Source organism: Rosa chinensis, chromosome 2 (genome assembly GCF_002994745.2).
Source record: "Rosa chinensis cultivar Old Blush chromosome 2, RchiOBHm-V2, whole genome shotgun sequence".
Taxonomy (NCBI): domain Eukaryota; kingdom Viridiplantae; phylum Streptophyta; class Magnoliopsida; order Rosales; family Rosaceae; genus Rosa; species Rosa chinensis.
In genome coordinates, this window is record NC_037089.1 from 3,253,510 (window position 1) to 3,323,638 (window position 70,129).

General features: G+C 36.5%; 11 protein-coding genes and 1 long non-coding RNA gene across 15 annotated transcripts in view; 7 read left to right on the top strand and 5 right to left on the bottom strand.

Moving 5' to 3' along the window:
- The first annotated feature begins 2,296 nt into the window (after positions 1–2,296).
- LOC112190261 (30S ribosomal protein S21, chloroplastic) lies at positions 2,297–2,977 on the top strand. Its single transcript, XM_040515704.1, has one exon. It carries the CDS (start codon positions 2,442–2,444, stop codon positions 2,811–2,813), a length of 372 nt encoding a protein of 123 aa, XP_040371638.1. The 5' UTR covers positions 2,297–2,441; the 3' UTR covers positions 2,814–2,977.
- A 3,972-nt stretch (positions 2,978–6,949) lies between these two features.
- Positions 6,950–8,544, top strand: LOC112190283. The gene is made up of 2 exons (XM_024329712.1): positions 6,950–6,985; positions 7,648–8,544. Exons 1-2 carry the CDS (start codon positions 6,950–6,952, stop codon positions 8,542–8,544), a joined length of 933 nt encoding a protein of 310 aa, XP_024185480.1.
- A 1,053-nt stretch (positions 8,545–9,597) lies between these two features.
- On the bottom strand, positions 9,598–12,956 carry LOC112190289. The gene is made up of 7 exons (XM_024329720.1): positions 12,950–12,956; positions 12,653–12,735; positions 12,335–12,394; positions 10,888–10,946; positions 10,690–10,795; positions 10,065–10,110; positions 9,598–9,848 (listed from the first exon to the last, which is right to left on the bottom strand). The coding sequence occupies exons 1-7, from the start codon at positions 12,954–12,956 to the stop codon at positions 9,598–9,600; spliced, it is 612 nt and encodes a 203-aa protein (XP_024185488.1).
- Positions 9,753–15,069, bottom strand: LOC112183493 (DEAD-box ATP-dependent RNA helicase 52C; the record flags this gene model as incomplete). The annotated part of the gene is made up of 9 exons (XM_040515387.1): positions 9,753–9,848; positions 10,065–10,110; positions 10,690–11,262; positions 11,992–12,106; positions 12,335–12,414; positions 12,653–12,735; positions 12,893–13,921; positions 14,464–14,547; positions 14,653–15,069. Coding segments are annotated over 3 exons (741 nt in total), but the record flags the coding sequence as incomplete, so codon positions are not given.
- Positions 15,070–20,389: 5,320 nt separating this feature from the next.
- Positions 20,390–21,601, bottom strand: LOC112183494. Its single transcript, XM_024321880.1, has one exon. The coding sequence runs from the start codon at positions 21,599–21,601 to the stop codon at positions 20,390–20,392; it is 1,212 nt and encodes a 403-aa protein (XP_024177648.1).
- Positions 21,602–25,310: 3,709 nt separating this feature from the next.
- LOC112183495 lies at positions 25,311–27,038 on the top strand. Its single transcript, XM_024321881.1, has 2 exons — positions 25,311–25,346; positions 26,010–27,038. Exons 1-2 carry the CDS (start codon positions 25,311–25,313, stop codon positions 27,036–27,038), a joined length of 1,065 nt encoding a protein of 354 aa, XP_024177649.1.
- Positions 27,039–35,409: 8,371 nt separating this feature from the next.
- On the top strand, positions 35,410–36,176 carry LOC112183496 (30S ribosomal protein S21, chloroplastic). The gene has a single exon (XM_040514164.1). It carries the CDS (start codon positions 35,595–35,597, stop codon positions 35,964–35,966), a length of 372 nt encoding a protein of 123 aa, XP_040370098.1. The 5' UTR covers positions 35,410–35,594; the 3' UTR covers positions 35,967–36,176.
- Positions 36,177–50,206: 14,030 nt separating this feature from the next.
- Positions 50,207–54,069, top strand: LOC112187556. Of its 4 annotated transcripts, none has more exons than XR_002931126.2 (10): positions 50,207–51,295; positions 51,337–51,924; positions 52,014–52,110; positions 52,189–52,209; positions 52,297–52,461; positions 52,547–52,588; positions 53,343–53,398; positions 53,475–53,563; positions 53,707–53,810; positions 53,894–54,069. It is a non-coding gene; the product is annotated as an uncharacterized LOC112187556 (long non-coding RNA). The 4 variants fall into 4 exon arrangements; XR_005806130.1 differs by having other exon boundaries at positions 52,014–52,085; XR_002931125.2 differs by lacking the exon at positions 52,189–52,209.
- Positions 54,070–54,312: 243 nt separating this feature from the next.
- On the bottom strand, positions 54,313–57,923 carry LOC112187555. Its single transcript, XM_024326402.2, has 8 exons — positions 57,622–57,923; positions 57,400–57,528; positions 56,570–56,685; positions 56,318–56,399; positions 56,027–56,086; positions 55,837–55,944; positions 55,211–55,256; positions 54,313–54,994 (listed from the first exon to the last, which is right to left on the bottom strand). The coding sequence occupies exons 1-8, from the start codon at positions 57,688–57,690 to the stop codon at positions 54,744–54,746; spliced, it is 861 nt and encodes a 286-aa protein (XP_024182170.1). The 5' UTR covers positions 57,691–57,923; the 3' UTR covers positions 54,313–54,743.
- A 1,480-nt stretch (positions 57,924–59,403) lies between these two features.
- On the top strand, positions 59,404–62,630 carry LOC112187977 (probable ethanolamine kinase). The gene is made up of 11 exons (XM_040514853.1): positions 59,404–59,611; positions 59,804–59,895; positions 60,040–60,146; positions 60,380–60,485; positions 60,835–60,957; positions 61,108–61,199; positions 61,307–61,391; positions 61,674–61,779; positions 61,861–61,927; positions 62,103–62,189; positions 62,278–62,630. Exons 1-11 carry the CDS (start codon positions 59,478–59,480, stop codon positions 62,404–62,406), a joined length of 1,128 nt encoding a protein of 375 aa, XP_040370787.1. The 5' UTR covers positions 59,404–59,477; the 3' UTR covers positions 62,407–62,630.
- On the bottom strand, positions 62,621–64,353 carry LOC112183497 (F-box/kelch-repeat protein At1g55270). The gene is made up of 2 exons (XM_040515406.1): positions 64,325–64,353; positions 62,621–64,138 (listed from the first exon to the last, which is right to left on the bottom strand). Exons 1-2 carry the CDS (start codon positions 64,351–64,353, stop codon positions 62,935–62,937), a joined length of 1,233 nt encoding a protein of 410 aa, XP_040371340.1. The 3' UTR covers positions 62,621–62,934.
- A 5,023-nt stretch (positions 64,354–69,376) lies between these two features.
- Positions 69,377–70,129, top strand: part of LOC112183500 — a 1,596-nt gene continuing 843 nt past the window's right edge. The window contains exons 1-2 of the mRNA XM_024321885.1: positions 69,377–69,412; positions 70,076–70,129. The exon at positions 70,076–70,129 is cut by the window's right edge and continues 843 nt beyond it. Coding sequence (XP_024177653.1) covers positions 69,377–69,412; positions 70,076–70,129 — 90 coding nt within the window. The remainder of the gene's footprint in view (positions 69,413–70,075) is intronic.

Below are 70,129 nucleotides of genomic sequence, written 5' to 3' on the forward strand. Positions count from 1 at the left end.
ATCCATAATTACGCATGTTCGAACAATTGTGGTTTGAAGTCTACCACAGATGAGCCTACGAGCATTTAGGATAATGCTGATTGTTTTGAACAAATGAACCAAGGCTACATCAAAAGCGACAACACCAAGCATAATCAACAACAACAGACTCTCCTTAAGATCAAAGTGAACTAGGTTCAATCTGAGGACTGTGTGGAAGACTTATTCACTAAGTCATTGCCTAAATTCCACTTTCGAGAAACATGTTGGTAGCATCGTTTGCGGAAGTTATCCGAACTCCCATATATGACCGTAGTCATTAGGGGGAGATGCAGACACCAAGGGGAGATGTCTACATGCATGGTCTCAAAATGTGAATGGTGTGTTGTGCTCTTTTTCCCCTTCGACTGAGGTTATTTTTATCCCACTGGGTTTTTGTTACTCGGTAAGCTTTTTAACGAGGCAACGAGAGAAGCACCGCATTTGAGCAACACATGGGAAAGTGTTCAAGGAAATCTCTATTCTGTGTTTGGCCCAAACTCTAGGTTACTTGACCTAGTGGTAATAGGGTTACATTAGAAGGATCTAGATTCCTATTCAATGTATGATTACTTTCCTTGTATGATTTGGATTCTATGCATTGTAATCCTCTATATAAAAAGGCCCCTATTATCAATGAGAATACACAGCAAATTCCTCTTAATTTTAGCACTGATACAGCAAATTCCTCACCAAACAAGGAAACACCCTATTGATCAAGTATAAAATTTTGAGTCAAACATTCAACTAAAACTGTACTAGTAGTTTCTCCGATCCACAATGGCAAAACTATGAAGTTGTCATTGGATGGTCAAATAAATTAACAATTACAAAGTTTTGTACATGTGATGTTTTATATTAGATAATAAAATGACTAATCATAACTTTTAGGAAGAAAAAAAAGAACTAAAGTGGAATTAAAGCGATATGTTTTAAAAACACTTAATGTCATTGATTTTGAAATTCTAAATTATATAGTCTCTCACCCTATTTAATTACAATTTATTTAAGGAAAATTTAAATTTGATGGTTTCTAACTTTTATTCTTGTTTTAAATGAGAATGCAATTTATAGAAGTTCATTGTGTTTATAATTATAGAATAATATAAGGAAGATATGATTATTATTATTTTTCTTCTAATACATAGATGTTTATTTTAGTCATTTAATCTACATATAAAATCTGATTTGAAATATAAAATAACAAGAATGTGTATTAAGTAATTTGGGGTGTGTATTTAAAATTTCTATTTAGAGAACATGTTTAACTTTTTGTCTATTTTAACAGCTGCACCAAACTCCTAAGTGGTTATCTATTATAATTTTTAGCTATCTCATTCTTAAATATAGAGAGACCGAGATGATGCTCTCTATAATTTAAAACATTCATTTTGAGTTATTTTATGTAATATTGTAATTTATAAATACATTTAAGCTATTTAATCTTCATTTAAAAAATAATATAAATTTAAAATGAGCTAAAATAAATAGCACTGATACAGATATATTTCTAAGGGCAAAGTGGCTAGCTAAAATGACTTTTTAGCTATTTTAGCTAAAATTTGACTCAGAAAGATTGTGGTTTTCCTAAAGGATGGCTGAAAATAAGTTCAATTTGTTAGTTAATAAAATTTGGCAAAGTGAGTTTTTTTGGTTGCACCGCCCCCTATATCTAATTGCATAGTCCAATATGAACCGGTGGATTCATTTTCAGAAAGGAATATGAAAATCCTTCGTTAAAACAGCTCTAAAAAAGTTAGGAAATTAAGATGTTCTAGCTTATGAGGCTCTTGCAATCAAAGCTGTCTTTATGCTGTTGTTTTACATGGATTCCATAATCTTGAGATTGAAGGAGACTCAAGATTGATAGCATATTTTGGCATATTAGATTTATTTTGAGGGACATCCGCTTTCTTTCCAGCCAACTCCATCATGGTTGGTTCGAGCATATCAAGAGAGAAGCTAATTTCTTAACTGAAGTCATTCTTAATACTGGCCATCACTCTGATGTTTCTGTTTGGAGGGACTCTCTCCCTCTTTCAGCTTGAAATGCTTTATTGTTTAATAAGTTAGAGACTGACGGCAGCAAATCCTCTGTCCCTAATTTCCTGTCTCCATCCCTGTGACCCATTCAATTTATGACACCTGTCAATTCTAATTCACAGAACTTAACTCCGTCTCACCATGGTGGGGATTTGCTGTGCGATATCGGTGGCTTCGTTTGGGTATTTGCATCCATGGAACTCTTCCACTGTAGCAGACAAGTACCAGTTCGGCCTTTTGCTTTCTTCCTTCTCCGGCCTTCAATCTCACCAATTTGTTCGTCTTCACGCCCATGACTATTGAGATGATGAAGCAGAGGCATATAAGGTAGAGAGGGAAACCAAAATCAGAAGTCCACGATTTTGCACCAAACTCAATCCATGGCTGCCTCATCCTCTCTCTGCAACTTCCTCTCCTTCCTCACACCCTCAAAGCCCCCATCACAAGCCAAACCCCCACCACCCCATCTCCATCTCTCCCAAACCCAGAAGCCCAGAGACGCCTTCGTCCCTCTAGTCGCCCAACCTGGTCCTTATTTCTCTTCTTCCTCTTCGGAATTGGAGTCCGTCATGAACGCCTCTCTGGCTTATGCCAACACTCTCTTCTTCAAGTCGGCTTACAATGGCCAAGTCATCGTCGACGAGGGCGAGTCCGAGGAGCGCTTGCTCAACCGGTTCCGGCGAGAGGTGATGAGAGCTGGCGTCATCCAGGAGGTTAAGCGGAGGAGGTATTTCCAGAACACACAAGATTAGAAGAAGCTACAGTGGAAGAGTTCCATAAAAGGCAGCTGTTAACGGTGTTAAGAATAGATTTGTTAAAGTAACAAGTGTCATAAATTGAATGGGTCACAGGGATGGAGACAGGAAAATTAGGGACAGAGGATTTGCTGCCGAGACTGACTGTACTAGAATCTTTTCTCTGTAATTTTTTTTTAAATAAATAAATTGTATAGTCCAATATACCCTAGTTTCTTCCCTATTTATTTTAAAGCCTTTATTTTCAAGAACTTATTGTTGCTCTTTTACTGATTTAACCTTGTACCATTTTTTTTAACTATCCCCGCCCAGTATAGTGATTCCTCAATCAATTTTGACTTCGTCGGTGTTTGAAAGGCCTAGGTAGAGTTGGGTATGTGGAAGGGCTGTAGATCTTCTACCAATTCAACAAGAATGGGGACGTGAGGATCAAGTCCTTAGAGCAGATGCACCCATGTATTGATTGTGTGACTAATTGGGCAATTGTTAGCAAATGGACAATGCACCGATGAAAAATTGCCTGACTAATTGTTGGGGCCCACGTGGGGACCAGCTGCCCAGGCAATTGGATGACCAATTCTTGCCCAACCGTTTGCCCGACTGATTGGGGCGGGCTCCACATCTTGCACAAATGTCATAGCTTGTAGACACAAATTTGGGAAATGGTTCTTTATTCACAGTCGTTGGATCTCAATCCGATGGCTGTAATTAAATACCAATGGTAATCTTTCTTTTTTTCACCTAAATATTAATTCAAAAGTTTAAAAAAAAAATCTCAAATGTATTTCAAAAAATTCTGTAAGTACTCATTCTATTTCATAATGGTCATAGAATTTTTTTTCCTAATGATAACTATATGTATATTTTTTTTATTGTGAACGATATATGTGCTTGATATAAAATTTAATTTGTTAAAAAAGATTTATTCATTAATTTTTTATAGTAATATTGTATGATTAATTTCATTATTAATTATTCTATTAATCAAATGATAAGTTTAACATTATTGAGAATTAATAAATTATTCAAATTTGAAGTGTGAATAATGGATTGGTCAGTGACATGGTCAGTTACATGGTCAGTGACATGGTCAGTTACGTGACATGGTCAGTGACATGGTCAGTGACATGGTCAGTGACATGGTCAGTGACATGGTCAGTGACGTGGTCAGTTACGTGGTCAGTTACGTGGTCAGTTACATGGTCAGTTACGTGACCAGTTACAGTTACTTGGTCAGTGACATGGTCAGTTACGTGACCAGTTACATGACTACTTAATTAACATATGCATTAATTTTTTATTAAATTAACATTGTATGATTATTCTAATTGTTAATTGTTTAGTTAATTAAATTATAAGTTTAATGAATTATTCAAATTTGAAGTGTGAATAGTGGATTGGCAGGCAAATTACCTTTCATTGGTGCATCGTATAAGCTGAAGGCAATTGCCAATTTGAGATGAATAGTGGATTGGTAGTACCAATTTGGTTAGCAAATCAGCAATTGCCCTTGGTTCATGGGTGCATTTGCTCTTAGAGCAGATGCACCCATGTATTGATTGGGTGACTAATTGGGCAATTGTTAGCAAATGGACAATGCACCGATGAAAAATTGCCTGACTAATTGCTGGGGCCCACGTGGGGACCAGCTGCCCAGGCAATTGGATGACCAATTCTTGCCCAACCGTTTGCCCGACTGATTGGGGCGGGCTCCACATCTTGCACAAATGTCATAGCTTGTAGACACAAATTTGGGAAATGGTTCTTTATTCACAGTCGTTGGATCTCAATCTGATGGCTGTAATTAAATACCAATGGTAATCTTTCTTTTTTTCACCTAAAAATTAATTCAAAAGTTTTAAAAAAAAATCTCAAATGTATTTCAAAAAATTCTATAAGTACTCATTCTATTTCGTAATGGTCATAGAATTTTTTTTCCTGATGATAACTATATGTATATTTTTTTTTATTGTGAACGATACATGTGCTTGATATAAAATTTAATTTGTTAAAAAAGATTTATTCATTAATTTTTTATAGTAATATTGTATGATTAATCTCATTATTAATTATTCAATTAATCAAATTATAAGTTTAACATTATTGAGAATTAATAAATTATTCAAATTTGAAGTGTGAATAATGGATTGGTCAGTGACATGGTCAGTTACATGGTCAGTGACATGGTCAGTTACATGGTCAGTTACGTGACATGGTCAGTTACGTGACCAGTTACAGTTACTTGGTCAGTGACATGGTCAATGACATGGTCAGTTACATGGTCAGTTACATGGTCAGTTACGTGACATGGTCAGTGACATGGTCAGTTACATGGTCAGTTACGTGACATGGTCAGTTACGTGACCAGTTACAGTTACTTGGTCAGTGACATGGTCAGTGACATGGTCAGTTACATTTCTAGGCAATTGCCAGGAACTGTACTTCTAGGCTGGTTTTCATTTCTCAAATATTTTTTCTTTGTACCCGTATCATTTTACCGAGTTATTTATACTGGGTTAGACTGGATCTTGAGGACCCAATATTTGTTATGTGCTTGCAGAATCTTGTTGTTAATTTTTGGCACATATCCGCACACATGCATGATGCATCTCCGGTCCTTAAATACCAATGCTCCTCAAGCACTCCTAAACAGTACTGTGAGGAACTGCAAGGTCTATTACTACTACAAAAGATCAAAGTAATTACCATTCTAGTTAATTGCAAGGTCTCGTTTTCATTGCAGTGCGGGGCATAGGATAAATATTTCACAACAAATTCAATGAATGATGGATCGGATGATAATCACCAAGCTGGAATAACCAAGCAGAAGAAGGAAATCTAGATAGATAGTTGGATTACAAATTAAAGGATCATACGTACAGAATAGCACAGAAGATGAACATAAAACAATTGAGTACAATTATTAGAGCACAAAGCAACCAAGTTGGCTAGGCGGTAGGGAACAGGATGGACCGGTATAGTATTCGAAAATGCGAGGAGGCTGGAATCGGACAGTAAAACAATTCTCCTTGTCATCGTTCACCTTGGAGATATCAAACTCAAATTGAAATGGTATAGCAGCACTTTGTATGGTATGAATCGCAGGCTCGTACCTTACATCCTCTTCATACGTGTTTTTGAAAGGGGTGGCGACAATGCAAACATTGTTTCCACCTAGATGGAAGAAATGATGGTCCCATGCTTCACGAGGGAGCTCTGGCCGCTTCAGCACATGGATTTCACTGATATTTTCTTGGTTTTCATCCAAGGACATGAGATAAACTACTAGCCTAGTCCCGGGCCAGACACAGGTAGCGGTAAACATTAATTTCTTGTTATGGTGTTCCGGCTGCGGCAGGTCCAGCACTAGAGCTTTGTCCTGAAATGGAAAAGGGCCGCCTTGGCACATACTGGGGACTCTGTTCCATTCCTCTTTCTTTGGTTCGGCGGCACCAAGGTCAAAGCAGTGTATCGAGTGCCCTTCACTGGACGCAAACAACTTGGTGCCCGCAATAGCATAAGAGAACCAGCGAGCACCTGTAGGGAAGTTTGGCAGGGGCGACCAAGTCCCCTGTTTGGGGTCAAATACCTCGAAACTTCCAGGAATGTGGGGACCACTGGACAGAGTGTAAAGTTTTCCGGCCACCTCAGCCATTAACGGCTGACATTTACCTTTGTGTAAAGTCTCCTCCATCTTGACTATGCCGTGTTTGGGGTCCTTGGTATCAAAGGCATAAACGTCTGTGCTGTAATCGCTGCTTAATGCACCTAACGGTCCGAAGTCGCGTTTCAAGTCGCCGGCAAAAACAAACTTGGAGCCCAAAACACCGCAACCAGCTTTACCTCGGAGATGTACGATGGGCCTATTCGCCACTTGCCGTAGTCCTAGTTTCACCGACGGCGATGATGTCAGCAAATCGCTAAGATTGATGGCGCGAACAACATAAGCACCCCAAAAGCGGTTGGCGACTTGTACAGTTTTATAACCTTCATAGATACAAATATATAGAGTCTTATTAACTAAGTCGTCTTCCTCCAGCAACTTCAAGCTGCTTGTGTGCATATGGCGGTGCCGCCTTTCTTCTTCTTCATCTTCTTCACCGTAGCTTCCCGGGTTTAACGGTTTTTCGGTCATGGTGTTTTTCCTCCCAAAGAAGGATGATAATACGGTTCGGGGTCTTCGGGCCTTTTATAAAGATGTTATTCCTTATCACAGATGGATTTACATCCTAATAACAATCGGATTCGAATGAGAGTACTCCTAATTATTATTGGATTGGGAAGAGTACGTAGTTTGTGTATATTGTATAATTATTTTAAATTGTTAGATTTCATTATCTTTTTCTTTTTTTGTTAGATTTCATTATCTTTTAGAGGAGATGCTTTAGAATCCTCTAATATATGGGTTTCTAGCTTAGGGTGAGAAGGGTGATTTTCAGAAGATTCTTAATTAGTCTTTAAGTCTTAACTCGCTATAAACCTTAATGGAATGAAATAAAATTGACACCTCAATTTTCAAAAAATCCTTATTTATTCTTAGTTTTCAAAATTTAGTGTAATTCCCAATAAAAAAAGTGTAATTTTATCTTAATTAGTCTTAATTATTTTTGAACTTTAATGGAATGAAATAATATTTTACCCTATTAATACATTACATATGTCCAATTAATACAAATAGGGCAGTGAATCCCAGCTGCGGTTCATGCCATATTCTCACCTGAGGTGGCTCAAAAGGTACTTTGTATCCCTCTTAGCAGACGAAATCTATGTGATAAACCTTGTTGGAGTCCGGAAAAAAAAAAGTTTTTATTCTGTTAAAACTGCATACTAGATTGCTCGAACCAAAGTGTTGGAGAATGTTTTAACTTCTACATCTCAAGGTGATCCGTACAAAGAATTATGGCGCAGGATTTGGAAAGCAACAGTGCCTGGAAAGGTTCAGATTTATGTTTGGCGTGCATGCTCAAATCTCCTTCCTACAAGAGCCAAACTTTCCACTAAGGGGTATCAAGGTGACCTGCAGTGTCTCCTATGTTCTCATGCTTATGAGGACACTTCCCATGTCTTTTGTAAATGTCCTATTGCTACTGCCATACTCACTGCATCCCCTTTTAATTTGGGGAGTAGCTTACTGCCGTCTTTGGAATTTAAAGAGTGGTTATTGGACCATGCTCGGAATCTGCCAAATGACTTGTTTGCTAAACTCCTCATGATCTTATGGGCCTTGTGGAAAAACAGGAATAATATGTTGTGGAATCATACTAAACAATCGGCTGAGGAGTTGGTACTTAGCTCACTGGCGTGGCTGGAGGAGTTTGGGAAAGCAAACAAAATAAACAAAACTGCTCTCTCAAAACCGAAGCAAGCGTGGAGGCCAGCAGGTTATGGTACATGGAAACTCAATGTTGATGGAAGTTTTCTCCCAGGAATTGCTCATGGAAGAGTCAGGGGTGTCTTGCATGATGATGCAGGACAATTTCGAGCTGCCTTCGCAGCTCCAATCCCAGCTGTTGCGTCAACAAGACAAGTTGAGCTATGGGCCATCAAGGAGGGCTTAAAACTGGTGGCCACAATGCAGGTCAGCAATATCATTATCGAAACAGACTGCCTGGAAGCTGTGTCTTGTATTGCAGAGACCCAATTTACTTATGTTCATGATGAAGGGATAATTGATGATATTCGGCAGGAGCTAAACCATAGAACTGACATTAGTGTGCAGCATAAATAAATTTATTAAAAATATCCCTGCTGTAGAGGCTTTGCAAGGATTAAACAATTCTCAGCTTGGGGAACAAAATATCCAACTTTCTTGGCGTTGCAGTCCTTCAAACAAGCAGCAGCAGGTGCTTTGCTTTAACATAAGAACATAACGGAATTTGCAGACAACACTGACCCCAACTGATATGTATCTGACTCTATTTTCCAGGCTCAGGCAGATCCAAACCAATGGAATGCTGGCTATTATGGATATTAGCTCCGACTCAGCTTCCTATTGTTTTTCTTTGTCCCAGTAAATAAATCCTTACCTGCACATGTATTGAACTCTGTGACGTTGTATGTGATATGCAGTGCTAATGCAATTTCTAAGTGAATTTTTTGCTTTGATCCGAGTTGCCCGGTAATTTCTTAAAAAGTTTGGCTATTAAGGTGGTCTGTTAATCAAAATAATTGCCAATGTGATTTCAAATTTTTTTTTTTTTTCGGTTGCTAGCCAATTATAGGGGATGGATTTTAGCCCTCTGCTCATAATGTGGAGTGCAACATTGACAATCTCACATGTAAAGTGATCCTAGATTCCTAGTCCGTAACTAACCAAGAAAACCACGGTCAGGTACAAATTAGATTCGATGTAAGGAGAGGAAAGATCAACTCATACTTGAAAGTATTGATTCTCAGAATTCAATCAGATACAAGGGTCACTGAATGGGGAAATACTACTAACAAGTTATAATCGGGAACTTCGTTTACAGTTCAGAAAAAACCGTCGCATTTGAAATCAAGCAAAAAGAAAAGTACTCACATTGCTGCCTAAAATAACTAGTACTTGTGCTAGTATTTGGCTATTCCTAAGTGTACAACATGCCGGTATATATACAAAATTCACTATTAACGATTATATTCATGACAACTACTATCCAACAATTGAGGACATTCAAGCTTCATTGTCAGTAGAGCAGGAGTGGAATTCTCTTGTTGGATTGTACCACGTATACATGGACCTCAATCAGCTAAGGCACGCAAGGGTAACTCCACAACTGTGTCTGGTCGGTAAATTGAACGATTAACACACCTTCTTTCCTTCTTGGGCATTTTCTACCGTTTCATTTTCAGTCAATAGATGCTTCTCTTCCTCGTCAAGTCTTTCCAACCATTTCAGTCCAAGATCACATCCTGCTTTTGCAGCGATCTGAAACCGCTCTCTTGCCATTCCTGCCTGGTCTCTTACAAGGCTTTCTGCATTCTTTCTTGCCTTTCTGGCTAAAGAACCCCTTTTTGAAGTCAAGTTCATCACAGATTCTGGGACTTCAACACCTAAGACATGCAAATATGTTATTAAGACTGAAAGTTCTTGACATGGGAAAACGGAAATATAAGTTCTGGCTGCAACAGACCATTATTTCCATTTGAAGAATCACCCTACATAGAAATGGATCTATGGCAAGAACTTAACATACTGCAGTTATTCATTGGGAACCTTGACGATTATTCTGCAATAACATAAAAGAAGCATGGTGGGGAATAACAGACCTTGAAGAAGAAGAGACCCATATGCTATAGCGGCACCAGCATGTCCCTGCATATATTAAATTAAAAGAACAGGTCAAAACAGAGCACTAGTTGAAGAAACAATGATATTCTCAGTATAGAGTCTGAGCGGAATCAAACGTAACAAACTTCTAAATATTTATTTTGTAAATAATAACTCTGTCAGACTAATTTTAACGGTGTGCAAACAGTATCTCCCCCAATTTTTGTTTCTCTCGCTTAATTCCATTTCTTCATAAAGTAGAACATCCAAGCATGGCATTACTGATAATAGTATAAATTATAAAATGCCACTTCCTTGATTAAAGGAGGGAGTGAGAGAGTTGGACCGACTTAGCACTCAGTTCAGTCAGTTGTAAACACAAGCCACTGCTGCTCAAGCCAAAAATGTAAACTTTTTAAGTTGCTCACAGTCAAATGACAAAATAATCTATCAAGTACCCTAGGCCCATTCAGAGATCTCTGGTTTTGCTCAACAAAGATCTATAACTAGTAAAAAAGATCAAATTTAATGAAAACCTATAACTACTACAATAGTTCAAATGTAATCAACCTCATTGACTAACATGGTCCAAAACTTGGTAAGCAGTAACAGGAGCTTCATTACCTTCTCTGATGCCCTATGGAAACACCATAAGTCAGAGACTCGGAGGCAACATCTTTCTAGACACAGTCTCTGGTCAGATACACAGCACCCAGAAGGTAAAGAGTACCTAGATGCAACTAAAAAAATACCATGCTCCAATTAGACTTTGAAATAGATTCTGGAAGAACTTTTATTTGCCCCGACATTGTGAAAATCTACCTGGTCAACTGCCTTCCCAGATAATGGAAAGCTTGTTGATCTGACAGGACATATTCATTCTAAAAAGCACCCAAGCAAGGTCATAATTAATAGTGAAAAGATAAAGAATATCAGAGGAAAAAATTATACAACAAAACAATTGGAAAATCCCAAACAGAAACCAAAAGAATATTGAGCAAGAATCCCCAACTTTATCACATCAGTCATCAAAATTCAAACATCGGGAATGAAACCTATAAAACTAACATATTTCATGTACAAATTCTTCATAAGAGCAGCAACGATACAATTTGCTCAGAGTTTATACCTCAACTCTAAGACGACGAGCGAGTTCATATTCTATATGTTACCTCATTTCTGTCCCAAAACCAAATGCTGCAAACCATCAGAAACCCAAAGTATCAATTTGTTCCTTATGTTTCCCACATTTTCTCAGAAAGCAAAGTATATATGCAACATACATACAAAGCACGCAAATTAAGAACAAAAAGGGACATTTTTCTCCTTGATTTTGTTTTCAGTTTCAATAACCCCTGCTCTGGCTCCTTTTATCTTCAAGGTTATTAATGCTACAGTATTAACAGCAAATATAATGACTTCCTCTTCTTCAAGTGTGCAGTCAATTTCTCAAAATATTGGTTCCCAAGTTTTTAGCAGCACCTCTAGTAGTGGCAGAAACGTGTACTGTTTGCTACGAAAGGAAATTACATTGCATATATGCATGCTTTAGTCCAAACAAGATTACTTTACCAAAAAGCTCGAATCCACATGAAATTGTCTAACCCCTATGTATAGACAGCGTCTTACATCCCATACAGAACAGGGGATCAAAGAATCTTCATACACTAGACATACACATCACTGGTCCTCTAGATAAAATATCCTTGTGACACAAATCCAATTAAATAGTCATATCCCCTCCCTCAAACTAAAAAAACAGAACTCAACCAGCACAATGATCAATGACTAATGCAAACATCCTCCTAGATCTTATGCTGAAAAAGTAATAAGAACATTTATAATTCAAACCCCTTCAGGACAGAAACAACACACTCCAACTCCAAAAATCAATTAAAGGTTAAAAAATTTACAGATAATACTGACCTTCAAGCTAAGATGCCTCCACCTTCTTAAAGACACACAAGCTGACCAAAGCTTAAAAACGACATAACTAAAAGTTGAATCCTTGGATGCATATATGACTGCTTAAGCTTCCATCCTGCGAGACAAGGATGCATATATATATATATATATATATATAAGGTTACATTTGATAGTTGAAGGATCATAGTCATTACAAAAGCATATGGTGGACCAGAAGACATATATATTTGATAAGACATATATATTTGATTTGCATCTCAAACGGTCATGAATACAGCTAATATAGGAAGTTTGAACCGCCACCAAAAATCCTATTATTTGTAACAACATAGTGAAAAGCAACCTGGTCAACTGCCTTCTCCAGATAATGGAAAGCTTGCTGATCCGATTGGACATACTCATTCTAAAAAGCACCCAAGCAAGCTAGCATCATAAAGTAATAATAAAATGGTTAAGAATATCAGAGGAGAAAGAAAATAAAACAAAACAATTGGAAAATTCCCAACCGAAAACAAAAGAATATTGATCTAGTAGGGAAATTTTATCACATGAGTCATCAGAATTCACACATCGTGGACAAAACCCATAAAAACTAATATATTTCACATAGAAATTGCTTGATAAGGGCAGAAATGATACAATTTTCTTAGAGTTTATATACCTCAACTCTAAGACGACAAGCGAGTTCATATTGTGCATCTGCATCACCCATATTTGCCGCTTCAACTAACAAGGCAGCTCCTCCTGTTATGAAGAAAACAGCAAAACTATGAATTACATGACATCTTTGCCCGATGATACATCACACAGTAGTATTGTTGGGAATGCAGACCACCACCAGTGAAGTGACACAAAATAATGAAGAAAAGAGTTGATTAATCTTTTCAGAAAGTACACTTACATGGCTTTGCATGCCCTTGGGACACTGTATTTCAAATGCAATCTGGACAACCAATACCTGGCATGGGTATTTGAGTTGTCAGTCTCTAGAGCCAACTCAAAGTTCTCCTTTGCTGCCTGATGTGATCAAAACAATCGTGTCAGAACAGAGACTTTTTCTTTCTATTATCCCAATTTCAAAAACAAACCCAAAATTATGATCAGAAGCAAGGAGGGGGTAATGCTCCAGCCTTCCCTATTTGCTTTGAATGATACTCCATATCTTGCCTCTGATTTGGAAGCCAAAATCTTACCCAACAATTAACCAACAGCAAATTAACTAATGAGGGCAATTGAAAGCAAATCTCGGATTTCATGCCACTGGCCTTTTGTTATAAATGTTACTCCTTTCCTGTCACAGACTCACAGGCTTCAATTTCACCCAAGATTTAATTTCAAGGTAAGATCACAATCTACATCTTCATATTACTAATCAAGACACCAGCTTTCTATCCCTTTTTCTGGGTTCTCACTAGTTCGCCAATTCTAACTCCAGCTCCGGCATTGAGACCAATATTTACTTGTTGAAAAGGTAAAAAGCCCATCACCACATTACCCTCCAAACTCCTTATTAAAGAATCCTGGTTTTCACCACCAAAACTCAACCCCACCTACAGAATACATACCAATGTGTAATATGAATCCAAAAATGGGGTCTTTACCCTTAATAGAGGAATGAGACGGCGATCATTGAGCTTGCAGTAATCGATGACTCTATCAACTTCCTTCAAAGCACTCCACCCTTTGGCTATTAACTCCATCGCCTTCTTGTTCCTATCGTGCATCGCACTCTTGCACCTGGGGGAGGCATGTCCATTCTTTGAACTATCTTCCTTCTTTGAGGTTCAAAACCCATGTCCAACATCCTATCAGCCTCATCTAGTGCCAAGTATTTGATCATCTTGAGTGAAACTCGTGACCTTTCAATCATGTCCACTAAGCGCTCTGGAGTGGCGACTAGGATATCAACACCTCTCTCCAAATCACGAAGCTGCAAGGTCAACGAAGGCATCAGTACCAAAAATGAAAAGTTTCCATGTTTCTAAACCAGAAAATTAAAGAATAGTGCATGATGACTTTAGTATATCAGAAGAATGTAATGCACAAGAATGACACCATACAGTCATACTGCATTCACCTATCTGACTATCTTACATGATATCAAAACAACAAAACCCTGAACCCGATCAGCTACAATCTATCAAAAGCAATGACAACCCAGTGTGAAAAAGAAGGAAATGCAAATGAAAAGCACAGAGAATAGGTAATCAAATAGAAGCCAGACTGAAAATAAAGACCACTTGGATAGAAACTAAGGCATCACCATGAAAGCCATCTGCCCTAGTCGACCTTATGGCAAGTAACAGTCTCAAAAATTACACCATGACTCGAAAACCAACTATCCACCAGCAACCCAATTGGATTAGCATATAACAAGTTCAACAAAAAGCACAGAACAAGTAATCACAAAAACAGCATAGTGTATCTGGGCTTCATCAATAACAATTAACAATGAGGACAAGAGACACAAACCTGCTGACCCATCGGCGCTCCACCATAAACAACAGCCATTTTTGCTCCACTCTGATAAGCAAACTTTCCAGCTTCCACAAATATCTGCCACACAACCATTTTACAGCATCAAACCTCCAACAAAATCAACACGAAAACCACAACCCATCAACACCTCTAAGTCACCAAAAATCCGAGAAAAACACACACCTGACTGGTCAACTCTCTCGTCGGAGACAAAATGAGAGCTCTGGGAAACACAGTCCAACCATCACCACCATTACTCTGAGACCTCTCCACACACTTGGTCAACACACCACTGATAATGGGGAAGCAAAAAGCCGCCGTCTTTCCGGACCCGCTCTGAGCACAAGCCATCAAGTCCCGGCCGGCCATGGCTATAGGAATCGCGTGGCGCTGAACCGGCGTTGGCTTCACGTACCTACACCTCTTGATGTTGTTGTTCAAGCACTCCCCCAAATCAATCTCCCCAAAAGTGCTCGCCGGCGCCGGCACGTCCTTGCAGCTCGCCTCCACCGGAATATCCTCGTAAGCATCGAAATTTATACCCACATTGCTGACGTCATCCCCCTCCTCACATTCAGCTGCTCGAATTTCCCGGACACGTCATGAAATGCCTCCCTGTTCGGCCTCGGCGTCTGCGCCCAACCTCGACTGTCCTCAGACTCATTGTAACCGTTTTCAAAAGAAAGAAGCAAACTTTACCACGCCGGAAAAATGGAAGAACAGAAGAAAGCTTGAAAATGCTCTGTGCTTTCTTGGATTGGGGGGTGAAGAAGATGATGGGTCTGCGTTTATATAATGTGGGTGGTTAAGAGAGAGAGATTGAAAGGGTTTTAGGGGAGGTGTACGGACTCAGAGAGAGAGAGAGTGAGGTAGTGGGTGTGGGTTTGGTTTAATGGACTCGACGTATTTGTTGAGAATGACTAATGGCCTAAATGGGGTAAGAGAGAGAGGGAAAAAAGTGCCATTATTTAATTAAAAGAAAGGGTTTTTATTTTTTTTTTGTTCTTCCTTCTCCGCCATTAAAAGACCTGCAAAACCCTAAAAACCCCAATTGGATGCTGACAGAGAGAGAGAGAGAAAAGAGAGGTTCCAATAGGGCAGGATATGTGGGAGAGTGGAACAAAAGCATTTTGTTTTTCGCGCGTTGGTTTAATGCGCGCGTGGTTTTGTGGCAGAAAAACGCCTGAGAAGGCTGGGATTTTCTATGACGAAAATAGCCTTGCTCTTTCTAGCTTATGTCGGAGAGGTTCTGTTTTGTATGACATACGGTGGGGGCGCTGGGGGAGGGGATTGTTGCTTCTGGAAAATATCTTCGACGTTTGGAGTTTGTAGGCTACCACGCGTATAGAATGCGAGTGGCAGTTCCATCTCGGACCGGAGAGTATAATGGACATTTTGGATTTTTCTTGCTAAATACGGTTAACTCTCGAAGACTTTGGACTCTGGACTTTGGAGGAGTACTTTCTTCACTGTATGTTTCCAAGGAATAATAACTGAATTTTGTTTTAATTAAGGAATTTGAAAATTTTCGTTCAAAACAAAATATTTGTTTGAAATCAAAATAATGTACTTGAATTTCAAATGATTTGGTCTTCTTGTTTAAACCATGGACAAAATCTATTCCAAAAAAAAAAAAGAAAAAAAAAAGGACAAATTATTGTATGGTTTATTGTATATGTGGTGATTCAAAAGAATATGATTGACTCTTATATTTGCTCCGCAGATTTGTTGGTATTTCATTTGCCATGTTGTAGTCCAGAACAATAAACTATGATGGTAGATCAGCAGAGTTATTTTCATCATTTTAAGTAAGACTAATTGTAATCAATGATGATCGATGAGCAAAGTTAACTTATCCATTTTTACCCTAATCACTCACTTAGCATCTTTGTCTTAACAACTTAGCTAGCTCAAAAAGCACAACCACTCAACCAAGGTCCCAAAAATATGATGCCAAAAATACCCTAATCATATCTTGGTTCACTTAAACAATATCACAACAACTTGCGTTAGCATTTTGGAGATTACAAATTCTAACTCACCGCAGCAGTACAAGAATTGAGAACATTTAAGCTTCACTCACGTTAGAGATTTTTCAAGACTAAAAGTTCTCTTGTTGGACTGTAGTATGGTTACGTGGATCAGAATCAATTTAGTCACACGAGAATAACTCAAGTGCTATAACCAGTCGGATAATGAATAGATTAAATGAGTTCTTTTCCTCCTTAGGTGCTCAATCATTTAATTTCTAGAATGCTTCTCTTTCCCGTGCAGTCTTTCACTCTACTGTCACATCTTGCTTTCGCATCAATCTAAAACCGCTCTCTTGCCATTTCTTTTGGCTAAGCAACCTTTTTTTAAAGTCAAAGTTCGTCACATATTCTCATATTTTTAAGGACAACTTCCCTTTGACGGATAGACATATACAACAGAAAAGGTTCTTGTTAACAAACAAAAAAATTACATAAATAATCACTACACTATGACCCATCTAAAATTTTACACTATGATCGTACCAGGATAATTGGGTTTTTGAAAGTGAGCCTCAAATATATGCTTGTTCCTCCATTTCCATATGAACTAGCATTTGAAAACAAAGGTAGAGCACCACAGATTCCCAGCATTACATTTGGATTTGCAAAGAAGATTAGTCTGCAACCAACCTTCCCAACTCATGGAAAAAGTAAATCTAACCGACTGAAGTAAAGTGAAAGAATTCCACACATTAACAGCAGCAGGGCAATCTTTAAACAGATGAGAAAGGGACTCACTATTGCTGCGGCATATAGGACAAGTATCATCATGGGTGAGATTCCTTTTAACTCTGTGAGCATTGGTGAGAAGTTTACCATGACAGAGAACCCATAGAAATGTCTTGAGCTTTGGGGGAATTTGCATTTTCCAAATAAATTTCCAAGGAGAGTTACTTTGATCATAGTCCTCAAAGAAAATGTTGTAAGCTGACTTGACTGAAAATGAACCATTAGAAGTGCAGCCTCAAATTTGAATGTGATTTCCACAACCATCAAAACCAGGAGGAATGCGCAAAATTTGATCAATAATATCAGCAGGGAGACAAGAGGAAAGCAAATTTAAGTCTCATCCATTATCATTCCAAAAGCTACAGATAGTAGCATTAATATTAACAGTAGAATCTGGCAAGACATAATTGATAAGGGGAATAGGAGGGAACCAGACGTCAGTCCAAAATCTAATTGTTCTACCATCACCAACCCTCCAAATTAAACCTTTTTTCAACAAGTTAACACCATGAAGAACACTTCTCCAAGTACTAGAACAATCCTTAGATTGCTGATAGTTTTGACCAAACAAAAAGCTATGTTTCAGATACTTTTCTCTATAAATTGAAGCCCACAAACCAGTATCATTTTGAAATAACCTCCACCCAGCCTTAGCAAGCATAGATTGATTCATATCAGAAGATTTCTTGATACCTAAACCACCGAGATTCTTAGGCAAACAAACAGTATCCCAGTTCACCAAATGAATTTTTTTTCTTACTGTCATTATCACCCCACAAAAAGTTTCTATTTATTTTGTCTAAGTCATCACAAATATACATGGGCAATCTAGCAGTCTGCATAGCATAATTAGGAATAGCAGCAGTAACTGAATGAATTAAAGTCAATCTGCCAGCTAAACTTAGAACTTTGCATTTCCAACCAGCCAATCGACTTTGAACTTTATCCAAGATGCTAGCATAAGTAAACTTAGTAACACGAGAATGAATTAGAGGCATACCTAAGTATTTTCCCAGATCAGTAATAAGAGGAAAGCCACAAGTGGTGCTGATATCCAAAGCAAGCTCTTTGCTCGTGTTAGGGGAGCAGAAGATGAGAGACTTTTCATAACTGATTGAGACGCTTTAACAGCTTTCCAAACTCCAACATCAACAGCAGATTTAATTAAATGGGACAATTTCTCCATGCAAAGAACAAAGATATAGGGTGAAAGAGGATCACCTTGTCTTATTCCTCTTTGAGCTTTAAAAGATTGAGTAAGCTCACCATTAAGACAAATTTGAAAGCTTGTAGAGGTAACACAACTCATAATAAGTTTCACAAGAGGTTGAGGGAGAAGAGATTCATATAAAACCGACTCAATGAAATGCCAGCTAAGACGATCATATGCTTTAGATAAATCAACCTTCCAAGCAAAAAAACCTTTCTTGCCAGCAGATTTCTTGAATTTAAAGAGAACTTCCTGAGCAATCATTATATTGTCTGAAATTTGTCTACCAGGGACATAACTAACCTGATTAGGGCTGATTAGCTTTTGCATCAACGGTCGAATTCTTGCCACAATGATTTTTGAAATTACCTTATAAACAGTATTGCACAAGCTGATAGGTCTGAATTGCACCATGCTTTGAGGTCCACTCACTTTAGGAATTAAAGAGATAATGGTATGATTTAAACCACAAGGAATTTCACCAGAAGTAAAGGCATTATGCACAAGAGAAAGAACTTCTGTAGCATAAATACTCCAAAACTTTTGGTAGAAAGCAGCAGGAAAGCCATCGAAGCCAGGAGCTTTGAGACCTCCAATTGAGAACATGGCAGTTTTAACCTCATACATATCAATTGGAGTACATAGACCAATCAGCTCATCAGATTCAAGAGTAGGAAAAAGCCAAGGAATAACAAATCTGGGATCATTAGTGGTAGAATCAGAAAAAAGCTTTTGGAAAAAAGCAACAGCAATGTCTTTTAAAGAATCTGTCTTAGTTTGCCAAGCCCCATTTTCATCAAATAATCCTTCAATTTTATTCCTCCTCCTCCTCACAAGAGTACTCAAGTGAAAGAACCTAGTATTTCTATCACCTCCTTGTAACCATTTATCTCTCGATTTTTGTTTCCAAAAAAGATTTTCCTGATCTCTCAAAGTTTCATACTCAGTCATAAGCTTAGCTTCAAGTTTGAGAAGAAAAGGATTGTTGTACCTGTCTGTAGCTCTTTGAATTCCACCAATGCGGGCAAGTAGCTGTCTTTTCCTTTTGAAGATATTACCAAAAGTATGTTGATTCCAGTCCAAAAGAGCATGAGAAAGAGCATTAGTTTTTTCAACAAAAGAACCATGAGAATTTTTCCAGGTAGTATCAACATAAGGAGCAAAATCATTGTGAGTCATCCACATAGCCTGAAATCTAAAAGGGATAGCAGCTCTATTCACAGAGTTATTAGAATGAAGTTGTAAAAGAATAGGACAATGATCAGATTTCATTTTAGCTAAATGTCTAATAAAAGCATCAGGAAAGGAAGATCTCAATCACAAGTGCAAAAAGCTCTGTCCAGTCTTTCTTTAATTCTATTATTAGACCAAGTAAACTTGGATCCAATGAATCCCATATCAATTAAGGAGTAATGATCTACCCACTGCTTAAGACCTCCAATTCTTCCACGCATAGAACCAAAATTTTTATCAGCAGAGGAATAAAGCTCATTGTAATCACCAATAAAAATCCAAGGCAGCTGATGTGTTGAAACCAGGTGATCAAAATAATTCCATAGATTACTTCTAACAGAGTTAGTAGGACTAGCATAAAGCACAGTGAGCATCCATTTGATACCATCAGGGAAAGTAACTTTAACTGTGATTGATTGACAATTTTTATCGACAAAATGGATATTACAGAGATTAGAGTTCCAAAATAGCCAAATGCCACCAGAAAAACCATTGGCTTCAACAATTGTATAATCAGAAAATCCAAGAGATATGAGTGAATCTTTAGCTCTAGAAAATTGGACCCGAGGTTCACAAACAGCCAAAATATCAATTGAATGTAATTTAACAAGATCTGTAATGTCAGATCTAAACTTCTCACTTCCTGCACCTCTAGAATTCCAAAAGAGAACTTTACTCATTGGAAAGCAGATAATGTGAGAGTTGAAACCCAAAGTCAATTATCAACCATATCCTCCACATTGGAGGATAGGTTAGTATTCTCACCAGAGACAATAGATATCATGTTGTTCAAGTTATCAAAAGCAAAGACAGAACATACCTGGCCATTGCTAATAGAACTATCATTAGGCGAATCCATTTCAGTGCAAGATGACTCCAAATTTGTACAGCTCTCAGGAGGGCAATTCCCAAATTCGACAGAGAAATTGGATGGAGGATGTGAATCTTGAATTGAGATGGAAGGAGCTGGAGAGTTATTTTTGTCAGTGGTATTAGGCTGAGATGATGCAATTGACTTCTTCACTGTGGAGCTCACAGCGTATTTTCTAGGAGTCTGAGTCGAACTTTTTCCAGCATTGAATTTAGGCACAAGTGGTCTCAAATTAGACTTTCCATTAGTTATGTCTTTGAGAGGCTTTTTAAGAGATCCATGAGATTTACTAGCTGAGGTGCTCTTGCTAGATGTAGAAGCTTGCTGCGAATTATCAAAAATGGTCTTATTGGCTTTCTTTTGAACTTGTTTCCACATATGCACTACTGCAGGTTCAGAATTGTCTTTAGCATTCAGAGAGTCAATAGTAGTAGATTGTACCTCTTTGAGAGCATTATCCTCACCTTCAACAAAGGTCTCAAGAAGAGCGAATCTCGAACCAGATTGCACAGATGCACTGTTAGCAGGAATCTTGCTAGAGTTGGCTTTTTTGTTTTTATAGGACATGAGCATCCATGGTCCATGACCAAGAACAGTTGCTTTCACAACCTTATCAGCAATTTCCATGTCACTACTCTGATGGCCAGCTTTGATAGGCAAAGCAACTTCAGTGGGATATTGACTAGAGTTTATTGCAGAAGAAACTGGGGGCGTAGAAGTCTCAGCATTCACATGAGTGTCAACATCAGGAGTAGGTCTAAGAGGTGCAGAGTGAGGGCAATTAGCTTTGGCATGTCCATAGCAGCCACAATTGAAACAAATTAGAGATATTCCCTTATAAACAACACCATAGGCAACCCCTTCAATCTCCACAAAAGGTTTCAAAGGTACCTGTAGATCAATTTCAACACAAATTATGGCAAATTTCCCTCGAGCTTGAGCTAAAGTTAGCCTATCAACTTTGATAACAGTTCCCAGAACTTTACCCACCACCTTAAGTGTATAATCCTTGAAATATCTAACAGGTACACCCAAAATTCTCACCCATACAGCCATATTATTTATTTTTTCATTATTGGGATCAAAATTGGGACGCCATTTTTGAACAACCAAGGTTTGTCCAGCCAGAATCCAAGGACCTCCACATAGGGCAACATTAAGATCAGATTCTAGAGTAAATTTAACTATTCGATCAGCTGCCAAGGGCCTTGAGGGTTCCATTTTCGTTTGAGACCACTATGCATAAACGTATAAGCATTCTTGACATTAGGCTTTCCCATCAATTTCACAATAACAGCACAACGCCACTCGATATCTAGTTTATCATTGACTCGTTGAGAAAAACAAACATTCGGAGCAATCGTACCTTCAGTGATAGTGTAGTCCTCATCAGTCATCACAAAATCTTCAATTGCAGCTTTGCCATAGTGACTGAGGGGGTTGAGGAGACGAGCCGCATAGCTAGTCTAATCAAGAGAATGACCAGGTAAAGGAGAGGCAGGTTCGGCATCGGTGATTTGTGCTGCCATGAGTTTATCGCAGAGAACATCATTTGCTCGGAATCGCTTGTTTTAATTTGCATAAATAGGGTCATCTCCGCCACTCCCCGGCGGGAGGGCGGAGAAGGTGAAAATAGGAGAGGACGCCGTCACAAGAGAAGGAGCGGAGTGCTCAATCAGTGGTGAAATCAATGTCGTGATGGTGGTTGTGTAGTAGCTACGAACGAGGTGAAGAGGAGAGAAAATTCGCCGCGCGTGAAGCGCGTAGTCAAGAGAGTCCACACGTCACGCTTGATTACTGAAGACTTTGGACTTTGGAGGAGTACTTTCTTCACTGTATGTTTCCAAGGAACAATAACTTAATTTTGTTTTAATTAAGGAATTTGAAAATTTTCGGTCAAAACAAAATATTTGTTTGAAATCAAAATAATGTACTTGAATTTCAAATGATTTGGTCTTCTTGTTTAAACCATGGACAAAATCTATTCCAAAAAAAAAAAAAAGGACAAATTATTGTATGGTTTATTGTATATGTGGTGATTCAAAAGAATATGATTGACTCTTATATTTGCTCCGCAGATTTGTTGGTATTTCATTTGCCATGTTGTAGTCCAGAACAATAAACTATGATGGTAGATTAGCAGTGTTATTTTCATCATTTTAAGTAAGACTAATTGTAATCAATGATGATCGATGAGCAAAGTTAACTTATCCATTTTTACCCTAATCACTCACTTAGCATCTTTGTCTTAACAACTTAGCTAGCTCAAAAAGCACAACCACTCAACCAAGGTCCCAAAAATATGATGCCAAAAATACCCTAATCATATCTTGGTTCACTTAAACAATATCACAACAACTTGCGTTAGCATTTTGGAGATTACAAAGTCTAACTCACCGCAGCAGTACAAGAATTGAGAACATTTAAGCTTCACTCACGTTAGAGATTTTTCAAGACTAAAAGTTCTCTTGTTGGACTGTAGTATGGTTACGTGGATCAGAATCAGTTTAGTCACATGAGAATAACTCAAGTGCTATAACCAGTGGGATAATGAATAGATTAAATGAGTTCTTTTCCTCCTTAGGTGCTCAATCATTTAATTTCTAGAATGCTTCTCTTTCCCGTGCAGTCTTTCACTCTACTGTCACATCTTGCTTTCGCATCAATCTAAAACCGCTCTCTTGCCATTTCTTTTGGCTAAGCAACCTTTTTTTAAAGTCAAAGTTCGTCACATACTCTCATATTTTTAAGGACAACTTCCCTTTGACGGATAGACATATACAACAGAAAAGGTTCTTGTTAACAAACAAAAAAATTACATAAATAATCACTACACTATGACCCATCTAAAATTTTAGTCATTGACTTTTGAAAAATTTAACTTTAGTTACTTATATTTAACTTTCCACTACATTTTTGTTATTGCAGTCAAATTCATTATTAAACATCATTAAAACTAATGAAATGACCAAAGTGAAATGAGAGTCGGAGATATATTGTCATCTTTTTAAAAGAATTGCGGATAAAAAAAAAGATTAAGTTGCTTTCTCGTGTAACTATTGACATCTTTCAAAATTCACAACCGATAGTATTAGAACGAATAGGGATAAAATTAATCACAAATTTGATCATCACAATTGTCAAAATTTGGTGGTGAATCCAAATTCGATAAATTCGGTGCAGAACAACAGTGCTGCTCAAGCCAGAAATGTAAACTTTTTACGTTGCTCACATAATCAAATGACAAGATACTCTATCAAGTAATCTAGGCCCATTCAGAGATCACTGGTTTTGCCGAACAAAGATCTATTACTACTACAAAAGATCAAAGTAATTACCATTCTAGTTAATTGCAAGGTCTCGTTTTCATTGCAGTGCGGGGCATAGGATAAATATTTCACAACAAATTCAATGAATGATGGATCGGATGATAATCACCAAGCTGGAATAACCAAGCAGAAGAAGGAAATCTAGATAGATAGTTGGATTACAAATTAAAGGATCATACGTACAGAATAGCACAGAAGATGAACATAAAACAATTGAGTACAATTATTAGAGCACAAAGCAACCAAGTTGGCTAGGCGGTAGGGAACAGGATGGACCAGTATAGTATTCGAAAATGCGAGGAGGCTGGAATCGGACAGTAAAACAATTCTCCTTGTCATCGTTCACCTTGGAGATATCAAACTCAAATTGAAATGGTATAGCAGCACTTTGTATGGTATGAATCGCAGGCTCGTACCTTACATCCTCTTCATACGTGTTTTTGAAAGGGGTGGCGACAATGCAAACATTGTTTCCACCTAGATGGAAGAAATGATGGTCCCATGCTTCACGAGGGACCTCTGGCCGCTTCAGCACATGGATTTCACTGATATTTTCTTGGTTTTCATCCAAGGACATGAGATAAACTACTAGCCTAGTCCCGGGCCAGACACAGGTAGCGGTAAACATTAATTTCTTGTTATGGTGTTCCGGCTGCGGCAGGTCCAGCACTAGAGCTTTGTCCTGAAATGGAAAAGGGCCGCCTTGGCACATACTGGGGACTCTGTTCCATTCCTCTTTCTTTGGTTCGGCGGCACCAAGGTCAAAGCAGTGTATCGAGTGCCCTTCACTGGACGCAAACAACTTGGTGCCCGCAATAGCATAAGAGAACCAGCGAGCACCTGTAGGGAAGTTTGGCAGGGGCGACCAAGTCCCCTGTTTGGGGTCAAATACCTCGAAACTTCCAGGAATGTGGGGACCACTGGACAGAGTGTAAAGTTTTCCGGCCACCTCAGCCATTAACGGCTGACATTTACCTTTGTGTAAAGTCTCCTCCATCTTGACTATGCCGTGTTTGGGGTCCTTGGTATCAAAGGCATAAACGTCTGTGCTGTAATCGCTGCTTAATGCACCTAACGGTCCGAAGTCGCGTTTCAAGCCGCCGGCAAAAACAAACTTGGAGCCCAAAACACCGCAACCAGCTTTACCTCGGAGATGTACGATGGGCCTATTCGCCACTTGCCGTAGTCCTAGTTTCACCGACGGCGATGATGTCAGCAAATCGCTAAGATTGATGGCGCGAACAACATAAGCACCCCAAAAGCGGTTGGCGACTTGTACAGTTTTATAACCTTCATAGATACAAATATATAGAGTCTTATTAACTAAGTCGTCTTCCTCCAGCAACTTCAAGCTGCTTGTGTGCATATGGCGGTGCCGCCTTTCTTCTTCTTCATCTTCTTCACCGTAGCTTCCCGGGTTTAACGGTTTTTCGGTCATGGTGTTTTTCCTCCCAAAGAAGGATGATAATACGGTTCGGGGTCTTCGGGCCTTTTATAAAGATGTTATTCCTTATCACAGATGGATTTACATCCTAATAACAATCGGATTCGAATGAGAGTACTCCTAATTATTATTGGATTGGGAAGAGTACGTAGTTTGTGTATATTGTATAATTATTTTAAATTGTTAGATTTCATTATCTTTTTCTTTTTTTGTTAGATTTCATTATCTTTTAGAGGAGATGCTTTAGAATCCTCTAATATATGGGTTTCTAGCTTAGGGTGAGAAGGGTGATTTTCAGAAGATTCTTAATTAGTCTTTAAGTCTTAACTCGCTATAAACCTTAATGGAATGAAATAAAATTGACACCTCAATTTTCAAAAAATCCTTATTTATTCTTAGTTTTCAAAATTTAGTGTAATTCCCAATAAAAAAAAGTGTAATTTTATCTTAATTAGTCTTAATTATTTTTGAACTTTAATGGAATGAAATAATATTTTACCCTATTAATACATTACATATGTCCAATTAATACAAATAGGGCAGTGAATCCCAGCTGCGGTTCATGCCATATTCTCACCTGAGGTGGCTCAAAAGGTACTTTGTATCCCTCTTAGCAGACGAAATCTATGTGATAAACCTTGTTGGAGTCCGGAAAAAAAAAAGTTTTTATTCTGTTAAAACTGCATACTAGATTGCTCGAACCAAAGTGTTGGAGAATGTTTTAACTTCTACATCTCAAGGTGATCCGTACAAAGAATTATGGCGCAGGATTTGGAAAGCAACAGTGCCTGGAAAGGTTCAGATTTATGTTTGGCGTGCATGCTCAAATCTCCTTCCTACAAGAGCCAAACTTTCCACTAAGGGGTATCAAGGTGACCTGCAGTGTCTCCTATGTTCTCATGCTTATGAGGACACTTCCCATGTCTTTTGTAAATGTCCTATTGCTACTGCCATACTCACTGCATCCCCTTTTAATTTGGGGAGTAGCTTACTGCCGTCTTTGGAATTTAAAGAGTGGTTATTGGACCATGCTCGGAATCTGCCAAATGACTTGTTTGCTAAACTCCTCATGATCTTATGGGCCTTGTGGAAAAACAGGAATAATATGTTGTGGAATCATACTAAACAATCGGCTGAGGAGTTGGTACTTAGCTCACTGGCGTGGCTGGAGGAGTTTGGGAAAGCAAACAAAATAAACAAAACTGCTCTCTCAAAACCGAAGCAAGCGTGGAGGCCAGCAGGTTATGGTACATGGAAACTCAATGTTGATGGAAGTTTTCTCCCAGGAATTGCTCATGGAGGAGTCAGGGGTGTCTTGCATGATGATGCAGGACAATTTCGAGCTGCCTTCGCAGCTCCAATCCCAGCTGTTGCGTCAACAAGACAAGTTGAGCTATGGGCCATCAAGGAGGGCTTAAAACTGGTGGCCACAATGCAGGTCAGCAATATCATTATCGAAACAGACTGCCTGGAAGCTGTGTCTTGTATTGCAGAGACCCAATTTACTTATGTTCATGATGAAGGGATAATTGATGATATTCGGCAGGAGCTAAACCATAGAACTGACATTAGTGTGCAGCATACCTCACGAGTGAACAACCGTGTAGCCCATTGTTTAGCTAATTTAGCTTTTGAAGCTAGGCATAGCTCTATGTGGTTTATGAAACCTCCAGATTTCATTGTGGGAGTACTCAACGATGATTGTAAGCATTTGAGGTAGTTATTACCTCTTTGAATGAAACTTCCTTTGATTCAAAAAAAAAAAAATTAATACAAATCTTTTCAAGGTTTTCTTATCTTGTTGATCAATATATGTCCATAATGGCATTATGCCCATATACGCATATTTACTATTCTTTGTTAATATGCTAAATCAAAGTAACACATTCTTTTCCTTATTTACCGGTCATCTCATCAAATCCTAAAATTTAGTCAACATAATTTAAGGGTTTTCAATTTCTGCATTAGAGCATATTCGGTAGACTCTCTATTTTAGAGAGGAGAAATTTTAAATACACACCCCTAATTTCTTAATACACACTCCTTACTCAATACACCTACCATTTAATTTCTCATTCTAATATTTTACTAAATACACAACCCAAATTACCTAAATTATCCTTAAACTAAAAAACTATGAAATACAATATTATTTAACTACATTAAGGCTACTATGTAATCCGATTAGTATATATAATTGACCATATTAATTACTTGTGTTAGTTATTGGGATATCCATAAGGATTCATTATTGTTCCCTTCAAATAGATGCTTAGAAATAAGTGTTCAAGGAAATCTCTATTCTGTATTTGGTCCAAACTCTAGGTTACTTGACCTAGTGGTAATAGAGTTATATTAGAAGGATCTAGATTCCTATTCAATGTATGATTACTTTCCTTGTATGATTTGGATTCTATGCATTGTAATCATCTATATAAAGAGGCCCCTATTATCAATGAGAATATACAACAAATTTCTCTCAATTTCAGTTTCTCTACAACACGTTATCAGCACGAGCCCTAACCCTAGCTTTAGAAACCAAAACCCCAGAAATTGATCAAGCTCCACCGGATTAGCATTGCCTGCGCTACTACTACCCCACAGCCCCTGCGTTGCAACTCAATGCTAACCCTACCAGGTTAGCCTCGCTGCCCCTGCAGCGCCTGCAGGCCCTGCTTGCCTTCTGCCCTCGTGCTCACTCACCTGCCCTCGCCACTGCGACTCACCAGCGACCCCAGTGTCACCGCAACTCGCTTGCGACCCAGCGACCTTGTGGCATCGTGGCATTCCTGCAGCACCCTCACGGCATCCCCTCTACTCTGCACCCCCGCGACACCGAACCCACGCCCGCGACACTCCCGCGAAGCGCCCACAAACCCTTCCGCGACAAGCCTGAGACCCCGCGAAACCCCCGTGACCCCGCGACCTCCCGATTATCTCTCTAATCTGTTCGGCTAAGACTGAAGCTCGCTCTGCAATCCAACGAGGTAAACTTTTCTAAAAGTTCCCATTTTTTGAAGTTTTTCATTCTTTTCTTGTTTTCTCGAGGACTTGCAACCTCCTTTCTTCTACCCCCCTTTCTTTATCATAGGGGAGACCAAATTAAGCCGAACTGTGGGGGTTTGTGCTCACTCCAAGCTTGGAGCTTGTAGAGTTCTCCAAACTTAGAGTTTGTTGAGATAAAACGATCGACCACAAACATCATTGTTTCGATCTAATCCAACCCCTCTTGGAATCAAATTTCTTGGAAGCGACTACGCTCAGAAATTTTATTTGTTTTCATGGTAGCCTTTTTCGCTCCGAAACTAACCCTAATTTCTTGTTCTCTTTCAGGATGAGTAACCTGAACAAATTGGACTTTGTTCCATTGGGAACAACTGGCTCTGAATATCACAGTTGTTTTCGTGATATCCGCCAGCATCTCAAGGCCGATGGAATCTTGGATACGATTCTCGAGCCTAGCCAGGAATTGCTAACTGTTGAGCAAGCTCAAGCTTTGGAAGAAAATAGAGCAGCTTTAAAGGCAAGGCGAAAACCATCATCCTAATGACTCGTCATATGGATGATTCGCTCCAGTACGAGTGTATGAATGAAGAAGACCCCAGAAGGCTGTGGGTCTCACTCGAAGATAGATTTGGCAACGTCCGTGACTCCTTGCTTCCTGACCTAGAAGTGAGATGGCATAGCCTCTGTTTCTGTGATTTCAAGTCAGTTCTTGACTACAACTCGGAAGCACTTCGCATTAAATCTTTAATTAAATTTTGTGGTAAAGAGATCACAAATGCGATGTTGATTGAGAAGACTCTCTCTACTTTCCCTGTCTCTGCACTGATGGTTGCAAAGAACTATCGAATCGATGTTACTGCAAGACAAATCACAAGGTTTCATGAGCTCATTGGAGCTATGAATGTAGCTGAAAAGCATGACAACATCCTTGTGAAGTACTATAATTCGAGATCCGTGGGAACAGAGCATATTCCGGAATTCAATTATAGTCGCGCCCCAAATAGAGGGCGCTAAGAGCGAAACCCTAATCTTAGGAATACATTTGGACGTTCTGGTCCATATAATGACTCTACTTGGGAAGGTAATCGCCAAAATAGGCGAACACATAACCGAATAGGTAAAAGTGGAAAGAGAGAGGGAGGCAACGCCTCTGGCCATGTTGGTGGGGCCACCAACACTAAGAGCCTTCTAAATGACGCTTTCAAAATGCCTCAATTAATGGAGTTTGAGCAAAGAGATGTATGTTCTCGATGTGGAGTGTCTGATCATTGGGCACACATTTGTAGAGCTCGTGAAAAAATTGTCACCGCCTACAAAGCATACTGTGAAGCAAGAGAAGTTTACTATGTGGAATAAGAAGATCAACAAGATGATCTAGAATGAAGGGTTGAAGACTACAAATCTGGCTGGAATCGATAGATCGCCAATTCTGTTTAAATCTTTATTTTTCCAAGAGATGTAATGGGAAATTGCCACTTTGCATTAGCTAGCATTTGGATTAGATTCCCCTAATGGTTAAGAGACAATGATGTACTCCGTTGGCTTATGAATACAATTTCGAGTTCCTTTCATTATGACTCAATTTTGATTCTGAGCATAATTCTTTGTGACTATGATGGCTTGGCCATTAGTATTAATTCAAGGACATGGAATAGCCCAAGTTCCCCTTGCCAAATGACACCTTAATTACTGTCACAGAAACTCTCTACACTTCTAAGGCGAATCACACTTATGAATAGCAGACGGATTCCATGCGAAAACACATGTAGAGAACGGAAATGAGTTCTTTTGCAATACCTCTAATGATTGAGAACAAAGGCACATCTTAGAGAAGTTTATGTGTCTCTCTAGTGGACTCTATGTCACTATTTGAGCTATTAAATCCAATGAAGTTATGAGAGAAGATCTCTTGGGTTCAAACATATATTGGATTTGTAATGACAGGATAGATCATCCTAGTCATGATATGATGATCCGTCTACTAAAGACTTCACACGGACATCCATTCTTCAGAGTGAGAAGAAGCAAGAATCGAAAATTAATTCCCGAACTTAGCGTGACTGCCGCTACAGCTGCATCTGGCGCTGCCGCTGTCCTTAGCCGCTGTAGGGCAGCGAAAGTCCTTTGTGACAACGCAATAAACGGCGCCAACCATGGCCATTCCACCATGAATGTTCCTTCCCATGGCCATGCCGCCATGGATGCCATTTTCCATGGTTCCACCACCATGATGGGTGATGTAGTCACATATTTTGCTTCTAATAGCGCCACAGATGCTCATGCCTAACCAAAATCCTCATTAGTTACTTCTAAGGCACCTCACTCATTTTGCAAAGCCCGTTCCTTAGGGAAATTAGGACTGAGACCGTCCTATACAAAGGATATAAAAATACTCATTATGTTCGTACATAGAATCTGTGAAAATTCTGTGGACTGATCCAACCAACTTGCGGGCGTTTAAATATCTCATGATATTGGTTGACACGCAAACACGCTGGTCACGTGTTGTGCCATTGTCCACTTGCAATACTGCTTATGCTACACTCATATCATACAACAACGGGCTCACTCCCCGGATCATCTTATTCCGTCAATTGGACTTGGTGATGCTAGAGAGTTTACATCGAAGACTTTCGATGGTTACTGCATTGAGACTGATGTTGGACATCATATTCCCATGAACACACCCAAATGGTCTCGCGAAAACGACTACGATGGTAGTTCGATCATTGGTAATGCGCACCAATCTCCTTATATCCGCTTGGGGTGATGCAATATCACATGCAGCTATGCTAGTTCGTCTATGACCCACAGCCACTCAATTTACCTCTGCGTTACAGCTAGTGACTGGGTATAAGTATCGTACTTATGCATATTTGAGTGAGCCATTTATGTGCAAATTGCGCTGCCACAGCACCCTATGATGGGTCCTTACAGACGAATGGGAAACTACGTTGGATTTGAGATTCCAACAATCGTCCGCCACTTAACGCCCTTGCTAGGCGATCTCCTTACCGCTAGATTTGCGAATGTCACTTTGATGAGACAGTTTTCCCGTCGTTAGGGGGAGATAAGAACACAGATGTTCAACAGGAATGACAGGAATTGTCATGGTCTATCCCTACTATGTCTCATCTCGATCCCTGTTAAAGTGACGAGATCACACAAATAAGCTACAAATATGTCTGCAAGGAAGGACGTCCCTACGAGAGGACGTAGCACCACCCTACACGGAGGTAGGCATGGCGCCAACGCCAAAGAGTGTGGCACTCTGGCGTTACAGGTCATGGCCCCAGCTAGTATGCGTGGGAGGCCCGTAGGTTCGAAGGATACTTTGGCATATTCCAATCCTTTAATCATCAAGACTCAAAATCTGTCTCATGAGTATCTTCCGGGTTATGGTTATCGTTGGGGGACGCCTCAATGTCAGAACCTATTCCTGAGAATATAGAGCTCTTTGAAAATTACACTAGTGTACATGAGACATGGGATAGAAACTCCATCATAATTGATGATGTAGTTGCGCATTTTGTTGCGCATGAGTTTGTTGAGTCAGATGATATCGAACCACGCTCCGTTGATGAATGAATGCCAACGTAGAGAGATTTGGCCTAAATGGAAAGATGCGATCCATGTTAAGATGGATTCTCTAACGAAGAGGAAGGTTTTCGAACCAGTGATGACAACACCTCCTATCATAAAACATGTTGACTAAATGGGTCTTCATTAGAAAGCGTGATGAGAAAAGGAGATGGCAATCTCCCCTTATGGCAAAAGGCTTCTCACAAAACGCCCTAGAATTGACAACGATAAAACATATTCTCTCGTAATGGATGTCATTGCACTCCACTACCCTGTCAGTTTGGTAGTTTCCTAATAACTGATTATGCAGCTTACAAATGTGGTCACTATGTATCTCTATGGGGATCTAGATACGGAATATACATGAAGGTTCATGGTGAACTTCATTTACCCAAGTCAAGTGGCTCTAGACCACTTGACGCGTTTTACAAAGAGGTTAAAATGCTCGCTAAAAGTGACTACTTGATTGGGAAGAGATATGCCCACGCGTTTCCATAACAAGTTTTGGATTCTATCGCGGTTTATGTTGGACATGATCTTCATTGGAAGCCCTTCAAGAGTTAAGTGAAACCGCTGAACACTTGAAATCTAAGTTTGAGATGAAGGATTTTGGAGAACACGATTATGTCTCGGTTTGGAACTTGAGCATCGTGTTGATAGATGCTTAGGCATTTTGACAAGGTCAAGCCTTCAAGCACCCCCATGATCGTCCATAGCCTTGATCCTGAAAAAGATCTTCTTCGTCCAAAGGATGATGGAGAAGATGTGCTAGAGACAAAGTCCCCCACATAAGTACAATAGGCGCATTATTGTACTTAGCTCAATGCACAAGACCAGATATCTCATTTTCCATGAACTTGTTAGCTACAGTATAGCTCTGCGCCAAAGCGATGTCATTTGCTTGGTGTAAAAGATATCTTTCGATACTAGATGTACAACTGATATGGGCATGGTTTATCCCTACAGAGAGATGATGGATTCGGACCCATCACACACCAGGAACGCCGCCAACATTGGCCTGCGTCCTCTATCCCCATCCCAAAACAACATGTTTTTTGGAAGGTTTTGCTGATGTTGGGTATCTCTCTCACACACACAAAGGTCATTCCCAAAATGGTTAAGTGTTTACCATGGGAAAAGACCATGATATCTTGGAGGTCTACATAACAGACCCTAGTCGCTATATCTTAGAACAATGCAGAGATTATTGCTCTTCACAAAGTGGTTCGTGAATGTATATGGATTGGATCCATAATTACGCATGTTCGAACAATTGTGGTTTGAAGTCTACCACAGATGAGCCTACGAGCATTTAGGATAATGCTGATTGTTTTGAACAAATGAACCAAGGCTACATCAAAAGCGACAACACCAAGCATAATCAACAACAACAGACTCTCCTTAAGATCAAAGTGAACTAGGTTCAATCTGAGGACTGTGTGGAAGACTTATTCACTAAGTCATTGCCTAAATTCCACTTTCGAGAAACATGTTGGTAGCATCGTTTGCGGAAGTTATCCGAACTCCCATATATGACCGTAGTCATTAGGGGGAGATGCAGACACCAATGGGAGATGTCTACATGCATGGTCTCAAAATGTGAATGGTGTGTTGTGCTCTTTTTCCCCTTCGACTGAGGTTATTTTTATCCCACTGGGTTTTTGTTACTCGGTAAGCTTTTTAACGAGGCAACGAGAGAAGCACCGCATTTGAGCAACACATGGGAAAGTGTTCAAGGAAATCTCTATTCTGTGTTTGGCCCAAACTCTAGGTTACTTGACCTAGTGGTAATAGGGTTACATTAGAAGGATCTAGATTCCTATTCAATGTATGATTACTTTCCTTGTATGATTTGGATTCTATGCATTGTAATCCTCTATATAAAAAGGCCCCTATTATCAATGAGAATACACAGCAAATTCCTCTTAATTTTAGCACTGATACAGCAAATTCCTCACCAAACAAGGAAACACCCTATTGATCAAGTATAAAATTTTGAGTCAAACATTCAACTAAAACTGTACTAGTAGTTTCTCCGATCCACAATGGCAAAACTATGAAGTTGTCATTGGATGGTCAAATAAATTAACAATTACAAAGTTTTGTACATGTGATGTTTTATATTAGATAATAAAATGACTAATCATAACTTTTAGGAAGAAAAAAAAGAACTAAAGTGGAATTAAAGCGATATGTTTTAAAAACACTTAATGTCATTGATTTTGAAATTCTAAATTATATAGTCTCTCACCCTATTTAATTACAATTTATTTAAGGAAAATTTAAATTTGATGGTTTCTAACTTTTATTCTTGTTTTAAATGAGAATGCAATTTATAGAAGTTCATTGTGTTTATAATTATAGAATAATATAAGGAAGATATGATTATTATTATTTTTCTTCTAATACATAGATGTTTATTTTAGTCATTTAATCTACATATAAAATCTGATTTGAAATATAAAATAACAAGAATGTGTATTAAGTAATTTGGGGTGTGTATTTAAAATTTCTATTTAGAGAACATGTTTAACTTTTTGTCTATTTTAACAGCTGCACCAAACTCCTAAGTGGTTATCTATTATAATTTTTAGCTATCTCATTCTTAAATATAGAGAGACCGAGATGATGCTCTCTATAATTTAAAACATTCATTTTGAGTTATTTTATGTAATATTGTAATTTATAAATACATTTAAGCTATTTAATCTTCATTTAAAAAATAATATAAATTTAAAATGAGCTAAAATAAATAGCACTGATACAGATATATTTCTAAGGGCAAAGTGGCTAGCTAAAATGACTTTTTAGCTATTTTAGCTAAAATTTGACTCAGAAAGATTGTGGTTTTCCTAAAGGATGGCTGAAAATAAGTTCAATTTGTTAGTTAATAAAATTTGGCAAAGTGAGTTTTTTTGGTTGCACCGCCCCCTATATCTAATTGCATAGTCCAATATGAACCGGTGGATTCATTTTCAGAAAGGAATATGAAAATCCTTCGTTAAAACAGCTCTAAAAAAGTTAGGAAATTAAGATGTTCAAGCTTATGAGGCTCTTGCAATCAAAGCTGTCTTTATGCTGTTGTTTTACATGGATTCCATAATCTTGAGATTGAAGGAGACTCAAGATTGATAGCATATTTTGGCATATTAGATTTATTTTGAGGGACATCCGCTTTCTTTCCAGCCAACTCCATCATGGTTGGTTCGAGCATATTAAGAGAGAAGCTAATTTCTTAACTGAAGTCATTCTTAATACTGGCCATCACTCTGATGTTTCTGTTTGGAGGGACTCTCTCCCTCTTTCAGCTTGAAATGCTTTATTGTTTAATAAGTTAGAGACTGACGGCAGCAAATCCTCTGTCCCTAATTTCCTGTCTCCATCCCTGTGACCCATTCAATTTATGACACCTGTCAATTCTAATTCACAGAACTTAACTCCGTCTCACCATGGTGGGGATTTGTTGTGCGATATCGGTGGCTTCGTTTGGGTATTTGCATCCATGGAACTCTTCCACTGTAGCAGACAAGTACCAGCTCGGCCTTTTGCTTTCTTCCTTCTCCGGCCTTCAATCTCACCAATTTGTTCGTCTTCACGCCCATGACTATTGAGATGATGAAGCAGAGGCATATAAGGTAGAGAGGGAAACCAAAATCAGAAGTCCACGATTTTGCACCAAACTCAATCCATGGCTGCCTCATCCTCTCTCTGCAACTTCCTCTCCTTCCTCACACCCTCAAAGCCCCCATCACAAGCCAAACCCCCACCACCCCATCTCCATCTCTCCCAAACCCAGAAGCCCAGAGACGCCTTCGTCCCTCTAGTCGCCCAACCTGGTCCTTATTTCTCTTCTTCCTCTTCGGAATTGGAGTCCGTCATGAACGCCTCTCTGGCTTATGCCAACACTCTCTTCTTCAAGTCGGCTTACAATGGCCAAGTCATCGTCGACGAGGGCGAGTCCGAGGAGCGCTTGCTCAACCGGTTCCGGCGAGAGGTGATGAGAGCTGGCGTCATCCAGGAGGTTAAGCGGAGGAGGTATTTCCAGAACACACAAGATTAGAAGAAGCTACAGTGGAAGAGTTCCATAAAAGGCAGCTGTTAACGGTGTTAAGAATAGATTTGTTAAAGTAACAAGTGTCATAAATTGAATGGGTCACAGGGATGGAGACAGGAAAATTAGGGACAGAGGATTTGCTGCCGAGACTGACTGTACTAGAATCTTTTCTCTGTAATTTTTTTTTTAAATAAATAAATTGTATAGTCCAATATACCCTAGTTTCTTCCCTATTTATTTTAAAGCCTTTATTTTCAAGAACTTATTGTTGCTCTTTTACTGATTTAACCTTGTACCATTTTTTTTAACTATCCCCGCCCAGTATAGTGATTCCTCAATCAATTTTGACTTCGTCGGAGTTTGAAAGGCCTAGGTAGAGTTGGGTATGTGGAAGGGCTGTAGATCTTCTACCAATTCAACAAGAATGGGGACGTGAGGATCAAGTCCTTAGAGCAGATGCACCCATGTACTGATTGGGTGACTAATTGGGCAATTGTTAGCAAATGGACAATGCACCGATGAAAAATTGCCTGACTAATTGCTGGGGCCCACGTGGGGACCAGCTGCCCAGGCAATTGGATGACCAATTCTTGCCCAACCGTTTCCCCGACTGATTGGGGCGGGCTCCACATCTTGCACAAATGTCATAGCTTGTAGACACAAATTTGGGAAATTGTTCTTTATTCACAGTCGTTGGATCTCAATCCGATGGCTGTAATTAAATACCAATGGTAATCTTTCTTTTTTTCACCTAAAAATTAATTCAAAAGTTTAAAAAAAAAATCTCAAATGTATTTCAAAAAATTCTGTAAGTACTCATTCTATTTCATAATGGTCATAGAATTTTTTTTCCTGATGATAACTATATGTATATTTTTTTTATTGTGAACGATATATGTGCTTGATATAAAATTTAATTTGTTAAAAAAGATTTATTCATTAATTTTTTATAGTAATATTGTATGATTAATCTCATTATTAATTATTCTATTAATCAAATTATAAGTTTAACATTATTGAGAATTAATAAATTATTCAAATTTGAAGTGTGAATAATGGATTGGTCAGTGACATGGTCAGTTACATGGTCAGTGACATGGTCAGTTACATGGTCAGTGACATGGTCAGTTACGTGACATGGTCAGTGACATGGTCAGTGACATGGTCAATTACATGGTCAGTTACGTGGTCAGTTACATGGTCAGTTACGTGACCAGTTACATGACCAGTTACAGTTACTTGGTCAGTGACATGGTCAGTTACGTGACCAGTTACATGACTACTTAATTAACATATGCATTAATTTTTTATTAAATTAACATTGTATGATTATTCTAATTGTTAATTGTTTAGTTAATTAAATTATAAGTTTAATGAATTATTCAAATTTGAAGTGTGAATAGTGGATTGGCAGGCAAATTACCTTTCACTGGTGCATCGTATAAGCTGAAGGCAATTGCCAATTTGAGATGAATAGTGGATTGGTAGTACCAATTTGGTTAGCAAATCAGCAATTGCCCTTGGTTCATGGGTGCATTTGCTCTTAGAGCAGATGCACCCATGTATTGATTGGGTGACTAATTGGGCAATTGTTAGCAAATGGACAATGCACCGATGAAAAATTGCCTGACTAATTGCTGGGGCCCACGTGGGGACCAGCTGCCCAGGCAATTGGATGACCAATTCTTGCCCAACCGTTTCCCCGACTGATTGGGGCGGGCTCCACATCTTGCACAAATGTCATAGCTTGTAGACACAAATTTGGGAAATTGTTCTTTATTCACAGTCGTTGGATCTCAATCCGATGGCTGTAATTAAATACCAATGGTAATCTTTCTTTTTTTCACCTAAAAATTAATTCAAAAGTTTAAAAAAAAAATCTCAAATGTATTTCAAAAAATTCTGTAAGTACTCATTCTATTTCATAATGATCATAGAATTTTTTTTCCTGATGATAACTATATGTATATTTTTTTTATTGTGAACGGTATATGTGCTTGATATAAAATTTAATTTGTTAAAAAAGATTTATTCATTAATTTTTTATAGTAATATTGTATGATTAATCTCATTATTAATTATTCTATTAATCAAATTATAAGTTTAACATTATTGAGAATTAATAAATTATTCAAATTTGAAGTGTGAATAATGGATTGGTCAGTGACATGGTCAGTTACATGGTCAGTTACATGGTCAGTGACATGGTCAGTTACGTGACATGGTCAGTGACATGGTCAGTTACATGGTCAGTACTCATTCTATTTCGTAATGGTCATAGAATTTTTTTTCCTGATGATAACTATATGTATATTTTTTTTATTGTGAACGATATATGTGCTTGATATAAAATTTAATTTGTTAAAAAAGATTTATTCATTAATTTTTTATAGTAATATTGTATGATTAATCTCATTATTAATTATTCTATTAATCAAATTATAAGTTTAACATTATTGAGAATTAATAAATTATTCAAATTTGAAGTGTGAATAATGGATTGGTCAGTGACATGGTCAGTTACATGGTCAGTTACATGGTCAGTTACAAGGTCAGTGACATGGTCAGTTACGTGACATGGTCAGTGACATGGTCAGTTACATGGTCAGTTACAAGGTCAGTGCCATGGTCAGTTACGTGACAGGGTCAGTGACATGGTCAGTTACATGGTCAGTACTCATTCTATTTCATAATGGTCATAGAATTTTTTTTCCTGATGATAACTATATGTATATTTTTTTTTATTGTGAACGATATATGTGCTTGATATAAAATTTAATTTGTTAAAAAAGATTTATTCATTAATTTTTTATAGTAATATTGTATGATTAATCTCATTATTAATTATTATATTAATCAAATTATAAGTTTAACATTATTGAGAATTAATAAATTATTCAAATTTGAAGTGTGAATAATGGATTGGTCAGTGACATGGTCAGTTACATGGTCAGTGACATGGTCAGTTACGTGACATGGTCAGTGACATGGTCAGTTACATGGTCATTGACATGGTCAGTTACGTGACATGGTCAGTGACATGGTCAGTTACATGGTCAGTACTCATTCTATTTCATAATGGTCATAGAATTTTTTTCCTGATGATAACTATATGTATTTTTTTTTTATTGTGAACGATATATGTGCTTAATATAAAATTTAATTTGTTAAAAAAGATTTATTCATTAATTTTTTATAGTAATATTGTATGATTAATCTCATTATTAATTATTCAATTAATCAAATTATAAGTTTAACATTATTGAGAATTAATAAATTATTCAAATTTGAAGTGTGAATAATGGATTGGTCAGTGACATGGTCAATTACATGGTCAGTTACAAGGTCAGTGACATGGTCAGTTACGTGACATGGTCAGTTACATGGTCAGTACTCATTCTATTTCATAATGGACATAGAATTTTTTTTCCTGATGATAACTATATGTATATTTTTTTTATTGTGAACGATATATGTGCTTGATATAAAATTTAATTTGTTAAAAAAGATTTATTCATTAATTTTTTATAGTAATATTGTATGATTAATCTCATTATTAATTATTCTATTAATCAAATTATAAGTTTAACATTATTGAGAATTAATAAATTATTCAAATTTGAAGTGTGAATAATGGATTGGTCAGTGACATGGTCAGTTACATGGTCAGTTACAAGGTCAGTGACATGGTCAGTTACGTGACATGGTCAGTGACATGGTCAGTTACATGGTCAGTACTCATTCTATTTCATAATGGTCATAGAATTTTTTTTCCTGATGATAACTATATGTATATTTTTTTATTGTGAACGATATATGTGCTTGATATAAAATTTAATTTGTTAAAAAAGATTTATTCATTAATTTTTTATAGTAATATTGTATGATTAATCTCATTATTAATTATTCTATTAATCAAATTATAAGTTTAACATTATTGAGAATTAATAAATTATTCAAATTTGAAGTGTGAATAATGGATTGGTCAGTGACATGGTCAATTACATGGTCAGTTACAAGGTCAGTGACATGGTCAGTTACGTGACATGGTCAATGACATGGTCAGTTACATGGTCAGTACTCATTCTATTTCGTAATGGTCATAGAATTTTTTTTCCTGATGATAACTATATGTATATTTTTTTTATTGTGAACGATATATGTGCTTGATATAAAATTTAATTTGTTAAAAAAGATTTATTCATTAATTTTTTATAGTAATATTGTATGATTAATCTCATTATTAATTATTCTATTAATCAAATTATAAGTTTAACATTATTGAGAATTAATAAATTATTCAAATTTGAAGTGTGAATAATGGATTGGTCAGTGACATGGTCAGTTACATGGTCAGTTACAAGGTCAGTGACATGGTCTGTTACGTGACATGGTCAGTGACATGGTCAGTTACATGGTCAGTACTCATTCTATTTCATAATGGTCATAGAATTTTTTTTCCTGATGATAACTATATGTATATTTTTTTTATTGTGAACGATATATGTGCTTGATATAAAATTTAATTTGTTAAAAAAGATTTATTCATTAATTTTTTATAGTAATATTGTATGATTAATCTCATTATTAATTATTCTATTAATCAAATTATAAGTTTAACATTATTGAGAATTAATAAATTATTCAAATTTGAAATGTGAATAATGGATTGGTCAGTGACATGGTCAATTACATGGTCAGTTACAAGGTCAGTGACATGGTCAGTTACGTGACATGGTCAGTGACATGGTCAGTTACATGGTCAGTACTCATTCTATTTCATAATGGTCATAGAATTTTTTTTCCTGATGATAACTATATGTATATTTTTTTTATCGTGAACGATATATGTGCTTGATATAAAATTTAATTTGTTAAAAAAGATTTATTCATTAATTTTTTATAGTAATATTGTATGATTAATCTCATTATTAATTATTCTATTAATCAAATTATAAGTTTAACATTATTGAGAATTAATAAATTATTCAAATTTGAAGTGTGAATAATGGATTGGTCAGTGACATGGTCAGTTACATGGTCAGTTACAAGGTCAGTGACATGGTCAGTTACGTGACATGGTCAGTGACATGGTCAGTTACATGGTCAGTACTCATTCTATTTCATAATGGTCATAGAATTTTTTTTCCTGATGATAACTATATGTATATTTTTTTATTGTGAACGATATATGTGCTTGATATAAAATTTAATTTGTTAAAAAAGATTTATTCATTAATTTTTATAGTAATATTGTATGATTAATCTCATTATTAATTATTCTATTAATCAAATTATAAGTTTAACATTATTGAGAATTAATAAATAACTATATGTATATTTTTTTATTGTGAACGATATATGTGCTTGATATAAAATTTAATTTGTTAAAAAAGATTTATTCATTAATTTTTTATAGTAATATTGTATGATTAATCTCATTATTAATTATTCTATTAATCAAATTATAAGTTTAACATTATTGAGAATTAATAAATTATTCAAATTTGAAGTGTGAATAATGGATTGGTCAGTGACATGGTCAATTACATGGTCAGTTACAAGGTCAGTGACATGGTCAGTTACGTGACATGGTCAGTGACATGGTCAGTTACATGGTCAGTACTCATTCTATTTCGTAATGGTCATAGAATTTTTTTTCCTGATGATAACTATATGTATATTTTTTTTATTGTGAACGATATATGTGCTTGATATAAAATTTAATTTGTTAAAAAAGATTTATTCATTAATTTTTTATAGTAATATTGTATGATTAATCTCATTATTAATTATTCTATTAATCAAATTATAAGTTTAACATTATTGAGAATTAATTAATTATTCAAATTTGAAGTGTGAATAATGGATTGGTCAGTGACATGGTCAGTTACATGGTCAGTTACAAGGTCAGTGACATGGTCAGTTACGTGACATGGTCAGTGACATGGTCAGTTACATGGTCAGTACTCATTCTATTTCATAATGGTCATAGAATTTTTTTTCCGGATGATAACTATATGTATATTTTTTTTATTGTGAACGATATATGTGCTTGATATAAAATTTAATTTGTTAAAAAAGATTTATTCATTAATTTTTTATAGTAATATTGTATGATTAATCTCATTATTAATTATTCTATTAATCAAATTATAAGTTTAACATTATTGAGAATTAATAAATTATTCAAATTTGAAGTGTGAATAATGGATTGGTCAGTGACATGGTCAATTACATGGTCAGTTACAAGGTCAGTGACATGGTCAGTTACGTGACATGGTCAATGACATGGTCAGTTACATGGTCAGTACTCATTCTATTTCGTAATGGTCATAGAATTTTTTTTCCTGATGATAACTATATGTATATTTTTTTTATTGTGAACGATATATGTGCTTGATATAAAATTTAATTTGTTAAAAAAGATTTATTCATTAATTTTTTATAGTAATATTGTATGATTAATCTCATTATTAATTATTCTATTAATCAAATTATAAGTTTAACATTATTGAGAATTAATAAATTATTCAAATTTGAAGTGTGAATAATGGATTGGTCAGTGACATGGTCAGTTACATGGTCAGTTACAAGGTCAGTGACATGGTCTGTTACGTGACATGGTCAGTGACATGGTCAGTTACATGGTCAGTACTCATTCTATTTCATAATGGTCATAGAATTTTTTTTCCTGATGATAACTATATGTATATTTTTTTATTGTGAACGATATATGTGCTTGATATAAAATTTAATTTGTTAAAAAAGATTTATTCATTAATTTTTTATAGTAATATTGTATGATTAATCTCATTATTAATTATTCTATTAATCAAATTATAAGTTTAACATTATTGAGAATTAATAAATTATTCAAATTTGAAATGTGAATAATGGATTGGTCAGTGACATGGTCAATTACATGGTCAGTTACAAGGTCAGTGACATGGTCAGTTACGTGACATGGTCAGTGACATGGTCAGTTACATGGTCAGTACTCATTCTATTTCATAATGGTCATAGAATTTTTTTTCCTGATGATAACTATATGTATATTTTTTTTATCGTGAACGATATATGTGCTTGATATAAAATTTAATTTGTTAAAAAAGATTTATTCATTAATTTTTTATAGTAATATTGTATGATTAATCTCATTATTAATTATTCTATTAATCAAATTATAAGTTTAACATTATTGAGAATTAATAAATTATTCAAATTTGAAGTGTGAATAATGGATTGGTCAGTGACATGGTCAGTTACATGGTCAGTTACAAGGTCAGTGACATGGTCAGTTACGTGACATGGTCAGTGACATGGTCAGTTACATGGTCAGTACTCATTCTATTTCATAATGGTCATAGAATTTTTTTCCTGATGATAACTATATGTATATTTTTTTTATTGTGAACGATATATGTGCTTGATATAAAATTTAATTTGTTAAAAAAGATTTATTCATTAATTTTTTATAGTAATATTGTATGATTAATCTCATTATTAATTATTCTATTAATCAAATTATAAGTTTAACATTATTGAGAATTAATAAATAACTATATGTATATTTTTTTTATTGTGAACGATATATGTGCTTGATATAAAATTTAATTTGTTAAAAAAGATTTATTCATTAATTTTTTATAGTAATATTGTATGATTAATCTCATTATTAATTATTCTATTAATCAAATTATAAGTTTAACATTATTGAGAATTAATAAATTATTCAAATTTGAAGTGTGAATAATGGATTGGTCAGTGACATGGTCAATTACATGGTCAGTTACAAGGTCAGTGACATGGTCAGTTACGTGACATGGTCAGTGACATGGTCAGTTACATGGTCAGTACTCATTCTATTTCGTAATGGTCATAGAATTTTTTTCCTGATGATAACTATATGTATATTTTTTTTATTGTGAACGATATATGTGCTTGATATAAAATTTAATTTGTTAAAAAAGATTTATTCATTAATTTTTTATAGTAATATTGTATGATTAATCTCATTATTAATTATTCTATTAATCAAATTATAAGTTTAACATTATTGAGAATTAATTAATTATTCAAATTTGAAGTGTGAATAATGGATTGGTCAGTGACATGGTCAGTTACATGGTCAGTTACAAGGTCAGTGACATGGTCAGTTACGTGACATGGTCAGTGACATGGTCAGTTACATGGTCAGTACTCATTCTATTTCATAATGGTCATAGAATTTTTTTTCCGGATGATAACTATATGTATATTTTTTTTATTGTGAACGATATATGTGCTTGATATAAAATTTAATTTGTTAAAAAAGATTTATTCATTAATTTTTTATAGTAATATTGTATGATTAATCTCATTATTAATTATTCTATTAATCAAATTATAAGTTTAACATTATTGAGAATTAATAAATTATTCAAATTTGAAGTGTGAATAATGGATTGGTCAGTGACATGGTCAATTACATGGTCAGTTACAAGGTCAGTGACATGGTCAGTTACGTGACATGGTCAGTGACATGGTCAGTTACATGGTCAGTACTCATTCTATTTCATAATGGTCATAGAATTTTTTTTCCTGATGATAACTATATGTATATTTTTTTTATTGTGAACGATATATGTGCTTGATATAAAATTTAATTTGTTAAAAAAGATTTATTCATTAATTTTTTATAGTAATATTGTATGATTAATCTCATTATTAATTATTCTATTAATCAAATTATAAGTTTAACATTATTGAGAATTAATAAATTATTCAAATTTGAATTGTGAATAATGGATTGGTCAGTGACATGGTCAGTTACATGGTCAGTTACATGGTCAGTTACATGGTCAGTGACATGGTCAGTTAGGTGATATGGTCAGTGACATGGTCAGTTACATGGTCAGTACTCATTCTATTTCGTAATGGTCATAGAATTTTTTTTCCTGATGATAACTATATGTATATTTTTTTTATTGTGAACGATATATGTGCTTGATATAAAATTTAATTTGTTAAAAAAGATTTATTCATTAATTTTTTATAGTAATATTGTATGATTAATCTCATTATTAATTATTCTATTAATCAAATTATAAGTTTAACATTATTGAGAATTAATAAATTATTCAAATTTGAAGTGTGAATAATGGATTGGTCAATGACATGGTCAGTTACATGGTCAGTTACATGGTCAGTTACAAGGTCAATGACATGGTCAGTTACGTGACATGGTCAGATACATGGTCAGTTACATGGTCAGTACTCATTCTATTTCATAATGGTCATAGAATTTTTTTTCCTGATGATAACTATATGTATATTTTTTTTATCGTGAACGATATATGTGCTTGATATAAAATTTAATTTGTTAAAAAAGATTTATTCATTAATTTTTTATAGTAATATTGTATGATTAATCTCATTATTAATTATTCTATTAATCAAATTATAAGTTTAACATTATTGAGAATTAATAAATTATTCAAATTTGAAGTGTGAATAATGGATTGGTCAGTGACATGGTCAGTTACATGGTCAGTTACAAGGTCAGTGACATGGTCAGTTACGTGACATGGTCAGTGACATGGTCAGTACTCATTCTATTTCATAATGGTCATAGAATTTTTTTTCCTGATGATAACTATATGTATATTTTTTTTATTGTGAACGATATATGTGCTTGATATAAAATTTAATTTGTTAAAAAAGATTTATTCATTAATTTTTTATAGTAATATTGTATGATTAATCTCATTATTAATTATTCTATTAATCAAATTATAAGTTTAACATTATTGAGAATTAATAAATTATTCAAATTTCAAGTGTGAATAATGGATTGGTCAGTGACATGGTCAGTTACATGGTCAGTTACAAGGTCAGTGACATGGTCAGTTACGTGACATGGTCAGTGACATGGTCAGTTACATGGTCAGTACTCATTCTATTTCATAATGGTCATAGAATTTTTTTTCCTGATGATAACTATATGTATATTTTTTTTATTGTGAACGATATATGTGCTTGATATAAAATTTAATTTGTTAAAAAAGATTTATTCATTAATTTTTTATAGTAATATTGTATGATTAATCTCATTATTAATTATTCTTTTAATCAAATTATAAGTTTAACATTATTGAGAATTAATAAATTATTCAAATTTGAAGTGTGAATAATGGATTGGTCAGTGACATGGTCAATTACATGGTCAGTTACAAGGTCAGTGACATGGTCAGTTACGTGACATGGTCAGTGACATGGTCAGTTACATGGTCAGTACTCATTCTATTTCATAATGGTCATAGAATTTTTTTTCCTGATGATAACTATATGTATATTTTTTTATTGTGAACGATATATGTGCTTGATATAAAATTTAATTTGTTAAAAAAGATTTATTCATTAATTTTTTATAGTAATATTGTATGATTAATCTCATTATTAATTATTCTATTAATCAAATTATAAGTTTAACATTATTGAGAATTAATAAATTATTCAAATTTGAATTGTGAATAATGGATTGGTCAGTGACATGGTCAGTTACATGGTCAGTTACATGGTCAGTTACATGGTCAGTGACATGGTCAGTTACGTGATATGGTCAGTGACATGGTCAGTTACATGGTCAGTACTCATTCTACTTCGTAATGGTCATAGAATTTTTTTTCCTGATGATAACTATATGTATATTTTTTTTATTGTGAACGATATATGTGCTTGATATAAAATTTAATTTGTTAAAAAAGATTTATTCATTAATTTTTTATAGTAATATTGTATGATTAATCTCATTATTAATTATTCTATTAATCAAATTATAAGTTTAACATTATTGAGAATTAATAAATTATTCAAATTTGAAGTGTGAATAATGGATTGGTCAATGACATGGTCAGTTACATGGTCAGTTACATGGTCAGTTACAAGGTCAGTGACATGGTCAGTTACGTGACATGGTCAGTGACATGGTCAGTTACATGGTCAGTACTCATTCTATTTCATAATGGTCATAGAATTTTTTTTCCTGATGATAACTATATGTATATTTTTTTTTTATTGTGAACGATATATGTGCTTGATATAAAATTTAATTTGTTAAAAAAGATTTATTCTTTAATTTTTTATAGTAATATTGTATGATTAATCTCATTATTAATTATTCTATTAATCAAATTATAAGTTTAACATTATTGAGAATTAATAAATTATTCAAATTTGAAGTGTGAATAATGGATTGGTCAGTGACATGGTCAGTTGCATGGTCAGTGACATGGTCAGTTACGTGACATGGTCAGTGACATGGTCAGTTACATGGTCAGTGACATGGTCAGTTACGTGACATGGTCAGTGACATGGTCAGTTACGTGACATGGTCAGTGACATGGTCAGTTACATGGTCAGTACTCATTCTATTTCATAATGGTCATAGAATTTTTTTTCCTGATGATAACTATATGTATTTTTTTTTTATTGTGAACGATTTATGTGCTTAATATAAAATTTAATTTGTTAAAAAAGATTTATTCATTAATTTTTTATAGTAATATTGTATGATTAATCTCATTATTAATTATTCAATTAATCAAATTATAAGTTTAACATTATTGAGAATTAATAAATTATTCAAATTTGAAGTGTGAATAATGGATTGGTCAGTGACATGGTCAATTACATGGTCAGTTACAAGGTCAGTGACATGGTCAGTTACGTGACATGGTCAGTGACATGGTCAGTTACATGGTCAGTACTCATTCTATTTCGTAATGGTCATAGAATTTTTTTTCCTGATGATAACTATATGTATATTTTTTTTATTGTGAACGATATATGTGCTTGATATAAAATTTAATTTGTTAAAAAAGATTTATTCATTAATTTTTTATAGTAATATTGTATGATTAATCTCATTATTAATTATTCTATTAATCAAATTATAAGTTTAACATTATTGAGAATTAATAAATTATTCAAATTTGAAGTGTGAATAATGGATTGGTCAGTGACATGGTCAGTTACATGGTCAGTTACAAGGTCAGTGACATGGTCAGTTACGTGACATGGTCAGTGACATGGTCAGTTACATGGTCAGTGCTCATTCTATTTCATAATGGTCATAGATTTTTTTTTCCTGATGATAACTATATGTATTTTTTTTTTATTGTGAACGATATATGTGCTTGATATAAAATTTAATTTGTTAAAAAAGATTTATTCATTAATTTTTTATAGTAATATTGTATGATTAATCTCATTATTAATTATTCTATTAATCAAATTATAAGTTTAACATTATTGAGAATTAATAAATTATTCAAATTTGAAGTGTGAATAATGGATTGGTCAGTGACATGGTCAGTTACATGGTCAGTGACATGGTCAGTTACGTGACATGGTCAGTGACATGGTCAGTTACATGGTAAGTACTCATTCTATTTCGTAATGGTCATAGAATTTTTTTTCCTGATGATAACTATATGTATATTTTTTTTTATTGTGAACGATACATGTGCTTGATATAAAATTTAATTTGTTAAAAAAGATTTATTCATTAATTTTTTATAGTAATATTGTATGATTAATCTCATTATTAATTATTCAATTAATCAAATTATAAGTTTAACATTATTGAGAATTAATAAATTATTCAAATTTGAAGTGTGAATAATGGATTGGTCAGTGACATGGTCAGTTACATGGTCAGTGACATGGTCAGTTACATGGTCAGCTACGTGACATGGTCAGTTACGTGACCAGTTACAGTTACTTGGTCAGTGACATGGTCAGTGACATGGTCAGTTACATGGTCAGTTACGTGACATGGTCAGTGACATTATGCGCAGTTCACATTATTTAACGGTTCCTCCATCATTAATGAAGTTACCATCATACCCTCTCAATACATTAGAGACATATGAGTAGAGACTGTAGAATTTCATTAACCTGCGGGCATTATGGGTAGCTCACATATTTAACCATCCCTCCATCCTTAATTAAGAAAGCTTAGTAACGTCTCTCAGAATTCAAACATTCCACAACGGCTAGTTTCCATTTCTCTCTAAACGAAGCTTTCTCTCTCTAAACGAAATTTCCAAGCGCGTTTGGGTTTTGGGTTTGAGCAGGAGGATGGAGAGAAACTCTGATGAATTTCCCAGTTGGAATCCTCCCAATCTTCAACTGTATTTGGAAAATTTCGAAGTTTGGCGGAAAATGAATTACGCGTTTTCTGCTTGGGGCCCTGAAAAGAAATCATTCGCTGTGCTGGACCGTCTCTACCAGCATTTGCTCAGGTAATATTTCATCTTTCAATCGTTGAATGGGGTTCGTGTTCATTTTGATTTTTTCTCTGGTTTGTTTCCACAAAAATCCCAAATTGAATTTGGGGACATTTGAATTCAATTTTGATTCTTTTTATAGGGATTTTGGGGAGTCATTATATAATCGAGCAATATCTTCACGACCTGTTGGGATACTTTCAACCGAAACGATCGAAATCATTGATGGTTTCGTGAGGCTTCCCCCTGCTCCAGAGCTTCCATCTGATTACAGTACTCCCATCCAAGAATATATTCGTATATGTCCTGAAGTCCTCAACTACACCACCACCCAAGCAGAAGCCACAGTTGATACCCCAGAGAAAACAAATTTTCTAAATCTACTATCTCTTCTTCCTTCACAGCCTGAGCCCCTGTCCTGTTTACATAATTTGAGGTTACATTTTCTATTTAGATCTCCATCTGCAAAGCTAATATTTGTGCAGCATGCTTTAGAATACCTCGAAGACAACGAGACGGATGTTGACAACCAACTGAATGAATCATGGAGGAGCTCCTACTCTGACTTTTGCCGACATAGAACCTATGATATAATCCTGTCGATTAGAGGACATAAGGCTTTGGAAGCAGTCTATTGGTATAATGCTGATCAATCGCAGTTTACTACTCGAAGGCACCGAAAGCCATATCAGGACACATGCTTGGGTGTCCTGCATTACATCGTCAATGTAATCAAACATGCAAACAACGAGCGCCGAAGACTTGGGAAGAATTCATGGAACGCAAAGGAAAAAGTTCTCATCATTGACGGCTGTTTTCCCGAAGAAATGATGAGATTGTATGAGTTCTTTTGGACAAGAAACATAAGGATGGATTGGGCTGAGTCTTCAAGAAAAATTGTTTCCCTATCCGATCGGTAGTCTTTCTATTACCTTTTTTTTTACCTTGTTGCATTTCATCAACCACTAGTTGCATATAGTTGCATCTCCTTAAAAAAAAAATTAAAAAAAATGCAACATATAGTTGCATCAACAACTGGTTGCAATACATTTTCAACACCTGGTGCTTCAACTCCTAGTTGCAATACACAATATCAACACTTAGTTGCATCAACTCCTATCTGCAATACATAGTTTCATACATTTTCAACACCTGGTTGCAATACATTTTCAACACCTGGTGCTTCAACTCCTAGTTGCAATACACAATATCAACACTTAGTTGCATCAACTCCTATCTGCAATACATAGTTTCATACATTTTCAACACCTGGTTGCAATACATTTTCAACACCTGGTGCTTCAACTCCTAGTTGCAATACACAATATCAACACCTAGTTGCATCAACTCCTATCTGCAATACATAGTTTCATACATTTTCAACACCTGGTTGCAATACATTTTCAACACCTGGTGCTTCAACTCCTAGTTGCAATACACAATATCAACACCTAGTTGCATCAACACCTATTAGCAATACATAGTTTCATACATTTTCAACACCTGGTTGCAATACATTTTCAACACCTGGTTGCATCAACTCCTAGTATTCGACACCTGGTTCCATCAACTCCTAGTTGCAATATCAACACCTAGTTGCATCTCAATACATAATTTCATACATTTTCAACACCTGGTTGCATCAACTCCTATTTGCAATAGTTTCAACACCTAGCTAGGTATGGAACATTTTAATCTCTCTCTCTCTCTCTCTCTCTCTCTCTCTCTCTCTCTCTCTCTCTCTCTATCTGGTCATTGACAACGGTGCTCAGGTCACTGAAATTTGGTAACAGGTACTATCCCTAATTACTGTTTTGATAATTACATCTATAGCTTTGTTTTAGTTTTTTGTCCACCTCAGTTTCCAAATATTGTCTTCGTCTTGTGTGGTTTTCTAAGAAACTTAGAAGTCATCATATGATTTATGCATTCAGAATTGCCAAGGCTTCTCTCGTTGCATCAGAACATGAGATAAGTACTTCCACAATTTCAAATTCCATGCTTTGGTTTCTAAAGTGGTTGCCATGTGTTTTACTCAAATGGCGGCCTGTACTGTAACATGTCTGTAGAACTGAAGCAATGTGTTTTGAATTTGTTTCTAGGTCTGTAGAACTGAAGCAATGTGTTTTGAATTTGTTTCTAGGGCTTAGCTTATGTTCTAGCAATGTGTTCTACTCAATTTGTTTCTAGGGCTTAACTTAGCTTATGTTCTCGCAAAGAATGGTTCATCTCTGCTTCTCTTGATAGATTTATTCTGCTTTGGGATCAGCTTCTGCAATTAAGATACAGTATCAGTTCTTGTTTTGATGACTGCATCTAAACCTTTGTTTTAGTTTTTTGTGCACTTCAGTTTCCAAATATTGTCTTTGTCTTGTGTGGTTTACTAAGAAATTTAGAAGTCATCATATGATTTATGCATTCAGAATTGCCTAGGCTACTCGAGTTGCATCAGAATATGAGATAAGTACTTTCACTATTTCAAAGGCCATGCTCTGGTTTCTAAAGTGATTACCTTGTGTTTTACTCAAATGGCAGCCTGTGCTGAACATGTCTGTAGAACTGAAGCAATGTGTTTTGAATTTGTTTGTAGGGCTGTCTAACTTTGTTTATGTTCTCACAGAGAGTGGTTCATCTCTGCTTCTCTTGATAGATCTGTTCTGCTTTGGGATCAGATGGGTAAGAAGTGCCAGGTATACACGCTGACCTATGGGTATTGGGTACTGTTTTTTTATGTTATCCTGCATTTTTAAATAATTTCTAGTTTTCATTCGTATGCTAGTGTCTTTGCATGTCTGTACAAAGACGGCTTGCTACAGCTAATAAAGGTCATGAATACACGTGGATTTAGAAGGTTGGGAGCTTTATTGTTGCATCTGGTATGACACAGTTAGCATGGCTGATATTGTTATATAAATATTGTTTTCGGGTCCTAATATCTGTTGTGCGTATTTTAGTGTGAAGAGAATCTATGCACGGTAAGGAAATGGAAGCCATCTAGGTTATCTATGCTGTGCTTCGTTGTGCCTATTTGACGCTACTGACACATTGTCATGATACATCAGGTTTAGGGGGAGAGGCTGATGCTAGAATGGGAGCATGTTCTTAAATACACAAACAATACAAGGTGCATTCTACAAGTGAGCTGAGAGAAACTGAAGGCATGAGCCTGCCTGCATCTCCTCATCATTGTGTCCATTGGTTCATTCAAGCTGGTCTATATATCAAATGTACAGCTTACTCTTGTTATTTTCTGTGTTTGTTTCACTTGTCCAACTAATTCACTGAAAGGATGCTCTGTATTTCCATTTTCAGGAAGCACTGAGAAATATGCTTTTAGCGCGTGTCCTCACTTAGGTCAGTTTCACATTTAACGTATTGGCCTTTATTCTCATATGGCATTTGCTATGCTACATTATGGATTTTTTAGTTGGTTGAAATTTCTTGTGAAGTTACACCGTGGTCTGTTCTGGTTCCACCTTAGATTGACCAGTATATTGGTAGGGAAATTCTCCTGTTGTCATTCTAGTAAGAGACCAAAAATTCACTTTTTCCTTACGCACGGCTCCCTGCTGTCTTTATATATTTATTGACTATATGTGCATTGCCTCATGTGCACGAGAATGGATACTGTTTGGAGTGCATGCTTCAAGCAATTGCCAGGAACTGTACTTCTAGGCTGGTTTTCATTTCTCAAATATTTTTTCTTTGTACCCGTATCGTTTTACCAAGTTATTTATACTGGGTTAGACTGGATCTTGAGGACCCAATATTTGTTATGTAAGCCCATGCAGAATCTTGTTGTTAATTTTTTGGCACATATCCGCACACATGCATGATGCATCTCCGGTCCTTAAATACCAATGCTCCTCAAGCACTCCTAAACAGTACTGTGAGGATTAGGTTGAAGCATAATCAAGTTGTACTAATGTAGCATAAGATATGTTCCCTTGTATGTTCGAGTTCTTTATGCACTATAGAATAAGATATGTTTGAGTACTGCTTGGCACCCCATAGGATATTGAACTTTTTGTTTGTTTCGTTTATATGGTAACTTCTGCAGCTATCAGTTTGTTATTCACTTATTTGAAATTTACTTTTTCATATGCAGCTTCATATCAGAGTTCTCCATGTGCAAAGAATAAGACTGATTCCAATAACACAATTGTGGGTACTTCATTTGCTTTTTTGGGAAACTTCTCTTTCAGCAACATTTTGTGACTTCAATAATTTTTTGCTGCAGATATTTGTTGGAAATCTGGATGCTAACATTACTGATGATCCAGTATGGTGAGCTAGTAAGTGATGTGGGTTTGTTCAGTTCACAGACAGGTAGGCTGATTGGCTTGTCAACTCTTTTTTTTTTTGTCTCATGATCTTGCCACACTGATCTGACTCTTTCATATGTTTTGGGTTTGAATAGCAGACAATCTGACTATTCTCTTGTTTTTTATTTTTTCTTTTTGATACATTAGGAGCCCTGCTGCAGAGGGCTTTGCAAGGATTAAACAATTCTCAGCTTGGGGAACAAAATATCCAACTTTCTTGGGGTTGCAGTCCTTCAAACAAGCAGCAGCAGGTGCTTTGCTTTAACATAAGAACTTAATGGAATTTGCAGACAACACTGACCCCAACTGATATGTATCTGACTCTATTTTCCAGGCTCAGGCAGATCCAAACCAATGGAATGCTGGCTATTATGGATATTAGCTCCGACTCAGCTTCCTATTGTTTTTCTTTGTCCCAGTAAATAAATCCTTACCTGCACATGTATTGAACTCTGTGAGGTTGTATGTGATATGCTATAATGCAATTTCTAAGTGAATTTTTTTCTTTGATCCGAGTTGCCCAGTAATTTCTTAAAAAGTTTGGCCATTAAGGTGGTCTGTTAATCAAAATAATTGCCAATGGGATTTCAAATTTTTTTTTTTTCGGTTGCTAGCCAATTATAGGGGATGGATTTTAGCCCTCTGCTCATAATGTGGAGTGCAACATTGACAATCTCACATGTAAAGTGATCCTAGATTCCTAGTCCGTAACTGACCAAGAAAACCACGGTCAGGTACAAATTAGATTCGATGTAAGGAGAGGAAAGATTAACTCATACTTGAAAGTATTGATTCTCAGAATTCAATCAGATACAAGGGTCACTGAATGGGGAAATACAACTAACAAGTTATAATCGGGAACTTCGTTTACAGTTCAGAAAAAACCATCGCATTTGAAATCAAGCAAAAAGAAAAGTACTCACATTGCTGCCTAAAATAACTAGTACTTGTGCTAGCATTTGGCTATTCCTAAGTGTACAACATGCCGGTATATATACAAAATTCACTATTAACGATTATATTCATGACAACTACTATCCAACAATTGAGGACATTCAAGCTTCATTGTCAGTAGAGCAGGAGTGGAATTCTCTTGTTGGATTGTACCACGTATACATGGACCCCAATCAGCTAAGGCACGCAAGGGTAACTCCACAACTGTGTCTGGTCGGTAAATTGAACGATTAACACACCTTCTTTCCTCCTTGGGCATTTTCTACCATTGCATTTTCAGTCAATAGATGCTTCTCTTCCTCGTCAAGTCTTTCCAACCATTTAAGTCCAAGATCACATCCTGCTTTTGCAGCAATCTGAAACCGCTCTCTTGCCATTCCTGCCTGGTCTCTTACAAGGCTTTCTGCATTCTTTCTTGCCTTTCTGGCTAAAGAACCCCTTTTTGAAGTCAAGTTCATCACAGATTCTGGGACTTCAACACCTAAGACATGCAAATATGTTATTAAGACTGAAAGTTCTTGACATGGGAAAACGGAAATATAAGTTCTGGCTGCAACAGACCATTATTTCTATTTGAAGAATCACCCTACATAGAAATGGATCTATGGCAAGAACTTAACATACTGCAGTTATTCATTGGGAATCTTGACGATTATTCTGCAATAACATAAAAGAAGCATGGTGGGGAGGAACAGACCTTGAAGAAGAAGAGAACCATATGCTATAGCGGCACCAGCATGTCCCTGCATATATTAAATTAATAGAACAGTTCAAAACAGAGCACTAGTTGAAGAAACAATGATATTCTCAGTATAGAGTCTGAGCGGAATGAAACGCAACAAACTTCTAAATATTTATTTTGTAAATAATAACTCTGTCAGACTAATTTTAACGGTGTGCAAACAGTATCTCCCCCAATTTTTGTTTCTTCCCACTTTGGGATAGCATCCAATTCCATTTCTACATAAATTAGAACTCAAGCATGCCATAATTGCTAACAGTATAAAATATAAAATGCCACTTCCTTGATTAGAGGAAGTGAGAGAGTCAGACCAACTTAGCACTCATTTGTAAACACAAGACAGTGCTGCTCAAGCCAAAAATGTAAACTTTTTAAGTTGCTCACATAGTCAAATGACAAAATAATCTATCAAGTAACCTAGGCCCATTCAGAGATCACTGGTTTTGCCCAACAAAAATCTATAACTACTAGAAAAGATCAAATTTAATGAAAATCTATAACCACTACAACAGTTCAAATATAATCAAACTCAACGACAACATGGTCCAAAACTGGGTATGCAGTAACAGGAGCTTTATTACCTTCTCTGATGCCCTATGGAAACACCATAAGGCGGATGCAACATCTTTCTGGACACAGTCTCCGGTCAGATACACAGCACCCAGAAGGTAAAGAGCACCAGGATGCAACTATAAAAATACCAAGCTCTAGTTAGACCTTGAAATAGATAGTGGAAACACTATTATTTGCATCAACATTGTAAAAACCTACCTGGTCAACTGCCTTCTCCAGATAATGGAAAGCTTGTTGATCCGATTGGACATATTCATTCTAAAAAGCACCGAAGCGCAAACGTCATAAAGTAATAGTAAAGAGAAAAGTAAAAGCAGAGGCAAAAAAATACAACAAAACAATGGGAAAAACCCAACTGCAAGGGGAAACTTTATCACATGAGTCATCAGAATTCACACATCGGGAACAAAACCCATAAAAACTAAATATACTGCACATACAAATTGCTTGATAAGAGCAGCAATGATACAATTTTCTTAGAGTTTATACCTCAACTCTAAGACGACAAGCAAGTTCATATTGTGCATCTGCATCACCCATATTTGCCGCTTCAACTAACAAAGCAGCTCCTCTGTTATGAAGAAAACAGCAAAACTATCAATCACATGACATTTTTTACTTGATTATATGCCCCACGATACATCACACAGTAGTAATGTTGGGAATGCAGACCACCATGAGTGAAGTGATACAAAATAATGAAGAAAAGAGTGGATAAATCTTTTTAGGAAGTACACTCACATAGCTTTGCACGCCCCTGGGACATGGTATTTCAAATGCAATCTGGACAACCAATACCTGGCATGGGTATTTGAGTTGTCAGTCTCTAGAGCCAACTCAAAATTATCTTTTGCTGCCTGATGTGATAAAAAGAATCGTGTCAGAACAGAGACTTTTTCTTTCTATTAACAAAACCCTATATTATGATCAGAAGGAAGGAGGGGGTAATGCTCCAGCCTTCCCTATTTGCTTTGAATGATATCCATATCTTGCTTCAAATTTGGAAGCCTAAATCATCAAATTAGCTAATGAGGGCAATTGAAAGCAAATCACGGATTTTATGCCAGTAGCCTTTTATTACAAATATTACTGCTTTCCTGTCCTCCAAAACCAAATGCCAAAACCATCGGAAAGACAGAAACCCAAATTATCAATTTCCGTTTGTTTTCCCACATTTTCTCATAAACAAAAGCATATCTTCAATTCAATAACCCCTGCTCTTGCTCCTTTCATCCTCAACCTTATCAAACCTACACTATCTTCTGGTCCAAGGCTTCGATTTCAACCAAGCTTTAACTTGCGGGTGAGTTCACAATCTACATCTTCATATCACTAATCAAGACACCAACTTTCTATCCCTTTTTCTAGGTTCCCACTAGTTTTCCAATTCTAACTTCATCTCCGGCATTGACAGCAATGTTGAAAAAGTTAAAAAAAATAAAAATAAAAAACCCATCACCACATTACCCTCCAAACTCCTTTAAGACTCCTGGTTTTCACCACCAAAACTCAACCCCACCCAGAAAAATACATACCAAAATGTAATAAGAATCCAAAAATTGGGTCTTTACCCTTAATAAAGGAATGAGGCGGCGATCATTGAGCTCGCAGTAATCAATGACTCTATCAACTTCCTTCAGAGCGCTCCACCCTTTGGCTATTAACTCCATTGCCTTCTTGTTCCTATCGTGCATCGCTCTCTGCAAAACCAATCAAACCCAAAATACGTAAAGAAATGGGACTGGAGAGCAAGTTTGAGGCAATGTAAGAACAATAGGCAGTGAAATACTGACCCTTTGAGTGAACTGAGCAAATCCATTGACGGCTCTCCAGCTGAGCTTGTTCAAGAGCTGCCGCTGCATCGTCGTCGTCTGATTTGGTTCTCGACCCGAATCCTAAACGGAGCGGGTTAACCCGTTTAACACAGAATTGGTACGCTGCTCCGTCGCTAAGTTTAAACGTACGTAGCTCCGTCGCCGGTGATATCAGTCTGGGGTTTTGGTAAAGACGAGAAGAGGAGAGAGCGGGTTTGGTAAAAGAAGCGGGTAGGAAATGAATAAAGGGTTTGGCCCTAGCTATACTTTTTTTTTTCTTTCTTTTTATGGACTCTCGAAAAAGATTTTCGGCAATTAATATCTTCGACGTGTCTTAAATAATTTTCAAGAATGTCATTGTGGTACGATTACGGAAGTTGAAAGAGAACGAACCTTATACCATTGTGTTAGAGGTTATGATAATTTTTGCGCTGGCATACAATTTGGTGTAAAAGGATGCTTTTGTTTACGGTATTAACTCCATACCTGTTCACGAGTTTGTGTATGATAATATGATATGAAGAGGTTATGTGTTTTTCACATAAAAAAACAGAGTAATGTTTACAAGCGCATGTGTTCGTGAATTTATGTTATGGCCTTGTTTTGATTTGATTTCTCTTCAATCTCGAAAGTTATTTTTTCCTTATTAATATTCGAAACGCAACTGTATACTCTAAATTAATAATTTCATATTAATCAAAGTAAGATCTTGAATTAATCAAATGCTTAATTGCATCCCTTCATACCTTTATTAGATTTTATTTCCGTTGCTTTATTGTCTCTAGTATTTCTCTTATTATCTCATATTTTGATGTAGTTTATACATTTTTAAGCTGTAATTTTTCTTATGTTTATTATTAATAAAATGGTTGACTATTATTCTAAAAAAAAAAAAAAAAAAGTAAGATCTTGAATGAATCTCTCGATTGATCATTGTGAAAGTGAATGGCAAATCAAGCTCTTTTCATTTTTGTCTTGTTTATTTAAATAGAGCTCCTTTTTAAAAGGCACAATTCAACACCTGGCTCATTCTCATCGCCCTTCGACTGTGACAATGCAAAAAGGGCACTTGTTGGTAATCTAATATAATAATTTGCTTTCATATAATAACAAATCCAAGTAACAGCAAACTTTTGTAGCCTCTTGACCAAGGGCCAAGAGCCTCACATAAAGTCAAAGATTGCATTGATGAATTCCAAGTACTTAAAATAGTGACAGTAACCCAAATGATATATAAATTAAACTAGAAAAATTCCAATTCTATAACCAAAAAGTAAACGTTTCCAACGGTTATCATCAGCATTTCGGTCTACACAAGTTATCTTAATTTAAAAAATATTTAGCAGTATATTAATATACAAAATGCATAAAATAATATTATACAACAATTTCATTTCAATTATGTGCACGCATAACACATGTTATATATTATTTATACACTAGAAAAACAATATCCACGACTTCATCATAAATATAATTCCTTCTAGTGCAAGTAAGGGTTTCCAATTTATACAAGTCATTCAGAAAATAAACCAGTCAAAACCAAAAATAAAATGAAATTGGAAGAAAAAAGAAAAGAGAGGGAAAAAAAAAAGAAAGAAGGTCGGCCATATGCCAAGAAAAGAGCAGGCTAATCCAGACGGGGGCACATCCGTCATTTCACCAACGCCCTCCCAATCGGAATAGCTGGCGCTGGCGCTTCTATATAAACCTGGAGAAATGCTCGGTTTCTTCCTGAAAACGTTGCGCTTGAAAATCGAAGCAAAAAAGGGAAAAGAAAAAAAATTAAAAAAAAAATTCAAAAACGAGAAGAAGAAAAATCGTTGAAGGTGAAAATGGGAGCGGTGAAGAACATCTGGAACGAGAGGGAAGTAGCTGAAGCTCCAGATTGCTCTCAGATCCAAATCCCCACTTCTTCTCTCTCCGTCGACCCTTCCCTCCCTCTCCCCCAAATCACGCCGCTCATAACGTCCGTCTCTCTCTCTCTACATTTTCCGGTGCTTCATTTTCATTTTTTATTTCCGGTTTTTGTTATCGGAAAAAAAAAATTAATCAGACGGCGTGATTCGGATTTGTTAAGTTTTGGTTTGGTTTGATTTGATTGGAATGAGCTTGGATATGTGTGTGAATTCATATGTTGTTGTGGAATTTTGATTTGCAGAGAGTTGTGCAAGGATCTTTTTGAGAAATGGTCAAATTTGGACGATTCTCGCTTCTCCGTCGAGACGGTTTCCGGCGGCATCACGAATCTGTGTGAGTGTTTTTTTTTGTTTTTTTTTTTATTGCGTGTTTGATTATCGGAATTGGTTTGTATAAGCTAAGAGGAATCATGGCTTATCTATGTGAAATTGTGATTCGCTTTAGTTTTGATGAGTCTGTGTTCATCAATACATGCAGTACTGAAGGCTACTGCGAAGGAGGAAGGTGGAAATGACGTGTCTGTAACAGTCAGATTGTATGGCCCTAACACCGATTACGTTATCAATCGCGAAAGAGAATTGCAGGTAATTTTTGTGAACATCTATAGCTGTTGGAAAGGATTTTGTTGTTAGGATTTTCATGGAAGATGTGAAAGAATGGAATTCGATTTGTTGTATCTGCTGAAGGGTCTTGATATATGACTTGTAACTGTCTGCTGTAGTCCGGTTGGTAAATTAATTTTTCCTTCGTCATTGACATTGTTGATGATATTTTACGTGTGCTTCACTTTGTAATTGCTCGCTGCATATCTGTTCAGGCGATCAAGTACCTCTCGGCCGCAGGGTTTGGTGCAAATTTGCTTGCAGTTTTTGGAAATGGAATGGTGCAGTCGTTTATAAATGTACGTACACTTGCCCCATTAGGTAGGTAATATATTTTTCTTTGATAAGTAACATATATTTAATGAAAGAAGTTCCAATGGGAGGAGCCAAACATGTAAAAAGTGCAGTATAACATAAATAAGAAAAATCTACTCTTCAAAAGCTCTTCTTGTCAGGTTGTTTTTTTAGTTAATTTCTTGATGTCAACTACATATTTCTAAACGCTTTATTTTTACAAATGTTTTTGGAGGCATTCGCTTCAATACAAAACTGGTATACAAACTTCAAGACAGAAGTTCATTTTCATTGAAATAAATCATATGCATTTTCAGGGTTCTTGGTGAACTGAATCAGTCTATTGACATGATTTAAATTCTTCCCATCTCGGCAGACATGAGAAATCCAAAGCTGGCCGCCGAAATTGCGAGGGAACTACGCAGATTCCATCAGGTGGAAATTCCAGGTTCTAAGGAACCTCAGCTGTGGATTGACATGTTCAAGTTCTACGAGAAAGGTATCTTTGTTTGATGATCAGTTACCATGCTTTGTGGCTAAGTTGAAGTTTGGCAATTAGAAGTGGTCTGTTTTGTAGAGTATCCTTATTAACTTGAAATTCAGTTCATATGTGTAATTTTCTCATTGTTGAGTTGGCTTCTTGTTGCAGCCTCTTCTCTTGAATTTGATGACAGCGAGAAGCAGAAAATCTACAAAACTATTTCATTTAGTGAAGTTTACAATGAAATCGTTGAGCTCAAGGTATCCTTCACTATTATTGTTTACTTGGTTGTTCTTGTTACTGATTTTATCAGTATATTGTGTTCTAGTGAATTTAATCCTGGATGCCTCTGCTGATAATGGAACAGGAATTGACTAGCCATTTTAATGCTCCGGTGGTTTTTTCTCACAATGACTTGCTTTCTGGAAATATAATGGCTAATGACGAAGAAGGTATTCTACTATGTGCTCTTCTTTTTAGCCTTCCTTATTGCTGTCTCCTGCAAATTACATTACCTTCCATTGTTTGTAAGAGTTGTTTCTGGCCTTGTTGCTTTAAATTATGAGCTTCTTATGCATTTTGAATGAACAAAAGTTCAATAGGGGCCAAATAGATTCAATGTTTGTTAGCTTATTTGGCTCAAGAATAATTTCCCTAACTTATAAAATGTACTAATATTTATTGTTTTCTGCTTTTTAGCTCTTACTTACATTTCTTGTCCGATGATTATCCAGAGAAACTCTACTTCATTGATTTCGAGTATGGATCATACAATTACAGAGGCTTTGACATCGGGAATCACTTTAATGAATATGCAGGCTATGAATGTGACTACAGCTTGTATGTTTCTCTTTCTCTCTCATTTATTTATACTCTGTTGTCAGCCACATAAGATTACCTTTGAACATGGTTTAAATGCAGATACCCAACCAAGGAAGAACAATACCATTTCTTCAGGCATTATTTGGGACCTGACAAACCACAGGAGGTACATCACATATAGATATTGAGCCTGGTTATTTGTAAAAATTAACAAATGGGTGGGAGTTGTCTGTCATTATTTTTTTTCTCAGATCCACTGTGCCATTTGTTATAGAAGTTTCAGCATATTCAAGTTGGTGAAACTCTGTTGATTCCATTGTTTTAATACCAACAGGTATCAGACAAAGATCTGGAAGCTCTCTATGGTTGAGGCAAATACATATATGTTAGCTTCGCACTTGTACTGGGCTTTATGGGGAATAGTCCAGGTAATCTCTCTGATTCTCTAGTTATGCTCCTCCACAGGAACCATCTATCAAATTCATCTTTATTTATATTCTGGTCAATCCTGTGCAGGCGAAGTTTTCTCCAATCAAGTTTGATTATCTTGGTTACTTCTTCCTGCGATACAACGAATACAAAAAGCAGAAGGAAAAGTGCTTATCGTTGGCAAGATCATTCCTGTCACGATCTGAGGCAGGGTAAACACGTATCCGCATAAGCACCTGCCTGAATGTTATGAATCTGTAGGGAGAGCTATTCTTTTTACTCTGTTGTTACCATTAGGTCTGTTGTAAAATATTCTTTTGTAGCGATGAAAATGAGAAAAGACATGAGCAAATAACTTGCATTAGGGGCTGACCGAAGCATAATGCAAAGAACCTGTGTATTTGATCTATGTAATATTTCTGTGCTCTCATTCATGTCAACAGTTTTGAGAATCTTCTTGATTAAATTTGTCGAATACATAGCAATGAGACCATCGTCATAAATCACTTGCAGCAATACAACAAACAGGATGGAAATTTAGTAACCTGTGTTTCATATAGAAGTTTGTAACAAAAGACAAAAATAAGCATCTTTGACCACCCAGCAAGGATCGCCATGTTATATGAGTATACCATATAATATGGCGATCCTTAGGCTTTTTCTACATATAACATTTATGGTCCATTAATCCAAAAACATATAAACTAAAGAAAGCACCTTTGATTTTCGATACAATTTACAGTTCTAAGCTTGAAGAACCTGGCAGTGAACTATGTGACTTTTCAGGCGGTTTCTGCCGGCAAGGCTTGACCACAGATTTGTGACCATTGTCCTGAACTGCCCTTTGCCTGCTAGAGTTTCCCACAGATGTTCAGCACTTGCTCCACCAGCATCATTTGATTTCGAAACATCAACAAGTGAAATACTCATATTATTTCGGATGATGCAAAGTTTACCGTTAAGGGGAACCAGGGAAGCTGCCTCCAAGGCCCTAGAGTTACCCAAATGTATCTTACTGTCGATATGCTTGCTCCAAGAATCAGTTGCCTCATCGTAAACTCTGAGTTTGCAGCCATCCTTGCACTCCAAAGCATAGAGATGCCCATTTAAAGAAGCACTGGGGTTCCGCCAGCCTGCAACCATTCCGTCATACACAGAGTACCAGCTGTCATTTTCTGGTTGATAGACCTCACTCAGGACTTGTCGATGAGACCCGAGCCCCTTTAAGAACCATTTGCCTTCGTAGACAACCCCAATGAAAGGCACCATTGCAGTGCTCATATCTGAAATGAAGGACCATCTATTCTTGTTGGGATCATAGACTTCTGCTGATCTCAAGGACCTATGCACCCCCTCATTCTCTCCACCAGCAACATAGAGGCAGTTATTTATAACACACGAGCCAAAAAAATGTCGCCTGCGAAGCATATCTGGGGCACGATGCCATTTATTGGTCCTGGCACTGTAAAAAATGACTCGTCTCATTGATCCCTTTAGAGGGTCCTTTCCTCCAAACAGATAGAGGTGACAGCCACCGAGTACAGCACAACCAAATCCAAGAGCTTCAGAATATTCCTTAGGGACAGGAGGAAGGGACTGCCATAGCTGGTATACAGGGTCAAAGGCATGCCAAGATATTTTCCCATCTCGATCTCTTTTAATCAAGTATATCCATTCTTCGGCAATGCCAATGCTCTTACGGAGAGAGTAAAAGAAGTTGCCAGCCAGAAGACGGTACCATCTTTTGCAAACTAGGCGGAGCTTACGATGCTCCACTCTTGGGACCCGAATTAGGCAAGCAATAGCAAGATCATCGGGGAGTCCAGGAAGAAGAGGGGATTGATTGCGGCTACTCTCACCACGTGCAGGCTTACTTCTGCATCCATGGAACTCTTCCACTGTAGCAGACAAGTACCAGCTCGGCCTTTTGCTTTCTTCCTTCTCCGGCCTTCAATCTCACCAATTTGTTCGTCTTCACGCCCATGACTATTGAGATGATGAAGCAGAGGCATATAAGGTAGAGAGGGAAACCAAAATCAGAAGTCCACGATTTTGCACCAAACTCAATCCATGGCTGCCTCATCCTCTCTCTGCAACTTCCTCTCCTTCCTCACACCCTCAAAGCCCCCATCACAAGCCAAACCCCCACCACCCCATCTCCATCTCTCCCAAACCCAGAAGCCCAGAGACGCCTTCGTCCCTCTAGTCGCCCAACCTGGTCCTTATTTCTCTTCTTCCTCTTCGGAATTGGAGTCCGTCATGAACGCCTCTCTGGCCTATGCCAACACTCTCTTCTTCAAGTCGGCTTACAATGGCCAAGTCATCGTCGACGAGGGCGAGTCCGAGGAGCACTTGCTCAACCGGTTCCGGCGAGAGGTGATGAGAGCTGGCGTCATCCAGGAGGTTAAGCGGAGGAGGTATTTCCAGAACACACAAGATTAGAAGAAGCTACAGTGGAAGAGTTCCATAAAAGGCAGCTGTTAACGGTGTTAAGAATAGATTTGTTAAAGTAACAAGTGTCATAAATTGAATGGGTCACAGGGATGGAGACAGGAAAATTAGGGACAGAGGATTTGCTGCCGAGACTGACTGTACTAGAATCTTTTCTCTGTAATTTTTTTTTAAATAAATAAATTGTATAGTCCAATATACCCTAGTTTCTTCCCTATTTATTTTAAAGCCTTTATTTTCAAGAACTTATTGTTGCTCTTTTACTGATTTAACCTTGTACCATTTTTTTTAACTATCCCCGCCCAGTATAGTGATTCCTCAATCAATTTTGACTTCGTCGGTGTTTGAAAGGCCTAGGTAGAGTTGGGTATGTGGAAGGGCTGTAGATCTTCTACCAATTCAACAAGAATGGGACGTGAGGATCAAGTCCTTAGAGCAGATGCACCCATGTATTGATTGTGTGACTAATTGGGCAATTGTTAGCAAATGGACAATGCACCGATGAAAAATTGCCTGACTAATTGTTGGGGCCCACGTGGGGACCAGCTGCCCAGGCAATTGGATGACCAATTCTTGCCCAACCGTTTGCCCGACTGATTGGGGCGGGCTCCACATCTTGCACAAATGTCATAGCTTGTAGACACAAATTTGGGAAATGGTTCTTTATTCACAGTCGTTGGATCTCAATCCGATGGCTGTAATTAAATACCAATGGTAATCTTTCTTTTTTTCACCTAAATATTAATTCAAAAGTTTAAAAAAAAATCTCAAATGTATTTCAAAAAATTCTGTAAGTACTCATTCTATTTCATAATGGTCACAGAATTTTTTTTCCTAATGATAACTATATGTATATTTTTTTATTGTGAACGATATATGTGCTTGATATAAAATTTAATTTGTTAAAAAGATTTATTCATTAATTTTTTATAGTAATATTGTATGATTAATTTCATTATTAATTATTCTATTAATCAAATGATAAGTTTAACATTATTGAGAATTAATAAATTATTCAAATTTGAAGTGTGAATAATGGATTGGTCAGTGACATGGTCAGTTACATGGTCAGTGACATGGTCAGTTACGTGACATGGTCAGTTACATGGTCAGTGACATGGTCAGTGACATGGTCAGTGACATGGTCAGTGACGTGGTCAGTTACGTGGTCAGTTACGTGGTCAGTTACATGGTCAGTTACGTGACCAGTTACAGTTACTTGGTCAGTGACATGGTCAGTTACGTGACCAGTTACATGACTACTTAATTAACATATGCATTAATTTTTTATGGATTAATTTCAGTTTACCCCCCTGAGGTTTGGGGGTGTCATCATTTCACCCCCTCTACTTTCAATTTTGAATTTTTACCCCCTAAACTTTCCAATTTCAATCAACCGTGTCCAATTTCTCCTATTCCGTCCAAAGTCAACGTTAACTTTGACTTTTGAGGGGTAAAATGGTCTTTTCAAGATAAAAATTTATAAAAAATAAAAAAAATATTTTTTTTTGTTTTGTTTTTTTTTGTGCTTGATATAAAATTTAATTTGTTAAAAAAGATTTATTCATTAATTTTTTATAGTAATATTGTATGATTAATTTCATTATTAATTATTCTATTAATCAAATGATAAGTTTAACATTATTGAGAATTAATAAATTATTCAAATTTGAAGTGTGAATAATGGATTGGTCAGTGACATGGTCAGTTACATGGTCAGTGACATGGTCAGTTACGTGACATGGTCAGTGACATGGTCAGTTACGTGACATGGTCAGTGACATGGTCAGTGACGTGGTCAGTTACGTGGTCAGTTACGTGGTCAGTTACATGGTCAGTTACGTGACCAGTTACAGTTACTTGGTCAGTGACATGGTCAGTTACGTGACCAGTTACATGACTACTTAATTAACATATGCATTAATTTTTATTAAATTAACATTGTATGATTATTCTAATTGTTAATTGTTTAGTTAATTAAATTATAAGTTTAATGAATTATTCAAATTTGAAGTGTGAATAGTGGATTGGCAGGCAAATTACCTTTCATTGGTGCATCGTATAAGCTGAAGGCAATTGCCAATTTGAGATGAATAGTGGATTGGTAGTACCAATTTGGTTAGCAAATCAGCAATTGCCCTTGGTTCATGGGTGCATTTGCTCTTAGAGCAGATGCACCCATGTATTGATTGGGTGACTAATTGGGCAATTGTTAGCAAATGGACAATGCACCGATGAAAAATTGCCTGACTAATTGCTGGGGCCCACGTGGGGACCAGCTGCCCAGGCAATTGGATGACCAATTCTTGCCCAACCGTTTGCCCGACTGATTGGGGCGGGCTCCACATCTTGCACAAATGTCATAGCTTGTAGACACAAATTTGGGAAATGGTTCTTTATTCACAGTCGTTGGATCTCAATCTGATGGCTGTAATTAAATACCAATGGTAATCTTTCTTTTTTTCACCTAAAAATTAATTCAAAAGTTTTAAAAAAAATCTCAAATGTATTTCAAAAAATTCTATAAGTATTCATTCTATTTCGTAATGGTCATAGAATTTTTTTCCTGATGATAACTATATGTATATTTTTTTTATTGTGAACGATACATGTGCTTGATATAAAATTTAATTTGTTAAAAAAGATTTATTCATTAATTTTTATAGTAATATTGTATGATTAATCTCATTATTAATTATTCAATTAATCAAATTATAAGTTTAACATTATTGAGAATTAATAAATTATTCAAATTTGAAGTGTGAATAATGGATTGGTCAGTGACATGGTCAGTTACATGGTCAGTTACATGGTCAGTTACGTGACATGGTCAGTTACGTGACCAGTTACAGTTACTTGGTCAGTGACATGGTCAGTTACATGGTCAGTTACGTGACATGGTCAGTGACATGGTCAGTTACATGGTCAGTTACGTGACATGGTCAGTTACGTGACCAGTTACAGTTACTTGGTCAGTGACATGGTCAGTGACATGGTCAGTGACATGGTCAGTTACATTTCTAGGCAATTGCCAGGAACTGTACTTCTAGGCTGGTTTTCATTTCTCAAATATTTTTTCTTTGTACCCGTATCATTTTACCGAGTTATTTATACTGGGTTAGACTGGATCTTGAGGACCCAATATTTGTTATGTGCTTGCAGAATCTTGTTGTTAATTTTTGGCACATATCCGCACACATGCATGATGCATCTCCGGTCCTTAAATACCAATGCTCCTCAAGCACTCCTAAACAGTACTGTGAGGAACTGCAAGGTCTATTACTACTACAAAAGATCAAAGTAATTACCATTCTAGTTAATTGCAAGGTCTCGTTTTCATTGCAGTGCGGGGCATAGGATAAATATTTCACAACAAATTCAATGAATGATGGATCGGATGATAATCACCAAGCTGGAATAACCAAGCAGAAGAAGGAAATCTAGATAGATAGTTGGATTACAAATTAAAGGATCATACGTACAGAATAGCACAGAAGATGAACATAAAACAATTGAGTACAATTATTAGAGCACAAAGCAACCAAGTTGGCTAGGCGGTAGGGAACAGGATGGACCGGTATAGTATTCGAAAATGCGAGGAGGCTGGAATCGGACAGTAAAACAATTCTCCTTGTCATCGTTCACCTTGGAGATATCAAACTCAAATTGAAATGGTATAGCAGCACTTTGTATGGTATGAATCGCAGGCTCGTACCTTACATCCTCTTCATACGTGTTTTTGAAAGGGGTGGCGACAATGCAAACATTGTTTCCACCTAGATGGAAGAAATGATGGTCCCATGCTTCACGAGGGAGCTCTGGCCGCTTCAGCACATGGATTTCACTGATATTTTCTTGGTTTTCATCCAAGGACATGAGATAAACTACTAGCCTAGTCCCGGGCCAGACACAGGTAGCGGTAAACATTAATTTCTTGTTATGGTGTTCCGGCTGCGGCAGGTCCAGCACTAGAGCTTTGTCCTGAAATGGAAAAGGGCCGCCTTGGCACATACTGGGGACTCTGTTCCATTCCTCTTTCTTTGGTTCGGCGGCACCAAGGTCAAAGCAGTGTATCGAGTGCCCTTCACTGGACGCAAACAACTTGGTGCCCGCAATAGCATAAGAGAACCAGCGAGCACCTGTAGGGAAGTTTGGCAGGGGCGACCAAGTCCCCTGTTTGGGGTCAAATACCTCGAAACTTCCAGGAATGTGGGGACCACTGGACAGAGTGTAAAGTTTTCCGGCCACCTCAGCCATTAACGGCTGACATTTACCTTTGTGTAAAGTCTCCTCCATCTTGACTATGCCGTGTTTGGGGTCCTTGGTATCAAAGGCATAAACGTCTGTGCTGTAATCACTGCTTAATGGACCTAACGGTCCGAAGTCGCGTTTCAAGCCGCCGGCAAAAACAAACTTGGAGCCCAAAACACCGCAACCAGCTTCACCTCGGAGAAGTACGATGGGCCTATTCGCCACGTGCCGTAGTCCTAGTTTCACCGACGGCGATGATGTCAGCAAATCGCTAAGATTGATGGCGCGAACAACATAAGCACCCCAAAAGCGGTTGGCGACTTGTACAGTTTTATAACGTTCATAGATACAAATATATAGAGTCTTATTAACTAACTCGTCTTCCTCCAGCAACTTCAAGCTGCTTGTGTGCATATGGCGGTGCCGCCTTTCTTCTTCTTCATCTTCTTCACCGTAGCTTCCCGGGTTTAACGGTTTTTCGGTCATGGTGTTTTTCCTCCCAAAGAAGGATGATAATACGGTTCGGGGTCTTCGGGCCTTTTATAAAGATGTTATTCCTTATCACAGATGGATTTACATCCTAATAACAATCGGATTCGAATGAGAGTACTCCTAATTATTATTGGATTGGGAAGAGTACGTAGTTTGTGTATATTGTATAATTATTTTAAATTGTTAGATTTCATTATCTTTTTCTTTTTTTGTTAGATTTCATTATCTTTTAGAGGAGATGCTTTAGAATCCTCTAATATATGGGTTTCTAGCTTTAGGGTGAGAAGGGTGATTTTCAGAAGATTCTTAATTAGTCTTTAAGTCTTAACTCGCTATAAACCTTAATGGAATGAAATAAAATTGACACCTCAATTTTCAAAAAATCCTTATTTATTCTTAGTTTTCAAAATTTAGTGTAATTCCCAATAAAAAAAGTGTAATTTTATCTTAATTAGTCTTAATTATTTTTGAACTTTAATGGAATGAAATAATATTTTACCCTATTAATACATTACATATGTCCAATTAATACAAATAGGGCAGTGAATCCCAGCTGCGGTTCATGCCATATTCTCACCTGAGGTGGCTCAAAAGGTACTTTGTATCCCTCTTAGCAGACGAAATCTATGTGATAAACCTTGTTGGAGTCCGGAAAAAAAAAAGTTTTTATTCTGTTAAAACTGCATACTAGATTGCTCGAACCAAAGTGTTGGAGAATGTTTTAACTTCTACATCTCAAGGTGAT

What these genes read in the sequence shown, in the direction of transcription:
- LOC112190261 (XM_040515704.1), top strand. Translation starts at nt 2,442, where the DNA reads ATGGCTGCCTCATCCTCTCTCTGCAACTTCCTCTCCTTCCTCACACCC.
- LOC112183496 (XM_040514164.1), top strand. Translation starts at nt 35,595, where the DNA reads ATGGCTGCCTCATCCTCTCTCTGCAACTTCCTCTCCTTCCTCACACCC.
- LOC112190283 (XM_024329712.1), top strand. Translation starts at nt 6,950, where the DNA reads ATGGTGTTTTTCCTCCCAAAGAAGGATGATAATACG. An exon ending in CAAAGAAGGATGATAATACG is followed by an intron (nt 6,986 to 7,647) that starts GTTCGGGGTCTT and finishes ACTGCATACTAG; the next exon opens with ATTGCTCGAACCAAAGTGTT.
- LOC112183497 (XM_040515406.1), bottom strand. Translation starts at nt 64,353, where the DNA reads ATGGAGATGGGGTGGTGGGGGTTTGGCTT. An exon ending in GGGTGGTGGGGGTTTGGCTT is followed by an intron (nt 64,139 to 64,324) that starts GTGATGGGGGCT and finishes GTGAGATTGAAG; the next exon opens with GCCGGAGAAGGAAGAAAGCA.
- LOC112183494 (XM_024321880.1), bottom strand. Translation starts at nt 21,601, where the DNA reads ATGGCTGTATGGGTGAGAATTTTGGGTGTACCTGTTAGATATTTCAAG.
- LOC112190289 (XM_024329720.1), bottom strand. An exon ending in CTGGGAAGGCAGTTGACCAG is followed by an intron (nt 10,796 to 10,887) that starts GTAGATTTTCAC and finishes AGTTGCATCTAG; the next exon opens with GTACTCTTTACCTTCTGGGT. An exon ending in TGGGTCTCTTCTTCTTCAAG is followed by an intron (nt 9,849 to 10,064) that starts GTCTGTTATTCC and finishes TGCATGTCTTAG; the next exon opens with GTGTTGAAGTCCCAGAATCT.
- LOC112187555 (XM_024326402.2), bottom strand. Translation starts at nt 57,690, where the DNA reads ATGCAGCGGCAGCTCTTGAACAAGCTCAGCTGGAGAGCCGTCAATGGA. An exon ending in TTGCTCAGTTCACTCAAAGG is followed by an intron (nt 57,529 to 57,621) that starts GTCAGTATTTCA and finishes TTGGTTTTGCAG; the next exon opens with AGAGCGATGCACGATAGGAA. An exon ending in TGGTTCTCTTCTTCTTCAAG is followed by an intron (nt 54,995 to 55,210) that starts GTCTGTTCCTCC and finishes TGCATGTCTTAG; the next exon opens with GTGTTGAAGTCCCAGAATCT.
- LOC112187977 (XM_040514853.1), top strand. Translation starts at nt 59,478, where the DNA reads ATGGGAGCGGTGAAGAACATCTGGAACGAGAGGGAAGTAGCTGAAGCT. An exon ending in GTTCAAGTTCTACGAGAAAG is followed by an intron (nt 60,958 to 61,107) that starts GTATCTTTGTTT and finishes TTCTTGTTGCAG; the next exon opens with CCTCTTCTCTTGAATTTGAT. An exon ending in ATGAAATCGTTGAGCTCAAG is followed by an intron (nt 61,200 to 61,306) that starts GTATCCTTCACT and finishes ATAATGGAACAG; the next exon opens with GAATTGACTAGCCATTTTAA.
- LOC112183495 (XM_024321881.1), top strand. Translation starts at nt 25,311, where the DNA reads ATGGTGTTTTTCCTCCCAAAGAAGGATGATAATACG. An exon ending in CAAAGAAGGATGATAATACG is followed by an intron (nt 25,347 to 26,009) that starts GTTCGGGGTCTT and finishes ACTGCATACTAG; the next exon opens with ATTGCTCGAACCAAAGTGTT.